Source organism: Heterocephalus glaber, unplaced genomic scaffold (assembly GCF_053883595.1).
Source record: "Heterocephalus glaber isolate CG9 unplaced genomic scaffold, H.glaber_assembly_v1.0 deba00001460, whole genome shotgun sequence".
NCBI lineage: Eukaryota > Metazoa > Chordata > Mammalia > Rodentia > Bathyergidae > Heterocephalus > Heterocephalus glaber.
Window position 1 is genome coordinate 12,348,642 of NW_028258307.1, and position 72,089 is coordinate 12,420,730.

Consider the following 72,089-nt stretch of genomic DNA (forward strand, 5'->3'; position numbering starts at 1 on the left):
CAATGCCTGAGTACCCGCTGACCTGCACAGAAGGTTACTGATCCAAGGTTTCTTCCGTAGTGTGATGTGGAAGGATCATGCTGTAGAAAGAGCTGACACTGGAGTACCAGTCAGCATTGGGCTGCCTAGGCCTTGCTGACAGCTTTTATTTCTCATTTCTAGAGATGTAAGCTATAAATTTAAAAATTTAAAGTCTTCAAAGATATGTTCTTGGTTTTTTTTTCACTGCTGGGGAATTGAACCCAGGACCTCATATGTACTGAGTGCTGAGCCACACATCAACAGCCCGAGCTTTATATTCTTGTTTTAATTCTGCATTTTTTTTGACTCTCCAATTCACCCAGGGCATCCAAATTCAATCCCATAGCCAGTGTTTTTTAGTGTGGGATGTGATCAGCAGGAACACAGTTACATTGGCTTGAACGAAATGCAGCTGATATGCTGGACGACTGACAAGAGCATCTTTTCAGCTATGACAGCCCAGCTTAACCATGTCCCTGACCTTTACTCAGTCCTGGCTCAGCAGCCTTTGCCAGGCTGGGGACTATACTAGGACATGAGCAGCAACAAACTGAAATTCCACCACCCATTTTCCAAAATGCTGGAATAATGGGTGATGTGTGGTAAAATAGGGACATAAGGTTTGGAATCAGGCCTTGGTTTAATTTCCAAACCACCTTTTACTAGATTGCATTTAGAGATAAATATGTGGATTAGAATGGAAGAAGGACCAGGGTGGGTCAATTCTAAGAACAAAAACAGAAATGCCTTTCTTCTCTGCTCCATTTTAAAGTTCCTTCTGAATAGAGGTGCTCCTGTACCACAGGTGTGATTTCCACCCAAGCAAGTGTCCAAAGCCTGAGAGTGAATCCTGCCCTCAAAAAGTGAAGTTGAGGAAGTGTAGATGACTTCACAGCTGATATGTATAGGCAATGAATACAAGTGAGCAATAGAATGATAGACCCTTGGATTCAGATAAGGACTCTATGACCCAGTCTTTAATATCCTACAATATCCTGGATGCTCTTTGTCCGCTCTTTGCTTCAATATACCTCATGGTGGGTAATTCACCATCTCCTGGAACAAAGTGTTTAATTTTCTTCTTTCCATGTTGCATTGTTGTCAGTGGACTGTTCTTAATTTTCATGTGTTTTTCTTGTACAATAGTTGGAGGGGGAAATAAAGGAAAGAATAGAAGAAAGACAACAGCAACTTTTGGTGAACCTGCACCTAATGGTAAGACAGTATCAGAGTTTCACTGGTTTTATCTGCAGGAATACTTTGACCCCAGAATCCATGCATTTGCCATGGAGAAGCAATTCTTGGTGAGGAATGTTTAAGGAGCATTTCCCTTTGTACTTATTTTATCATTGTAGATAAAACTATTTTATATTTCCCAGAACTTCACAGTATTATGACCATGTTTGGGGGAAATGGTATTCAAAGTAGAAATGAGTGGTTTCTTTTTAACATCTATTTCAAATACATTGTTTTGATGTTTTCTCAAGCTCTTGCTTAAAGCGTGAAATTGTTCCCACAGCTCTGGTAACACTTGAATTTCTTATTTAAAACAAAGTACAAGAGTTACGTTGTATGGAAAAAACTAACTTTAATAAAAATAGCTAGTTCTGTCTAAGCCAGACAGCATCTAGATAATATTTATAGCCTTCCAACATGGCTAATGGAAATCATTTTTTCCCTTAAAGTGACGTGTTCTTTTCACATTATTCTCTTTTTCCTTAAATACATATGGCTTATGTTTGTGGATGATCAGAACTATTAAAAACTCAGTGACCACGTTTCAGAAGAATAGTTTGTGTTGGTTCTGACCCCACTGCCATTTTATTTTAATGTATGTACAGAGTAAGCAAGGACTTGGCTTTGCTATTCGACGACTGAGTCTTTATACCCTAGAAAGAACAATAATTGTTATTAATTTTCCACCACATGTAACTATGAAAGAAAGCTGCAAGAAGGTTGAAGAGTCTGCCTCTGAAGAAATCATCCTTCTAGGAAATTTAAAATACTTCAAGGAATATTTATATATACTGCTTTAAACAGTGCTGATTTTCATAAAGACACATAAAAGCGTGCTAATTAAATATGACCAACTTCATTTAATGCAAGTTACCAACTTTAAGGAACAAAAATGTGGCATTTGAGTTTGAGAGGGCAAGGTCTAGAGCCAAACAGTTCTGAGTTTATATCTTGAGTTCAGACAGTTCTGAATTTGGAGTTTGGCTTCACTGCTACTACCTACGTGACCAAGAGCAAGTTATTTATACTTGAGTTTAGGAGTTAACCTTAAAGATGAGGCAAATGTGAGTTCTTAACTTCATTAAATTCTTATGAGAAATGAGACCATTCACACACACAAAAATCTCCTATAGTAACTAACACATAATTGTTTGCTTTACCTAACACACATTTGGCACAAAATGTTAAACACTATTACTCTGCTTAATTATGCATTCTAAAGTATTTACTGCATCTGCCATATACAAGCCTTCTGCAAGGTGGAGAGGAGAAGCACAAACAAGTGTTGCTATTCGGTAGTCGCCCCTTATCTGAGAATGATAAGTACCAAGGTCCCTAATGGATACCTGAAACCTCAAATAGTATTGAACCCTGCAGACAAGATCTATGTTTTTTTCTTGTACTTACATACAAAAATTCCATGCCTTTCCTATTTTAACTAAGCATTCATCACACACTGGCTGTAACAGTATAGTTTGAGTTATAACAACAAAACTAACTTGAATTTCTTTTTCCTTCTTCATAATTCCTGGCCAGTTTTTTCTTATCATACATCTAAGCAACATCAATATACATTTTTTTATTTTCTTAAGTCAAGAACTTTTACCTCTTCGCTTAAAATAAGCATTTGACATATTTGAATTACCAATACCAGTACTATTGCACTTTGGAGATAATGAGTAAAATAAGAATTGCTTGAACAAAAGCATTGTGAGACAGTGATTGGCAATATGATAACTTATGTGGCTGGCTAGTAAGTGAGTAGAGGACAGCTATTGTACACCACAGGGTATGCTAGACAAAGGTGAGATAGACAGGGATGGCGTGAAGTTTCATGGTAGTAATCAGAACAGAACACTATTTAAAATCTATGGGTTTTCCGTTTCCAAGTTGTTGAGTACAGTTAACTGTGGCTACCTGAAATATGAGAAGCAAAACTGTGGATAAGCATTGACTACTATAGAGTGAAAAACGCAGAGATGGGGGGACATACACAGCCTGAGGAGCCAAGAGAGACATCACACATAAGCTATGTTATTCTTCTAGATGGCTATAGAATTGAAATCTTTCCACTGACACAGACTTTCAGAAACGTTTCTGATCCTTTATTAGTTATACAAGACCCCCTATTGATAACATTTCTGGGAATAAATTATGTACTTCTAATAATTTCTTCAGGCTTTTGTCTAGACATTATTTTAGTGATTATAATCAAAGCAGATAATTCAAAGAAGTGTCAGGAGGTCCTGTGGGATCTCTTGAGACCCTAAGCTGATGGGGGAATCCATCTTCTCATTTGATGTAGGGATGTAGTGATTCAGGCTCCTGGGATTGAATTTTGATTCTTTCACAAGCCCTGGATTACTGTGTACAAAATACTCAACTTTTCAATGCTTTGATTTCTTCCCCAGGAAGAAGGGAGATAAAAGTGTATATTTTTATAAAAATTTAAGAAGATTAAAGGAAATAATGTGTGGAAAGCAATTTTCAGATGTTAAGCGATAAATGAATGTTAGCTACCATTGCACACAGTGTAAGAGCCCCCAAACCTCCTCTCGGTCCTGGACAGCCATACTTCTTTTGGTTTGGTAGCACCATGAACCACAAATCAGAATAAAAGGAATACATCTCCAGGTGAAAAATAGAAGTGTAGAGGTGCTACAAAGAGCACCTCTATTTGTTATTTAGTGGTTTTTTTTTTATTTCCCTGAATGGTGATGGGTGAAGGATTCTGTATGTGTCAAATGAGATAAGAGGCTGGTTTCCATTGACATTGTTATGACAGCTCTATTTTCTGTGTGCTCATTCATAATGTTCTCATTTAATGTGTAAATATGTTTTAGTTCTGGCGTAATGTGCTCCTGATTTTATGGCCAAATCTGTTGCCATGCTGCCCCTAATTTTATTTTTTTGTTTTAATAAGGATCTATTGGTTTATCCTCTTATCAGATTCTTCTTTGTGAAAAAGATTCATGTGAGACTCAGTCAGAGATAAATAGTGACCCTTCCCTGAAGGAGCAAGGTCTTGAAAAGGAAGACATGTCATCTATAGATATATTAATAATAGAATCTAAACCCAGGAAGGGACAGGAGTGTAACTGATACTAAAATAAACATGCTGATTAATTAAAATTTCACTCACCACGCCTTGCTTGCAGGTTTTGCATTGTTTTTTCCACCAAGAGTACAGCTGTGTTGTCACTCTCTGATGTCTAGAGATTACAAGCAGCTTTAGAACTGCCATTGCCAAACACTCCCAACTACATGACAGTTTAAAAATATATGTATGGATACTAACATATATTTTTTTTCAGCAAGAAATGATTTATTCTTTTTCATTCCTAACCCTAATTCCCATTGTACTCAAAATGGACAGTAATAAACATTTCATTTCTGCTTAACTAGGCTTGTTAAAACCTTTTCAATATGGTGAAATATACGTATATATAAAAAGTATATAAAGCACAACTGAATACCATCATGATAATTATAAAGAACACACCTAGTAGGCTGTGTCACTACCAGTCCCACTGTTTGTTGCCTCTAGATCTCGCTGTCCCTCTCCTGACTAAGGAAACCATTACCTTGACTTTATAGTAAACATATTCTTTATAGTTTACCAAATAATGTACACATCCCTAATTATAGTTTAGTTTTGTGTTCTTTTTGAAGTTCATATGAGTGGGATCATCCAGGATGTATTATTGTATGTTCTGGCTTTATTTAATTTATAGCATATGTGGAAGATTTTGGATTAAAGTCAGGGCCTATTTCATTTTATTGCTGTAAAATGTTCCAATCTATGAATATACCATAATTATATATCCATTCTACTGCCTTTGAACATTTGTATTGTTTCTAATGGGGAACAATTAGGAGCAATGATGCTATAGACAATCTTTTATATATTATGTATTCTGGTCCACATGAGCAGATTTAATTAGTTCTATTCCTAGGGCTGAAATTATAGAATGCTAAGATATGTATATCTTCAACTTTACTAGCTAATTACAAAATGTTTTCCAAAGCAGTTAAATAAATTTCATTCCTCCTAGCAGTTTATCAAATTCACACAATTCACACTTTGTTCACTCTTAGGGGTTTGTAATAGTATTTTAATATAGTTGTAATTTGCCTTTCAATTACTACTATACATTTAACAACAATTTAAATTTCATTTTCCCTAAAGTTTCTGCTCAAATATTTTGCCCATTTTAAGTTTTCTTCCTTTTCTGTATCAATATTTGTTCTAAAATCTGTATATTAGGTCTTTGTTATCTATTTCACAAGCTTTTTATCAATTCTGTGACTCATATGTTTATTAGTAATGCTTTTAGATGAATGAGTTCTTATTTCAATGATTTCAATGTAGTCAAATTTGCTAATTGTTTCTTAAATATGCTTTTTGTTTCTCATTTAAGAAATTTTTCCTAATTCCAAGTTCATGAAAATAGTCTTTTACAGTCTTTTCTGAAGGTGTTGTAATGGTATTTTTTTACATCTCAGTCTATAATTCACCTGGAATTGCTTTTATAGTATAAGGCAGGGATACAGTATCTTTCTTTTCCTTTATTTAAATTCAGTAACATTTTTGTCATGTAAACAACTATATTGAAGACAGCATCCCTATTCAGTTTTTGTAGAGTAACCTTTGGAAATAATAATAATGACAATGATAATATGAGTGATAATGACAAAATAATAGCAAATATAGTACTTATTTTACATCTTTATTTTGTATACTCAAATATACTCCTTAGAAATGTAGATCTCAGGGCTGGAGATTTAGCTCAATGATACCGCACCTGCCTTGCAAATGCAAGGTCCTGAGTTTGACCCCTGGTACCAAAATAATAAATAAATAAATAAATAAATAAATAAATAAATAAAATGCAGATCTCTCATTCTCTTGATGTATTAGTCTTATGTGTTTGTTTTTCTATTTGTATACCAAATTTACATATTATCACTTTATATATGCTTATGTGTGTTATAATATAAAATATATCAAAGGTATTACAAGATAATAAATATATATATATCATAGTTATTGATGATCAGAATTTGTGTATTTTTAAGTACAGTTAAACCAAGAAGTCATTTTAAAAAGATGATATGATTCTTCTTGATCCTCTAATTTGAGAAGATAATCCATCATAGACCAGTGGGGAAGCAGTGGGTCTTAAACAGGGGTACACACCAAAATAAATTGTAGAAGCTTTCAAAATTCACATACACTTGGTTAGTCCCAAGGAAATCTAGGACATATGTTAGGTGTGTGTTTTGAAGCAACTCTATATGTGATTTCAAATATCATTCATGTTGTTAATTATTTTAAAGAATCAACAAATTATTTGTAAGTGCCAGATCTGGTATGATTACCTTATGATTTTTATTTATTTATTGTCTTGCAGTACATAATGCTTACATTCCTTATGTGGAGTCGATGCACGTAGACCACACATCCTAGTTTCTTTTTTTCATCCCATTTCCCTCCCCTCCCTTCCCTCCCCCTATCTCTTGATGCCCTTTCCATTTGAAGAAGCATTATCTCCTTATTTCCTATGACCTATCTTCTTTATTGCTCTTTATTCATAATTTGAGTTTAATATGCTAATTGAACATCCAGTTTCTTCAGCTGTAAAAATGAGGATGGATGACACTTTACATGCTTTTAAAGGCCAGCAGACATCAATAAATTGTGTTCTTTTTATCCTTTCATCTTGATTACTTGTTTTATGAAGTGGAGCTCATAATTGTTTAATAAGTTTTTCAAAAGTATCTGAATAAAGCAAATTAAATAGAAGTGGTTTAGGAACTGTGAAACATAATTTAAGTAGAAGATATTTTTTATCTAAAGGGCTGTCAGGTCAAGGAAAGACTAGGGAACCAGGGAAAGTGAATTTACTTAGTATGCAAACTTCAAGGAACTTAGGGTCAGTTTCTAAAAAACACTGAAAATAGCCTTTCATCCTCCTTCCAAAACAGCATCTTCTTGTGGCCATTCATCAGGTGATATAAATTGCAATGGGATGGGTTGGAAAGATATTTCTTTAGCCCTATGATCAACTCAACCATGCTATGGTTCACCCTCATACAACTCATTTACATTCTCTACATATTTGATCTTCTCCTGGTTTTACTTGTTTATTATTTGGAAGGCAGCATAGATTGGACAGCAAATTGGAAAGAACAAAATTAGGTCCAGGTAACAATGGTTGGAAATTTTTTAAAAACTGGGTGCACACACACAGATCCCTAAGAAAACATCCTCACTCTGACTAATCAATTGGCTTCTGTACCCAAAGCCTATTGTTTGAATGAAAATGAATTTCTGTATGAATCCAATGAAAGTGTACTTGGATATCATATGTACCTATCACTTTCAAATTTGTAATGCGTATAGTAGATATCCATGATAAAATATCTTCTTCATTCAACCTAAATATATTTAACAAACTGCTGAGTCTCCAGCACTGCCCTAGGTGCGGTTCATATGCCAGACAGCTGTGATTAGGAAAGAAACACTCCATAAATGGTTGTATACAGAACCAACAAGCTGTAAAGAAGGATGATTTGTGGATGTGTTAATTATTTTTCTAGCACTATGAACATTAGCCAACATTTTGTTTACACTTATGTTCTATTACTGTTAGCTCTTTTTCTCAGCTAAAATGTTTCTTGCTCTTATTAAATATTTAAAAATAATTTTTGTCTTAAATGTGTAAATTATGTTTAATGTAAAGTAAAAGAACAAAAATATTATTTTTTGTATTTTATATACCTGTTCAGGTAATGATTCTTTGTAATTCTTGTTACCCAGGAGTAGGAACTCTAACTTACTTTCAAAGCTTGCTTAAGTGCTTCATATGCCAGTCCAAGAACCTTCCTTTAGCCATGTCTGAGCTAAACATCTCTAGGAACACTGTGAATACGCACTTAGGGCTACATCCACTATTTGCTATAAGTGAAGAGATAGATAATTCTCTAGATGTCTCCCAATTGAACTTAATGTCAACAGTGCAAACAGCCTCTTTACACTCCCAGTGTCTTCCACAGAACTTGACACTGGCTGGGTTTCTCATTAAATGTCAGCTGAATGGAACTGAACCAATACTACCTTTGCTAAAACTCATGTCTCCTTTATTGAGATAAACTGATGGTGAGAGGAGCATATTCTGATAAATAAAGATTGCATATGAATTCTTAATTTTATAGTCTCTTTCTCCCTTAACTAAACTCTAGCCAAGCATCCTAGGTTAAGCTGTTAAGAAATCCAACAAAACTAGCTGAAATGGGAATATCATGTCCAAACTACAGGAAGGAAGCATGAAAAACTTTATTTCTTAAAGATATAAAGTTGGAAGTTAAGATGACTTGGAAACCAGGAACCATTGAAATAATTTCAAAGTATCGAGTCTGCAGTTTTCTTTTTTCCTCTAAAAGAAAATATTTGAATGTTACATTTAATCATATGCTAGCTTCTAATATGTTATCTTTTTTCATACTGTTTTTTCGCTTGTTTAGATAACATATTTGAAGACCCTCTGTAAGGCTGAAGTATTTCAAGTATTAATGTGCCTACATAATTATGAATTATATTTTCTTTCAGGATATGATTTTTAAGCATTAATACATTGTTTAATTATATTCAGAGATATTCTTCCTTAGAGAAATGCTTAGATAGGAAAAAAGACTTTTTTTGAAAACTCGAACTTTTAAAAAATTATCTTGTGTTTCTTCTTAAACATGCAATGTAGGACAAACACAGTAACTTGAGATTGATTTTAAAAATGGACTAATTGTATGGGATGTGCTGACACTAAAGTAATCTATGTAATTTTTAAAACTTCCTTTGGCTGCTAGTGGGATGCAAAATATTTCAGTGTTTAGACATTCTTTGGAGTTACTCAAATGTGGGGTTGATTCAGCTACAAAACTCCTAAACGAGACTGTGGGAAATGCTATGTACTCTCTTTGAGGCACAGCTTTCTCATCTGTAACTTAATAATACTGTATACTTTATGCCTTGTTGGAGGTGCTACTGAAAGCTATCAACTGATATCTATTAGTAAACCCTCTGCAAAATAATTCTTATTATCATTCACTTTATGACAAAGGATCTCTTTTTCCATAGCCTACATCCTCTGCTCTGAGTGAAGTTGATTTATTGCTATTATTGTTGCTTATTATCACTTTGAATCCTTTCTTTTTTTTGCTCAAGAATACTATTGTTCAAATGCCACACAGGCTGTTTTATGGCAGATACTCATTTGCCAAGCTTCAGATGGCAAAATGCTAAGTGGTGAATTTGGTATTGTCCAGCGAGTTGTTTCTCCCTGCTCTGGAGACTCTGGTGGCATGTGCTGCTGAGAAGTTCCCCTGCTGCCACTCTCTTCTCACAGTTGGATCCACTAGGAAGGATCATTCATGTCCTTAAGATGCAAGGCCGAGCAGAAACCCTCCCACAAATCCACTGGATATCACGATGTTCTGTTTGACAAATTCTGTTGCTTCTTCGATTACATTGTTGATTGCAAGTGCTGCTTTATTTGCTCATTTCTTAAAGCCTTTTTGCTTTGTTTACATCTTTTTCAACTCTCTTCCAGTCGATCTGCACATAGCCACTATGACTGGCAATCTGTAGGAGAAGAAAGCTACCACCTACTGCTGTTGCTGCAAGTTTTCCAACTTTCTGGAACAAAAATCCTGCACACCAGCCAGTCACGCCACCCATTGCAATCTGAGTAGCTACTGAGTGTTTTTCTACCATAGGTCCTGATTGGTGGCCAAACACTCGATTCCACCAGTGGTGTCTTCTTGTATACTCTGTTAAATCCAATACTTCGTAAGAGTCGTCATCACTTTCATATTCTTGGGGAGGGGGTTCCGGGCCGGTCTTTCTTTCTTTCTTTCTTTCTTTCTTTCTTTCTTTCTTTCTTTCTTTCTTTCTTTCTTTCTTTCTTTCTCTTTCTTTCTTTCTTTCTTTCTTTCTTTCTTTTTTTGGAGGGGAAGGGGCTTATTTGGTTTACAGGTCATAGACATTTCAGTCCATAGTCAGCTGGCTCCAAGGGAAGGTGACATGTCAGACAAGCATCACAGAGGAGAAACAACATGGCACACACAAGGTAACAAAGGCAACAAGGAGGCCTTCACCGCATCTTTCTACCTCTTTTGTCCCATCCAGACTACTGGGCTGTATCAGTCATTTCTAATTGGATATTTTCCAATTTCAAACTTTTATATCATCATCTTCCTATAGCAGTTACTAAATGCGTTTTTCCTCTACGTCCTTCAGCCTCACTACAAGCTCTTGACCTCTATGTTCTTACCCTTTTGAATTTGAATTTCCCATTCCACAGGCTATAGGGATGTGCTGTTATGTTGGCCAATTCACTTTTCTTCTCCTCAATAACTGTCTACACACAGTAAACAAATATCAGTGTTTATTGAGTCTAACTTGGAGGAATTCATATGTAGGACAGACACAAGAGAATACAAATTGCATTCCAAAGGGAAATAAGCAATAAAGCAAAACTGGTAGAACTAGAGAAATTCCTAGATAGATGCTTGGTGTTTCTTAAAAGATACAAAATACTAGGACTCAAGATGAAAATATAAAAAATAAAGAAGTTGGGTAGGGAGACTAAAGATGATATTATACCCAAACTGCTACTAAAATTTAGTTTTTTAAAAAAAATTAGTCATAACCAGGTGCAGTGGCTCCCACCTGTAAACTCAGCACTCGGGAAGTTCACAAGTTTGGAGCCAGGCTCCTCCACTTAGTGAATTTGTGAGATCCTGTTTCAAAATAAACAAATAACGTTTTTGACATAGCTCAATGCAAAGTTCCTTTCTTTCTTTCTTTCTTTCTTCGTTTGTCTTTCTTTCTTTCATGAATTTTCAGTATTTTCCTAATTTTTCCTCCCACTTGTCATTCTGATTACATGAAACCCAGACAAAAAATAAGTAATCTCCATGATGTCATTCTACTGCTCATTGGTATAGAACTTTAACAAGAAACCCCTGTTACTTTGTCATCACATAGACCTGGATTTGAATTATATCACCTCCTATTTGAATATCACAAGATAATGTAGAAATAAAAGTATTTAGTAAAAATCCTTGAGTCAGATGCAGTTTTAATCACAATGTTCCCAAGAGACAATTTTAATCAATGAATGTGCCTTTGCTACCTCCTTTGGGGGGTATAAGATGCAAATGCAAGACTGTCATCATACAAGTCTATAAATCTGTGACACCATCTCCAGAGGGGATTTAGTGCAATACAAGTGAATGCATACGAGGCATTAGTACATCTTTCACTGGAAGAAGGTGAGAAAGTGCATGGAATTCTCTCATTAAAGGCAAACAGGAATCATCTGAGAAATTTTCTTCTGACAGAGTTTGGGAATGTTTAGAAAATGAGGGAGGGAGGAAATTAGAGAGGGTAAAAATGGCACAAACCTTAAGAGTCAAATAAATACAATTAAATCCTTATTTTGCCCTGGGTGGACTCAGTGAATTTGAAATTCTGATCAATTTATCTGTGCTCCATTTTCTATTCTTCAAAATCAAGATAAAAAGGATCACTTTGTAGATAGTTTGTGAGTATCGAATGAGATCACAAATATAATGAAATTTGAAAGACAATATATAAAATAAGAGAAATATTTGCAAAAGATATATCTAATAAAAAACTAGTATCTAGAGCATCTGAGAGATTTTTTTGCAATTCAAAAAGGGAAATGATGCAATTTAAAAATGACCAAAGGATCTGAAGAGATATTTCTCAAAAGAAGACAGATAAATGTCCATTTAGTATATGAAACTGTGCTTATAACATAGTCATTGGGGAGGTATGAATTAAAATTTCAATGAAGTACCACTTGACACCCATTTGGATGATCATAATCAAGATGAAAAATGATATGGAAAAGTTAGAATCCTCTCATATTGCTGGTAGAAATATAAAATGTGTAGCTGTTTTAGGAAGCTGTTTAGCAGTACTTCAGAAAAACTAAAACTAGAGTTAGCAGGTAACCTGGTTAATCCACTCTTAGGTAAAGAAAAAGGAAAACATGTATGTCCACACAAAAATATGTACATGAATGTTCACAGCAACATTTTTCATAGTAGCCAAAAAAGTAGAAACAGCCCAAATGTCTACCAACATACAGTTGGACAAACAAAATATGGTGTTCTGTACACAGAAATATTATTTGCAATAGAAAAATTGTATCACATTAATTTAGGAAAATTTCCCCATTGCTTATTATTTGTTGTGTTCTTTTCTCTCTTTTTTTCTTTTGCTTTTCCTAGTTTGTCTATGTTATATCTTTTATAGTTGACTCAAAGTTCTTAAATAATTTGTTCTGATGTTTTCCAGTCTTTTTTCCTTTTTGACTTTCTGTTTTGGTATTTCTATTGATGGATCACCAAGCTCAAAGATTCTTACCTTGGTTTTGTCCATCTTATTAATGAGCCCATCAAAGGCCCTCTTCATTTCTGTTGTGATTTTACTCTCAAAAATTTTTGGATTCTTTCTTTGAATTTCCATCTCTCTATTTGCATTTCCCATCTGCTGCAGCACACAGCTTACTGTATCAATTAGAGCTGTAGGTGTTTCAAATTTCCTGCATGATAATTCCAACAACCCTGCCATATCTGAGGCTAATTCTGATGGCTGCTGTCTTTTCAGACTGCGTTTACTGCCTTTTGATATGACTTGTGGCATTTCCTTGATGGCTACCTATAAGATCTGCCTAACGGACTTGCTGCGAACAGGCCTTTAGTAATGCAGTGATAAGGTGTTGGGAGTGGGAAACTCTCTTCCTTCTAAAAGTTGAACTTTGTTTTGAGTGAGCCTCTGAACTGTAATCTTCCTAAGTGCTTCTCAGTTTTTTCTATCCCTTTGGTGGGCTAGGATGGTTGGAGGAGGCTGGAGTTGGGTATTTCTCTTCTCTTGGGTTACTTAATATCTAACAAATGTATACTCCGGTACAGGGATGGTGACCATTTTAGGGTTTTCAATGATACTAACAGCCCATTTCCACACATAGGTTCACCACAGCTGCTCTAGTAGAATAGTTTCTGCTAAGATCAAACCTTTTGTAAAGAACAGAATGCTCGGCCCATTTAAAAATTACTTTCTTCCCATCTTCCTGCCAGAAGCACCACAGGACAATTTTTATTTTTAATTTCTGTTAGTCTCTGCCATAACTTTGTTGAGCTCCAGGAGGTAAAATTCACTAAAGTGTGGAGCCTGACTATGATGGTCCTCTTGGAAGATTTCATTCTCAGACTTGTCCAAAGATTGCTGCTTGGGGACTTTTACTCTTCTTTTAAAACTTATTTTTTATCAGTGCATATTTATCACATATATTGATCATATCTATCATAGGAAATTTGTACCCATATATATCTCATCTCAATTCTTTTTTTTCATTCTGCTCCCCTCCCTTCAACCTTTCTTCCACTCCCCATTCACACAAGCTTTGTTTTCATTCGTTCTTTTTTTCCCCTTCCTTCCCTTCCCCCATCCACTCCCTTTGTTCCCCTCCTGAGTCATTAGTAGGAAAATGGATGCACCTCCAGACCATAATCTTCAGTAAAATAAATTAAACCCATGAGTTTAAATATTGCATTGCTTCTCTTGTGTGAGAAACTCAAAGGCTGAATGAGGAGCATAATGGAGGATAGATATCAGAAAGTAGGAAGAACATGTTCAAATGGGATTTACACTTGTGTGTTGTGATTCTCTGCATTGGCCCACTCTTCAATTGAGCGGCAACAGTTTTCCCCTGTGACCTCTCTGAAAGATCTATGAAGAGCTAGGTTTTAGAAAATATTTTTCAGGAACAGAGTAACAACTTCCAGGCTCTTTTCATGCTAGGAGAAACTGGAATTTGGGGTTTCTTTTTGAAGTGATTAAAACGCTGTGAGATTATGTAGGAATGATGGTGGGACAACTCTGTGAATAGACTAAAACCCACTGAATTGTCTACTTAAAAAAAGTGACTTTTATGTCAATTTTTCTTTTTTTGGTACCGGGGATCAAACTCAGGTCCTTGCAATGTCAATTATTATGTCAATAATAAAATAATAGAAAAGATTGGCTAGAAACCCAGATGACTGGCAATTTTCATTGCTGATGATAAACTGAAGATTAGGCAGGGCTATTTTCTTCAGTACATTTTTTTATTTTGAATGTAATATTGTTCACCCTTGGTCAACAATTTTAACTGATAACTCTTTTTGTTATCTCTTAAGATTGAAGATTTGAAAGTCAGCTGGGCACAATCCTTGTTTTAAAACCATATTCATAGATATTGTGTTCCTAGTCTGTGAGCTAAAATATGGCTCGTGTTGAGTAATGATCTAGCTTCCAAAGAAATCGGTTGATAAAAACTAATCAGATTTTATAGCCTAAGCATTTATGGAGAAAGTGTTCCCAGAAGATGACTTCAGACATTGGCTAGGAAACTGGAAAGATTAGAGATTTTGTAAATAAAGAAGACAGAGGAAATAAGAGACCAGCAGAAAATAAAAAACAGCTTTAGTGATAATCCTTGGGTGAAACAGATTTACGTCTCAATTCTGTGCTTAAATCACCATGATTAAGAGTTAATCTTAGATCTCAGAGGGTAGCTTTGAAAAATATCTATATTTTTATTTTTCTGAGGTCATCAGAATTGGAGAAGACATGTACTCTAGATGTACACAGGAGTGACCCAGTATTGCAAGGCAGGAGATGCAGAGGCTGTGGGATTCAGGCAGAGGCTGGCACATGGAGAATGTTTTCAGTACATGCTGATTACAGATTCAGTCACACTAAGACTCAGAAACAAAGCTGCCTGAATTTGAATCCTGGTTCTGTGATTTGCTAGCTCAGAGACATTGGACAAGTTGTACAACCTCTCCTGCCTTAGTTTCTTTATCTATGAAATAATAACAGTACTATGTTATAGGGTAGTTCGTGATAGGTGCTGTCTACCTGAGAGCTTTCCTAAGAAACAATGAGTAAAAGTGAAAATAAAAGTGAAAAAGTGAAGATTTACACAAAACACACCTACTCATACAATAAGTGGCATGTGCTGACATTCTAACACACACACAAATATATTAAGGAATCATCAAATGAATGACTTCTGAACTTTGTTAATTTTTTCCTGGTAAGCTCTGCTATCATTCTCAACAGCTCAAATATTTAAGTCTAAAATGTTGTTGACTCCAGGGATAAGTAGTTAAACTATGGAGACTATGAAAAAATTCAAGTGTAATTAAGAAACTACCTTAATTTTAGACTTCTTGATTACTGAGCAAAGTAACCTTGCTATGATTAAAAAAAAAAGTAGTACTGCAATAACCTCACTGGATCGCAATGATGGCACAAAGGTAGATTTATCCCTGGAACCTCAGCTTAAACCTGCCTCTTTACCAGGTTCAATGTGTGTGGATGAGTACTTGCATTGTCAAAATATCTAACTTATTTGCCTATCAAATTTTAAATTACAGTATAATATCTACTTGTGGGAATTTGTTGAATAGAAAGGAATTGGAGAATATCTAATGAAAAGTAAAGAAATAAAACTAATGTGAGTAATCAAAGTCCATTTTTAAACAAAATTCTCTAATTCAGAAGGGGGTTATTAATGGTGATTGTAATTGTCTTGGCCATTTTCTCTCAACTGATCTACTTGATTCCATTCCTTTTTGCATTTTTCCACTTCATTACAGTGCTATTACACCCTATGTGACTTGTAAAGCCATGGAGACATTATTTTGTAAAACCATATCAGAAGTATAGCTTGATTATTAGCTCAGTAGTATGGGGAAGAGTTGGATTTTATTCCTTCTCTACCATATGGTCTGTAACTCAGATGTACATTTCAGCTTCAACTTTGGATCCCTCTTAGTTACTACATCCACACATGACAGTACTTGACACATACAAAGTTTAAAAATTCTAGGTATGAGCAATTTCTTTGAAATTCATATAGGCTATAATTATGTTCTTGTACTAAGCTAATAATTGACTTTTATTCATAGATTTAAGAAAACACAATGGATCTATTGTTTATGTTTCTTATGGTCATTTATTCCTTCTTGAACGCCAACACATTGGTGTTGAAATTAGACTCAACTTTTAGCTCATCAACAGTTTTGGATAAAACAGAAGAGTTTGATGTTCAATTCACTATTTATGTAGATTTAAGAAATCAGTAGTGCACACAGATGAATGAGAATCCTTGAAATAGCTATCTCAGCAAATCCACTGACAAAGAAGCACCTACATATTAAGATTCTTCCTAAGTAGCAATTTGTTTCTATGGCACCTAAGTAGAGAAGACAGAATTTCCTATTAGTTTCTGAGAGCAGAAAAATATGAAGTAGTTAAGGTTCTCAAGTTTGGATTAAAAATGATGTTAATTTCCAGTAAGGATTAAAAGTTAATTTTAGGACATTTTTAGGCTATAATTTAATTTCTTATTAAAAGTCAATGTAAAAAGTTTGGTATTTGTTTGATTTACAAGGCCAGTGACTCAAGTCTCTAAAAATCTAAAAGCTTTATTTCAGTTAGGAGTGAAAATAATACATTACAAAAGAAAATTGCTTATTAAAGAGAAATTTAACAAGAAGAATCCAAGAAAACGTCAGAATGTGAGTACAATGTGAGCATAAGTGAGAGGAAAGGAAGGAAATTTATTCATTATTCATTTGTTGGTTTTAGAGTATTTTCTGGAAAACCTCTAAGTAGTTGGCACTGTGCTGTATGCACTGGGGACAGTCATGTTTGATGGTCTCTGTCTTAAAGAAGCTCTCAAGCTAGCAAGATAGGGTGGCTTGTCCATCTTTAGATAGACTAAAGAGGAGAAAATGTGTCATTAGAGAGCTGATGCGGGTGCAGCGCAAAATCATGGCAGGGAAGGCAATAAACAAGAAAAATGAAGCTAAAGAGAGACACATTAGAGACTCTTCAGAAAAAGCAAAAACAATTTTAATAAAGTGCTTGCCCTTCTGAAATCAAATACATTTAATACTTTGTATAATACATTGCAGATATGTCTTGTTCTTCAAAATGTCTTTTCTCAAAACATTATGAGGCTCAATCATGGTTATAAGATTAAGTATATTAGCACACCACAACTATTCAGTACTCTATATAGTGTGTGGTTTATAAAATTTCACAAATCACACAGTTTATACGAACTAACATGAGCTATACGAAGTTTCTAGGTATTTATCCTTGCTAGCTGAAGTGAACATTTTTTAAACATTGTCTCTTGGTATTCTTAGCTTTGAAAGATGGTCAGTGAAAGTTAAAAATAATTTACTATATAGGCACTGCTGTATAGAAAATACATTTTCTATTTCTATATATTGTAAGCTAGAAATACCTTTCGAATTGCGTGACGGTGTCTGAAAGCTTGACAAACACTGAATAGTCTGTAAAGGATGAAAAACCTCTTGACTATCAATTCAAACGAATATAGTTTATTTGCAGTAATACTAATTTACTTATTAAACTAAATACTCTGAAATGCTTTGGTCGTCAGGCACCAAAATAGTTAAGAAATAAGGGAACTGATTTCCCACTTAATTCTCGTGGGTGGTCTAATTCCCTGTGTTATTCACACCTGAAAAACATTTTTATACATTTTCAGCTTAAATGATATTCAGTTAGAAGAAGCAAATTAAGTCCTCTCTTAACATTAGAAAGAAAACTACAAATCACTCCTGAATAACTTCAAACTCTCTTTTGGTTCCACATTCTTTTTTTTTTTTTTGGTACTGGGAATCGAACTCGGGACCTTGCACGGCAGGCAGTGGAACCGCTAAGCTAAATCCTTGGCTCCTGGTTCCACATTATTATTGTAACTTTTGCATGTTGTTACTTCTGTAACAGAATAAAGTGATGCCTCTCATTAATTGGGTGACCTGATGTAATGACATTCTAATATAATCAAGATGGCCCAATATAATGCAAGTCTAAGGGGGCTTCTGGAGTCACTTTACTTCCAAGAAATTTCCTTCCAATAGAGTCTCAAAGTCCTTATGTGCATAATTTTATAAAAAGCACTTTCAGGAAGTCTAGTTAAAACTATTGCCAGGAGATTCCAAAGCCTGCACATTTTGTTCCAAGTGTAATCATGACAACCATGACAAAAGCACTAAAAAGCAAGACAAGAAATTCTTGGTCTTTCTCAAATGATTTCACCCCCAATCTTTGGGAGGACAGGTAATGAAAGTATGCGGCAAGTTGTGCTTGCTTTTAAATAGGTGTCAGTGAGACCATACACTCCAAGAACTTTCAGACTTTTTCGTTATCATCACTGCTGATTTTTTTAAATGCAATTGGGCTTGCCTGCTTCAAAGAAGTCTTTGACACATCTGTGTGCATGGTGGACATGGCAATTGTCTCATAGTCATCATCCCGAGAGCGGAAATCACAAAAGTTAAAGAAGAACTGCAAGTCCCTCTGAAAGTTTTTGTTCAGGAATCCATAAAATATGGGGTTTACACAAGTGGATATCATTGCTGTGAGGTGGCACAGCAGGAATAACAGGTTGTGGTTGCACGTGGCAATGATCTGGTGATTCCAATCAAACACAGTGTTAAAGATGGTAAGAGGCAGCCAGCAGATGGCAAATGCTACCACAATGGACAGCAGCATGATGTTGATTCTTTTGTTTTCACTGGACCTGTACTTATTGTCTCTCATCTTGTCCATCATGTTATTTCTCCTTTTTAAGCGTATATATATCTATAAAGAAAAGAAATGAGTTTAAATAGAACTACTTGTTTGCTGAGTTCTTCAGAAAGAAGGTAAAAAGGAAAATAATAAGGGGAAAAGGTTTTCTTACCTTAAAGTAGCATATAAATATAAAGCAGAGTGGACCAAAGTACTGCAGCACCAAGAGAAGAGTAGTGTAAGACAATCTGTGAGAATCCGATGGAAATTTATCAAAGCATACCAGCTTGTCTTTGAATGCATCCAGCGTCACATTCTGGAATGGCTCATCAGTCAGCACTTGATAGATCAGGAAGGGCAGAGAAGAAGCCACTGCAAGAACCCAGATGACAGCAATACCTATGTAAGCATGTCTGTTGTTTGGTCTCCACCCTCGCGGGTTGATTATCAGCTGATGTCGCTCCACAGCAATAAGTACCAGAGAGAAAATGGACACAGTGATTGAAACACACTGCACAAAAGGATTCAGTTTGCACATCGTCTCACCAAAGACCCAGTGGTCCATTAGCGTGTAGACAAACGTGAAGGGGAGACACATGATAGCAACAAGCAAGTCTGAGAAGGAAAGGTTCACGATGAGGATGTTGGTGACATTTCTCATCTCCTTTTGTTTCAAGATGATTAAGATCAAAGCCAGGTTTCCGGAGATCCCCAGAATGATCACAGCTCCATAAGCAAGAGCTAAGGTAAATATCACAGCCAAGGGCAGGTGACAATCATCATTTTCAAATGCCAAAAATGGGGAATTCTTCTCTGACAAATTATAGTGAACTGAATGATTTTCAACCTGGGAAAATAATGTTGAATTCATTTTTATTGTTTCTGTTGTTACAGATTGGACAAATGCACAGTATGTTTCTTCAAATCATTTTAACTGTTCAACTTATTCTTCTTTCCCTTATTGGAATCCATTTACTGTAATTATTCTCAATTCTTCATTCCCATGAGCTGAACAACCTATAAAGAGAAAATGACCAATTCAGTTACTAATGGCAGTCAAAATGAGTTTTGATTTGTGGAACTCTTTAAAGTGAAGACATTGAAGTAAGTAAACAAAATATAATCTTGTAAATGTCTTTTTTAAGTGGAAGAATCATGCAAACATTTTGAATTTTAAACTTCTTGAAGTATTTTTAATTAGATTGTATTACACATTGAATTTCAGTGATCTAGGTAAGGTGTATATAAATCTCATGCTTCCCCAAGTCTTATAGAAACAGTACATCTGAACATCCCTACACACTATAAAAATGTGAATGTATAACAACTTAATGCACAGATTAAAATGTAAAAAATACAAACCAAAGAAAGCAAAATAACAACACATACTTAATTATTCATTATATTATGTAAAAGGTGAAATTAGCGCAGATGTCAAGTTGTAAGAATAGTTGTAAGAATAGTACATATAATGGTGCTTTTTAAGACAGACATTATGTAGCACAAGTATATTCAAAGGGACATGATCAATTCAGGAAAATATCAGAAAACTTTTCCATAAGAGGGAGTGTGGGAAGACTAAATGATGTTTTACCCAGGAAATATTTAGAATGGTAGAGAAACCATTACCATATTTTAATATGTGGTCTGTAGAATACAAGATCCAGGCTTAGAATATTATGTCTAATTATACAAGTTAGAAGTAGGACCAAGGGATGCACTTTAGTTTTAAAAATCACATCATTATGAGGAACAGAGGTTTAACCAAATGGAATTAATTGGCTACAAAAGTAGCAAGAGATCCATCACAGGGAAGACCACTTTGAAGAAGTCTTGCACTGTGTAGGAGCTCTAAGACTCCAGGATTTTTTATTAACTGTCCAATGTCTTCAAAAGATTTCTAAAGGCTTTACCTATGTGAATATCCGCCCTTCCCATTAGACTATATGCGCATCTAATGCAAGAGTATACATGTTAGTTGTAATTTTGATTTCCTACAACATTTTGTGACATAAATATTCTTGTCTTACTAGCAAGACAAAGCACAGACAATAGCCTTGTAGAGATTAAAAGCTCCTTTTAAAAAATCTCTACTTTTTTCTAAATTACTAAATAGACATGAGATGGGATTTCTTATGTTAACTAAGAGACTATTGTGGCTGTGCTGAGAAACTGAATTGCATTTCTTTCTTTCTTATGTGAGAACAATAAAGAAAATTGTGTACCTTTTTTTCCACTGAAATGAAAATAAGAAATTTAGTGAAGACAAAAATGCATTTGCCTTTTAAGTGATTCCTTTAATAAACCTTTCTTTTAGTGGTCCTGCTTTCTAGAATATGGGATGTTTCTGCTATCAATCTGCATTTTGGCCTCATAAAACTGAAAAACAGTAAAATAAAAGTTATTTTCAACAAGTCAAAATAAAGTATTAAGGAATGATAATGGAATGATTTCGAGTGGAAACATCATTAGAAATGTAGTTCTTTCTTCCTCTAGGGAACGCCTTGGAATGACTGCCTAACACTAATGGTGTAATCACACGTCTTCTCAAGAATTCAAAAGGCAGAGGGAGAATCATCAGTTAATGCCAGTTTGGGTGTGAGAACAAACTTTGAAGCGGTATGTTATATAATTTTTACTTTATTTTTGTTGTGATCCTGGGGATTGAACTCAGGGCCTTCATGCTGAACTACATTCTTCAGTCTTCTTTATTTTGAGACATGGTCTCAATAAAATGCCCAAGCAGGACTCAAACTTGGGAGCCTCCTGTCTCAGCTTCCCAAAGTGCTGGGATTACAAGCATGTGCCACTATGCCTGGGACTGCAACAGGTAATAATTTTAAAGCTTTTTTTGAAATGCCTCACTTTATTAGCAATTCAAAAAAATTAGCATCATACTTCATATTCAAGTTACTATAAAGATGTTTGACATTATTTTGTAGTTAGTTATGAGTTTTTCTTCATTTATGCTAATAGTAGCAGAGTAGCCATGTATATTTCCATTATTTTAGGGCTCCTCATGGCTGCCTGTCAACAAGTCCCACCAGGCTAATGAGAAACCTGGTATGAGACACATGTAGGATGGATTACTGTCCATCCTGAGCCTGACACTTAAACATCTTTACATTATGCTTTTTTCCCATGCTGCACTCTCATATCCTCAACAGGAATGTTCTATCCTAGGCACGCCGATCTCTTCAGTCTACCAGGTATAACTGCCTTTCCACCACTGGTCATTCTCCCTGCTTGGTGTTCTCTCTAATCTACATCCTACCCATTCCTCAAACCACCATTTAGTTCCTTGATTTCTTAATTGGATCTCAGCCATTTTAATTAATAAATAAATAAATATATATATATAGTCTTTAAGGTAGGCATTGTTCCTACTTTATAGTGCCTTGAAAATACTATTAATAATAATATTAATACTAATAGTAATATTATTATTAAAATAATATTATTACTCTGTTGATGACAGAGTAGATGCATGGTTGGAATAGTAAGTTCTTGTCTAAATCAATCTGAACATCAATAGCTGAATTCTATTATAATCTTTTTAAATGTAAAATGAATGTTTATTATAATAGTCATTCTATGAGGTCAGGTAGATAAGGAAAAAATAGTACTTTATATTTAAAAAGGGAACAGTTTCTGAAAGAACATTCATTTCTCCAATACATATTTATTTAACACTTATTTTGTGACAGTCTTTGCTTTAGTAGAGAGAACAGTGACCTTTATGTTGTTTTTCTGGTATTGTGGACAGAGGAACACAAGAAAAAATGAAGTGAATGATACAGTATGCTAGATGATAATAAGTGCTATGAGAACAATAAAGCAAGGAAGGAAGACTGGCCTTGTTGGGAATCAGTTTACTACTGGAGTAAGAAGAGGCCTCTGATGGTCTGAGAAGATGACACATTAGTTAAGATCTAAGAGTAGTGAGTAAAGAAGTCACATGGATATTTCATGGATTGCATTATGCGTGGAAAGAGTAACTATAAAATCCCAAAGGCTGGAGTATATCTGGTATGCTAAGCAGCAAGTGAAAGAGGAATGAATACAGGAGAAATTAGCAGAGAATTAATTGGGAAGGCTACAGGGACAACACAGACGGCGTAGAACTTTATTTTAAAGGGATTCACTGCTTTTTACCTCAAAGAGATGCTACTGGAGAGTCTTTGGCAAAGGCGTAAAATTTTACGACTTTTGCTTTAAAATTGTTACTCTATCTGCTGCCTCCAACACATTTAAGAAGGGAAAGAGAGTAAGCAGAGAGATTCATCAGTAGGCCAGTGCAAAAACCTAGGTAGAAGGTGATGTGGGCACACACCAAGATATTACAGTGGAAAGGAAGAAAATAAGTTTTATATCCACTGATTTACTTTTATGATTATGGAAATTCATGAAAACAGCTATTAAATTATTTCAGTATATGGGTTAAGAAGACAGAATTCTTACAGATAAATTTAGGTAAACATACTGAGACTCTACTCCAATACCTTTCAAATTATATTTGATGGGCATGCCCTATGAGGCATAACAGTTTTCCTACTAAGTAGAAGCCAATTTAGCTATACAGAAAATGCAACCTTTAGCTTTTTGGTTTTGGGGGGGTGGTTTGTACCAGGGATCAATTGAACTCAGGACCTTGCACCTGCAAGGCAGGTGCGGTGCCACTGAGCTAAATCCCCAGCCCTGCAATCTTTAGTTTTTAAAAAGTGTTTGAAAGCTTCTTTTGCTAAGTGCAGGGTTGGTAGTCATTCCTGTTGAGTAAAACAGTTTAGCATTGGATAAAATATATATTTTCAGTTCACCTTAGTATAATTTCAATAAAGAATAATCGTCAGAAAATAACAGCAGTAATAGAGTTTACATACCTTATCTTTGCAAAAGAAAACAATTTGGTGTTTACTTTTCCAATACATACCTGTAAAATAAATTCTACAAGTACAGACATTACAAAAATTTAAGACTGTTAAATCCAGTATAGCTGTCATGTACAGAGACAAAATAGAGATACTACACACAGCACTACTTGGCCAATTAGCCCCCTTGTAGGAGGAAATCTTATCCTTCTTTGCAATTAGAATACTGGGCCTTCTCCGCTTACTCTTCACATGCTCTTCCTACCTGAAAAGACAGCTCTCTGGGCAAAATTGCTGCAAAAATAATTTTTTTCAAATACCAAGACTGTTTACCTCTTCCATTTGGGAAGACGCATGTGAGCATGGTTACACACAGTGTCTCAAAGTTACTGCAAGCTTATCTAAACCAGTTATGTAATGCTGCGTTCCTTCACTGCACAAGGAAAGGGCATGTTCAACAGACAGCTACCTTAAGTCAATAAGGAAAGACTAATAAGGTAGTAGTCAGGCTGCAGCCCTGGGATGGAATTGGCCCCAACATCTTTCTGGTCTCTCTCTCTCTCTCTCTCTCTCTCTCTCTCTCTCTCTCTCTCTCTCTCTCTCTCTCTCTCTCTCCCTCTCCTTCCCTCTCTCTCCCCTAGGGAACCTGTGGAGGACCTGGGTACTGTCCTGATGGACAGGTGAGCTCTGCACTTGCCCCCACCTGTATGAGCTATCCCACGAGTTACCCCTTGTGCCTAGGCGGGGGAGTGGGGAGGGGCAGGGCGAATCACTGAGAGTTGCTCAAAAATAAAGAAAGAAGGCAAGAAAGAGGAAACATACCACCTCCTCTATGTTTTCTCTGTGCAATAGGAGTTACCAAGGAATGAAACACGATGCATTTGGTCAAAATTCCATCTGGTGTGCTTTCTAACCAGTTTTATCACACTGTGGATTACCCGGATTTCTTCTATTCCTCTCCCCCTACCCATACATATGCGCCCATCCATCTCTCAGAAAACGTCCCTGCCCGAGATGACAAGAGTCTGGCAAACAGCAAGCATCCACACCAACCCGAAACAAGCAGGCACCAGAAATCCTGTCTCTCTCTCGTTAGCTCAACACCTGTCTTTAAAACATGCACATCTCTCCATTCTACCTGGGGATCCACGGGACACCGTCTTCCTGGAGTCCACCCCTAGACTCCCAATCCAGCACGATCCAAAAGAAGCGCAAGCGTTCGATGATTAAAACTCCGAAATAGGAGCAGAGGGCTTGGGTGTCTGCCAGGGCGCAGGGACAGACTGGAAGAGCCCTTGGCAGGGAGCTCCGGTTCGATTCCAGCCTAGACTAGTGGGGAGGGGCGCCCGCCCTGGGGTCCGCGCTCCGGGGCCAGTCTGCACCTCTACCTCCAGGGAGGGCGGCCGAGGGCCGCGAGCCAGAGGCGAGGGCAGACGCCTCGCCCGTGCCACCCACCGCTCCCAGCGCGTCCCAGTGAGTGACTCCAGGAAAACTCCCGCCCCGCCAGGACAGCGGCTCCAGAAAAATGTGAAAGATGAGGGAGGTGCGGGGAAGACCAAGGAGACCACCTTTCCGTTCTCCCGGGGCTTTAAAGAGAGCTTTGGGAGAAGGAAACTTGGATCCCACTCCACGGACGCGCGCAGCTGCCCCAACCTCTGGAGCGTCCAACACCTGCCTGCGCCCATCGAGGCGCAGGGCTGACTCCACGCCCCAACTCAGTTTCGGACACTGGCGTCCTTTCCCTTCCTCTCTTATCCCTCTCCCCATCAACGAGCGGTTTCTCAAAAGTCCCTTTAAAAAGCCTAAACTTGAAACTTACCCTCTTCTGAATTCGTCTTTTTCGCCCGTTTGTTACAGCAGGAAAGGTATCCTGCGAGGGGCCAGAAGGAGCTGCAAGGATCCGCTGCTATTTCTCTGGCTCAAACCCTAAAGATTGGTGAAGATAGGAAGAGACGCCCCTTAAAGCTGAACTCCACCTCATCCCGAGATCACATGACGAAGCCCTGAGGAGCACCCGGGCTCCCCACACCCCCAACGCCTCCCCTGGGAGATTCACCTCGAGGGCGCGTTGCCTAGGAATTCTGGAAAGAAAAGCAATTGAACGTGAACCACGAATCGTTAGACACGGAGGTACAGCGCGGAGCAAAGTGAGCCTTCATCCCTACCGAGGCCTTGACTCAGGGAAGGCAAGGAGATTCTACAAGGCTTTTAAAAAGTCAGTGCCACTGTGATTTCTCCTTTGTTTGCAGGTCAGTGCCATCTTGTGGCCGAAGTCCTACCTGGCTGAAACCTTCGGCCTAAACCTACCTCAAGAATGAAAAGTGTTTATTTATGAAATCCATAATTCACTGCCAGGACGCCACTAGTTTCTTGCTTTTTTTTGTGACCCGTAACTCACGCCACTACCAAGAAGTTATTTTTTTTAGTCTATAAGTGAACAAAAAGACCTTTAAAAAAAAAAAAAGCCACAATGGCGAATCTCGGTTGAGAGGGCCTGGCCTTCAAGTCCTCCTTTGTTTCCACTGAGAAAATGCATTGAGTCATTTGTTCCCAGCATCTAGCTGCTGTTTGTAGTTTTGGGGGGCAAACACAATGAAGTGAACATTTCCCTGATGGTCCAAGAGTCCATGCAATTTCCTTTGTGCTTAACCTTCTACATTACGGAACATTACAAAAAAAGAATTCACAAAGAGGAGATCAGTGGTACAAACCCGTCATGGTGTTCAGTGATTCCAGCTAATTATGGACACATTGATCTCAGTGCTACATGGTTCTAGTCTAGTTTGAGAACTCAGAGTTGGGCAATAAACACACCACATCACCCCGGTGATTTAGTAATGTTGATGATTAGAACTTCTTCCAAATCAAACTGTCACCAGAAACAGCCTTCCTAATAAAGATACGGGCACTAAAATATGCATAAAGATTTCACTACAAAACAACCCTGATCACCTTGTGTCTTCAAAGTAAAAATAAAATAAAATTCTGAAGCATATGGAGCCGCTTGAACTTAACACTGTTGAAAAAAATATTTTCTACTGCTGCTTGTGGGAGTGAATAATCATTATTTAAGTATGCTTATTTATATATTTGTATATTATATTTTGGTTTAAGATTATTTATGTAAGTGGTGATGTACACAACCTCTTTTTCTCCTCAGAAAAGTTTTTGAAAATATTTGTTATAAGACATTTTATGTAGGCAGGAAAGGATTATGATCAAGAATAGCAGGATCATACTATAAATATACTAAGAGTAGATAATAATAGATATGAACGTGCATTTTAAAACTCCACAAACAGTGTATTATGTTTCTACTAATTTGGTCTACCCCATGTTCCTGGAAGAAAATTTCTCCTAGGAGTTGATCACCAAATCAGTCTTAGCCTCCTGCAAGAATTACAAATGGAATAATTTAATTCTCTACTAACAACATATTTTTAAGTAAAAACTTGTGGTATATCAGCAAATATTATGGATTTGAGAATATGATTTGTACTAGATACTTTACATTCTGTATTTTCCAGGAATGTTAATAAATACAAATTTGCAATAAGGCCTGCATGAATGTGACCATTGCATTTTACTGTTTTATTAAGTCAGTTTTTATGGAGCATTCCCCTGAAGACAAATCTATAAAGCTACATCCTTGAGATATTATATCAAATACAAATCTTTGAAAGATCATTGGTCTCAAAGACTTTTTTCCATGTCAAATTTTTAGTACAAAGAGAAGTTTTGACATGCTCATCCATAGCAAAAGTATATAATTTTCCAGAAAAATATTATTTAATAAGTCTCTTTTCAGGGTATAAACTAGAAAAATTAGGGATGATGTAGTGACCAAATACAACAAAAAGTCCTCTTATCATGCAATCTTATGGAAGGCTTCAAGTAAACAAAGTAATCAGAAAGCCTCAGAAGATATATGTTAAATTTTTAAATAATTTCTTTTTCTACTCTTAAGTTAGATATGTTTGTATCTGAGATTCAGACTAGATAAAATCTCACCTTTGCTAGGGATAGAGAATATTTTGGAATGCTGTGTATTTCTTACTGAGATTTCATAACAGCCTGACATACAGACTATGACTGAGATAATTAGGTTGAAGACCTACCTCGTGTTCTCTTACACAACAGTCTTGCTCTCTCATTTAAACTGAAGAGTAGGACTGGCTCATTAAATCTAAGCCAATCTTAGTTCTATTTTCTAAAAAAATGGAACATTTTTATAATCAGACTAGGCCTTTAAATTTTATGATTCAATAATTGTTTAGGTAAAAGTGAGTCACTATGTTTGCCACTGGAACTTAAACACTGTAATTACTTTGTTGTCTCCTAATGAATTTCTGCTGTAAGGGCTAAAGTTCATGAAATGCTACTCATCCCTGATATGGGTAAATTATCATACAGAAGAATCTTGAGAGACATTAAAATTCTCAATGAAAAGTGAAATGCAGATAATATTGTCAAGGAAGAAATCCGCTGGGGTAGAATTGACCATGAAGCATACTGGTGAAGCAGTTCCCATTGATGAATTGTACGCCAAGTTTTGTGTGTGTGTGTGTGTGTATGTGTGTGTGTGACTTATCTTCTGAATTTACAGCATTGAAAAATGCAGGTAAAATGCCCTTTTATGGAATAAGATTGCTTTATGAGAGCATAAAAAAATGCTTTCAGTAAATCTGTGGTATAGCATCAGCTGTAAATGAATCTCAAAGTTAGAGTATTAAGATTTCTTTTTTTAAAAAAAAAAAAGAGCCAATGAAATATAGTTGGTAAATAGCTTTGACTAAATTTGGTCAGAAATAGCCAATAGGTAAATCTTGGAAGCAGTTTATGTGTCCATAACAGAAAAACTGATAAAGAAAACGTGGTATATATACATAATAGAGTACTACTCTGCCACAAGTGAAAATAAATTTGAATCATTGTAAGAAAATGGATGCACCTTGAGAACATAATGTGAAGTGAAATAAACTAGACACACAAGGTTAAATATCGCATGGTTTCTCTTGTATGAGAAACCCAAATTATTAATAAGAAGCAAAATAAAAGATAATGGGAAGTAGCGAGATTTTTCTCAAATGGAAAGGGGATGAGTAGATGGAGGGAGAGCAGTAAAAGGGGAGGAAAAGGGGATGAACAAAGGAATTAAGATGGGTAAAAGAAGAAATAGTCAATACAATCATTTTATTCCATTGTTTTTTGAATTAATCATTGGAAAGAAATGACAATTTAGTGAAAATGTAATTATACAAGTACATAGACAAGCTATTCAATTCCCTCTCATGTGTAGAAATCATTCCTCTTTGTAGATTTGCTCATGATTTGAAATGAGAATGCACTTCAATAAAGTTTTCATTTGGTTACTTAGATTATACATGTTTTCCACTCTGTCAGAATAATACTCTAGAAAGTTAAGGCCCTAAAATTACTTAATAAATATTCAAACTTTGTCTGCAAGATGTATATTGTCAGGCAACCTTTAGACAGTCAACAAAAGTGTAATGCTGTCTTACAAAAATGTAACATTATATATTGTATGGTGTAATGAAAAGTTTTGCCATTGTTACTATCATTGTTTTGATAATTATTATTATCGCCTCCATATTTCTAGTCAAAGAGATAGGGTAAGAATAGCTAGTCAGAAGGGGAATTATGAATGCCACCACCAGGAACTTCTGTCATCTATGAGAAACATCCCTAATTGTTCATCTTCCCCTGACCCTTTCCTGAGGTCTCTGATTTGTTGTTAGATTCCTTTACAATACAGTACTTCAAATAGCAAATCTTGGTAGATCAGACTTGGCCTAAGGTGCAAAACTAAAGCAGAATTTTTCCTGAAGAAAAGAAAAAGATTCCTTATATACACCTAAGTAATATAAAAAATGGAACAGATACAGGTGGAGAAGTGTCCCTGGATATCATTTTGTTAAGGTAAGTATCCTCTCTTCATTCCTTTGTTTGGAATCTAGCCATTGCTTTTCTTTCTCCAGATGCATATAAATCTAGAAAATATCCAAAGATGCCTATAGTATAATCTGATTCCTCTGAATTCAGGACATCACTTAGCTACCTCTCCCCTTGCACCATATGTTGGTGTGAACAATACAATTGCATAGACAACACATTTAAAACTCTACTTGAGCTTTCAATACTACTCACAAATTCTCAGTGTTCAGTGACTCAATCTTCTCCTCTCCTAAATTATTTTGAAATATCCCAGCTCTCTCCCAGCCCCCTACTTCATACCTTCAGTTTCCACTGAGTCCTCTTTTTTCAGATGAGCAAAGGCCAGCGTGGATTTCTTCCCTAACTCTCATGTCTCTGGTTTTGGTAGTGGATCTTCTAAACAGCTGTTTTAGCCTCAGACTCTGAGTCAACGTAGTCTGCTGAGATTTCCCAGCAGCACCCCAAATACCATGAGACGTGGTTAAGCCATCTCCCCTGTGCTCTCCAGAGTTGTTGACCCACACAATTCATCAAATCGTGAGCATAAGAGCTATGAGTTGTATTCCACTAAGTCTTGTTGAGGTTTGTTAGATGATGATAAAGTAACTCTAAACATCTGTTTATTTACTGACTTATTTATTTGCTTACTCTATTTTTTGGCTCAGTATTAAAATAAAAACAAAAACTAAATTGCTCATCTCTGTCTCATAGTGACTCCCTCGCCATGTGAAATCTTCTCTAGCCACTTTGTCTTTCCTGGCTAACCACTCCGAAGATAAGCTACATTTACTATCCTCTCACTTTCTCGTCAGATATGGCCCAGCTGAAACTGATTCTGCCCAGGACACCTGTGAATAAAGCCAGTGGACACAAGTCACAGTTTATTATGTTTATTCTTTATGTTACAGTGGACCCTTTTCACTATCTTCTCTTCCTGGAATTTTATGTTCCTTCGATTTCACTACCGCCACACTTAAGCCTTCAAAGTTTTCCTCACTGGATATTTCCCAGTCTTCTTTTGAAGGGTCTCTAGTTCTGAGGTGTTTTTCTCTCAGGGTCCTATTATCTAAGTGGGTTAAAGAGAGCCTGTGTGTACTACCCTGAACAAGTTCCCAAATTGTTTTCTTCTTTCACATCAGGCTAGGGCCTGTAGCTCAATACCTGCCCACACCAACTCAAATTTGCACATCAAATTGCTTTAAAATAATCAAACATAATTTGAGTTGTTTAGAACCTATCCACTTTACATGTCCTGCAAATCTCCACCAAACATCTGCTAATCAGATAAAACAATTCCTGCAGCTGTAAAGGGCACCAAACCACTGCTGTCTCTTAGAGTTCTCTGTCCCTAAGGCTCCCCACCTTTCTGCTAAGTGATGTCACCTAGATGTGTAAAGTCCTCTCTCCATTTCCCTTTCTCTCTCAAGAATTCCCTTGTCTTATCCTCTTCCGGGTGGTAAGCCGGCCCTGCTCTCCCTGGAAGTGTCTTGCTAGGGGACATTGCCTCTGTCATGGAACCTTTCCAGGCACCACCCAGATATTGTGCCTTTCATGATCCTGTTTCTTCCTTAATCAACCCTGAATCAAACTTGCTAAAGAACACAATCTTAATTGTATTCTTTTCTTAAAATTCTTAATGGATACCCTTTGCCCTTACATGTTCATAACCCCAAATTTCTATCAAAAGTGTAGACCTCTGCTAGGTTTTCTTGGCAAGTGTATTTCTGAGCTCATGGATGTGATCTTAATCATCATTATCATCCTTTTTCTTCAAGCCAGAACTCAAGAATCATCTCTGGCATTCCTTTCTCTCATACTCTCAAATCCAATGTGTCATAGATTTTCATTATTTCTCCTCAATATCTCTCATACGTGTTCTTTCACCTCCACCAGCTTCCAGAGCTATGGAGTCATATCTCTCTAGCCTAAATTGTCCACTTTCTCTCTGTCCAGATCCTTCAGGCAAGGTGCAAACCATGTTCTGTTAAGACCTACTCAGTTTCATCCCCTACTTCAACATTTTGAGTTAATTTGAACCATTCACACTTTTCTGAAAGTGTCATTTTCCCTTCATTGCCCAGGTTTTACTAGTCCATTCCCTCCATCTGGCTCTTAACTGGCTCCATCCCTCAAACTGCAGTTCAAGGACCTCCTCAACTGTCAAGGCCTCTTGTATCTTTTCATCTCTCCACTCTCCTTCGGATTGTTTCCTTCTTATTTACACCCCTGTGCCACTCTAGGCTTACTTCTAATGTAGAAATTGTAACACTTTATTGTCATAATTGTTTAATTGCACAGATGTACCATGATGCTGTGATCTCTTGAAAGCACTGACCATTATTTCCACTTCTTTCCACTTACAGCCTAGAATAATATCTGACATATCAGAAAATGCTGAGGGAGTTTTGTTGAAAGATTTAAGAACTAGAAATAGTTGGGACTAAGAGAGATTTTGAGTGTCACAGGTCAAACCTACTTAATTTCAGAATTTGCAGATCGGATAGATCATTGTCATTTTGTGCTCATACATTTTATGTGTATTTCTTTCTACTATGATCCCCGTGAGCCTTTCTGTATTTTTGGATTTTCTTATGTGGTAGGTTTACTTTCCTCACTAAGTTTAAGTTTGAATAATGAACCCTACCACCTCTGAAAATGCTTACAACGTCTCCTGGAGAAAATATATTTTTTTTACTACCTACTGGACAACATATTTTTAAAAGCTGAATTACCCAGTAGAATGATAAGAGTAAAAATATGGTAACATGGATTTTGGAAGAGGATGCTATTCAAACATGTTAACTTTTGATTATGGGCTTGTACTGTGAACATTTCTCTAAACATTCCTTTTAAGGACTACTCAAAAACATACCAAAAATAAATAAATAAATAGTTTCCCTTCCATTTCCACTTAAATATAGTAAAGCTATATTTAGACTTAAAATTGTATTTAAAGCACTAACCATGAAAATTAGATGGCAAATGGAAAAACTTTAAAAAATAATATTAGAGGAAACTTATTGATGTTGTTGTTTCAGGGGAGTTTTGATCTGCAAAAGGGATAAATTATGTGGCCTATAAGTGGATTTACATGATACGACAGTGTACCTCTAAAGATATCTATGTTGGCCCCCTTTTTATGTATTTTGGATCACAAAATTTTAAATAAAATTAGATAAAGAATGATTTTTCTTACGTAAGACAGCAGAATTTTTGAAAAGAATCAAATATAATTGTATAATTATTGCAGAAAAGATAATGTACCAGATAAAAAAGGAAAACTTTAGCAACACCATTTTGTTCCTTCTTTTTTCCTTTCCTGTTTGTCAGATATGGGAGACAAACAGTATCCATGACTTCAAACTTTTCTCAAGATACAAAATGATTGCTTTTCTACACACATCTTTAGTGTGTCTGTGTTAATGATAAATATCATCAGTATTCAGAGTTTAAAGGGGGCTCCAAGCCTGCTAGTTAAAACATTTCCATTTACAGACCAAGAAAGTAAAGACTTAAAGATCAAGTGCTTTGTTTAGAACCGTAATACTAAGATGGGGTAGAACCTGTCAGCAACCAGATGCTCTAAATGTCTATTACACCAATATGCATGTGATGTATGATCATATAACTGAACATGTATGTCACATGGAAGTCTGTATGCATTTTCAATGTAGAAAGTTCACTTTTAAAAAGAGCTGTACATTCTCTCTGGAGATCAGTCACTACTTTATACTTAATGGTTTAATTGTCAAAAGGGAAGTAGAGGGTTACTTAAGGAGCTCTGGGCTCATCAGAAGAAGCCAATAAAGTATTTACAGTGCCCGGTTAGGGCTTCTAAATTATCACTGACTTCTAAATTATCATCGACTTACTTGAGAAAGTGATTCAATGCACACAACATTCTTGGTTAACATATAAAGAAAAGTTTCTGTTCCATGAAAAATAATCGTGTGCATTTTACAATAATAGATTAGTTCCTCATTTTTAAGTCCTAAACATTGGTTTATATGTCAAACTATTAGTATTCCAAAGAAATTAATAAAACAAGCAACATCATAAATACATTTGGATAACACACAGAAATGACCCTTACCACGTCTTTTAAGAATTTAAATTTACCATGATGGAAAAAGTAGACACAGAAATATTTATGCTTAATGGGTACAACAAAAATCCTTAGAGAAAAAAAATGCATCTATTAAAATAATGCTGTTTTCTCCAGTTTATTTACTCCCACCTCTCCTAGAACTAATATATCAGAATCACATGTCATTTGAGATTAAATCAAAGTACTTTAGTAACTGTCCTCCACAAATGGTAGCTATTATTGAAATGGAACAATAATCTTGCCAAAACAACAGACATGTTCCTCAGCAAAGTGTTACCCCAGGCATAATTGTCCAATAATTTGTTTTAAGAGTCTCAAGTGATCTATAACTTTCACCTTTACAGATAGACAAGTTCTGTTTCATAACTGACAACAAATCATGAAAATTGAGATATAGCCAGTTTAATTTTGTAACACACACAAAATTCAACTTAATTTCCCAAATGAGCATTTTATAAATACTGAGTAGGAAAAATAATAAAGCAGAGGTGGACATTACCATTTATGTTCCCAGAGGTAGTATGGCCCCTGCTTGAATGCCACTCCATTAAGTGGAAAAAAAAATTCTATTATGTGCTATATAGAAATGATGATCAGTCTTAAATCCCTTTGGAGAAGCTTGAAAGTAAAAACACATTTATATTCACAGCTTTTCTTTGTTCAACTTATTGCTAATTTCAAATTAAAAATTTCTTCAAAACAAAGGATCCTTAATAATTTGCTAACTCATACATCCTTAATACTGTATGTCATAATGTGTAGAGAAAAAATTCTGCGTCCTTTTCTTGGGCCTGGAATGTTTGTGGCTGTGGCAGGAAGGGAACGTGAGTAAGTTAAACAGAATCATCATCTTAGTGACTGATGCATGGGCCTTTCATTTTCATTAATAATAACAATGACTCACTCTCAAGGTTCACATCATCAAAAGAAAAAGCAAATGTGTAGAAAATAAAAACTAAAAACTTCTTGTGTTTTCAAGATGCAATAGTATGTACCATAGACTTTTTGAGTGATGGTAAGGGTGGGTTTCACTAGGAAGTGTTTTGGAAAGTCAGTGTTTGAAGGATATTGCTAAGCCCGTGTGAAGGATGGAAAGATGGAGATCCATGGGGCCATGTGTAGTACATTAATTACACAGAAGGTGGAGCACAGAAAGCCCACGACCAAGCTCTTAATTTCTCCATTTCACTCCTTCTTGACACCTCCCCATCCCTTCTTTGCCCCACTTCAGAGCCCCATGGGCTTGCTCCTCACATGCCTATTATGTGAAGCTCTTGTGGACAATACAATGTTTCAGAAACAAAAGGTAAAAGAATAAAATGGAAAATGTCTTTTCTTGAGGCATGTGGAAGTTCTTGAGGCATGTGGAAGTAATTTTCTGGCTGACAGACTACTAAACTATACATATCCCTGGGGTCTCAAATGCTAGATCAATAGGAAGGGGGCACAGGAATTGCTGTCTGAGCTCTTGGGTAACAGCTAGCAATTGCTGCCCCAGAAATTTGATTTACAAGTCATATGGGGTAAATCAGAGTACCAGTACCATGGATTATACTCATCAGGCTATGCCATGTCGGTCACATAGTAATGTCCAGTTTTAAACATTAAGCACATACCTTGTTCCACAGCCTGGGTGTGTCCAGAGATCCGCGGACCTGCCTCTGGAAGCCCACAGGTCTGCTGCCTAGTGACTGAATAAAATTAACGCAAATCTGCATAATTAAAAAAATAGAGATTTGGAAAACATTAGGAATGGGAAGCACGTGGGGGAAGGAACGGAACCAGATTTTTGTTTGTTAACTTGCTTTTTGTTTGTTGTGTGTGGGGAGTGTCACTACCAACGACAACTCTTTACATCCCGCGTCTTTTTCTTAGTGAGTTCACTCTTGAAAGGAGCTGATTCCACTTCAACCTCCCTTTGGGGGGCTCCACGCAGCCTGGCCACCTCCGCTACTGCACCTGAGGTGGAGTGTGTTCCTTGCTGACTCTCTGGGGTCCCCTGAACATTGCAGTTTGCCTTCCCACCTAGGCTTCTTCCTCATTTCAAGAGGGTGCAGGAAGAGGGGGGGTTGTTCAGTGTTGCCCACTGCCCTCCAACCCTAACAATGAGACAACCTGGGCCTTGACGCTTTTCTCGGGAAGGCTAAGCCTTAGAATTACTCCCACGCCCACGGAGTTCATTACCCGCCCGGGGCAGGACCCGCTGCCTGAGCCTTTCCTCCCCAAGTAAACTTGGCCCTGGGACCCTAGGCCAAAGTGGAGGGGCGACACCCAGCAGCTTCTTCCGCGGGCCCGCAAACAGCGAGGTGAGGACCAGGATGACCTGGGATCCCGGCTTTGGGAGAGGCGCGAGCGAAGCCGGCGCCCTGGAGCAGGCGCCCTGGAGCAGGGTCTCCGGGGGTCCCTGGAGTAGTCACGTGTTGCCCAGGCGCCTCTAAAACCCTGGCGGCTCCAGAGCTTCCTCCACGTCGCCACCGCCAGGTCCTGCTCCTGCCGCCGCCGCCGCCGCCCGGGTGCAGAGCGACCGCGCTCGGCTGAGTTTCCGGGAGCCCCGCGCCTGCAGCGGCCCGCGCGCCCCGAGGTACAGCCCCAGGCCCTCTGCCACCCGCGCCGCCTCCAAGTGTGGCACCGAGGGGCCGGGCCAGTCCTGGCGCGGGCGCAGAGTCCGCGTGGGCCCCGGGAGCCCGCACCCGGTCCTCGGTGCCGGAGCCCTGGGGGCTTCCAGTGCGTGGGGTGGGGAAGCCCCGAGCGCGCGGCTGGAGGGATGCAGGTGAGGGTGGAGGCGCAGGCTGTCAGGCGGGAAGGGAGAGCGGGAAGGAAGGGGTCGGGCTGCATTCTTCCGTGCGGGGGCAGGTCCCTCCAGACCCCAACTCACCCGGGGTGGAGCAGACACGAGTGAACGCGGGAGAAGAACGTCCCGGAGCCTGGCTGGGAGGGTAGGAGGCGGGTGGACAAAGCGCTCCCCCAACTGGGCGAGCCCGAGGTGCAGCCCGGCGGGCGTCGGGGGCTGGGGACAGCAGCCCTCGGGGTACCGGGCCAGGGCTCAGCCCCAGCCAAGCTCTGGCGGGGTCCAGGGTGACGCCGCGGTGCAGCGACCTCCAGCTGCCGTGCTGTCCCACAGCTGCCGAGCCCCGGAGGCAGCTGCGCCCCGAGGTTTGCGCTCCTACATACAGGCGGCCTCGTATGACAAACGCGAGTGACAAACATACACGCGTCCATACACCTCACATTCCAGGGAAGCAAATCCTTATCCCCTAATTTACAGGCAGGAATGTCGTGTTAGCTGGAAGCCAACGAGCTTTTGCCACGGTCCACAGAAGTATTCTCAGGCGCTGCCAGTCTAAGGCTATTTTGCAGGCTCAGTACAATCTTAAATTTCAGATTTCTCCAGGGAAGAAAACTCTGCTGTTAGAATTGCGAAGGGAGGGTGGTGCGTGCTTGCATGTTTGTTAGAGCAGCAAATCTATAATTATCTGCTCAATTTTGCCGAATTTTAGCTTTACGTATGGGAATATTTGGGAACATGGCATCTTGCAGTCCCGCAAGATCACAGGTAAACAGGCAATAGTTGATATTTTATCATTGCTAGAGGAAAAAATGCATACTTTAATCTTTCATGTGACTAGCATTCTTCATGAGAATGATAGGCATTTTTATAAGGTAGATAATTATTCTAGCAAAGAAATCTTATTTAAATGCATAAACCAGTCTTTCAATATCTTTGAGTTCTCTGTAGTTCCTCTTTTTATTCTTTTTACCTTAAAAAAAAAAAAGTTGGTTTCTTCAGTTTTCATTTGTCTCCACTTCATTTATAGATCGATTTATAAGAAAATTAAAGTAATCTTTATTACCAAGGCATTTTCATTTATCAAAGTTGCCACCATGTAAAGAACTCCCCTCCACTTTTGTATTTAGAAAATTACAGTTCAATATTTCAGTCGAGGGTCTTGAGGGAGCAAGATACAACCACACAAAGGAAAACAGCATATAGGAAAGGTTTCACACACTCCAATCTGTACCTGATTTCTTCTTGAAGTAGTATTCTTTATTGCATGGTTAAGACATTCTCTCTGGTAATAGTTCACAATATCTGTAGTAATCTGATATGAAATAAGGTTCACATATTGAATGCTTTTATTATGTATAAAATATCTATGCTGTCATTCATCATAACACTTGTTGAAAAGCGGAGAGTTATTGCACAGATTCACATTTCCACCGTAGGTTTGCTTATCGTGTTTTTCAGGAAAAAAGGAAGAAAAGGGGTAAGTACAAGGAGAAATATTTTGTGCTTAGTTTATTTATGTGATTTAAAAGTAGCTCTTCTACCTTACATGTTCAACTTTAAAACAGACAACTTAAAACTTATTGAACAAAATTTCCCTGATGTTTAAATGATTCCTTGACTACAAGGAGGTGATTTTAAAGAAACTAATCAACATGTCCAGTCCTACCCCCAATTGCAATATCCATTATTTAGCTGTGAGAAGAAATACTCATTGGAAGAAACATTCACAGAATGTTCATTTTGTGCAGAAAATTAGGTGAGCTATTACGAGTGGATACATTTCTATGGTAGACAAAGGTGATGGGGCTAGAACAGGAGAGATTTGATTACATAATCCTAACAAAATAAAGTGAATAAGTAAATGTTGCATGAATAAATGAATGCTAGAAGAAAAAACATAAGGAAAAGTAAGGTAATTTACTAATTAATTGATAGTTACATAAGTATCTATTATATTTAACAACAGTGTAAACATATATGCTGTAATGGAAAGAATATATAAGAATCCCATGCATTCACCACTCATTTAGAAACTTGTATATCTCAGGCAGTCTACTTAGTTGCTCGCTGTGTGACCTTGAATTAATCCCTCCTAGAATATTCCTTGCATAATACCTGGTAGGAGTAGTTATCTTTCTGCCAGAAGAGCAGAACACCTAGCATCTTAGGTAGCTGATAAATGCTTGTTGAATAAAAAAAAAGAACAATTAATCTTACTTAGCTATCATTAATGAAAGCAGCCACCCCTTTAAAATTATGCATAAATTTTTAAAAATACTTAAATATTACCCTCATTTTCCCCAGTGTACAATGAATAGTCAGAATTGCATTTCTTTCATCTGCTTACTAAGGGATAAGTGGGTTTTATAACCTAATGAATTCAATATTTGATGTCCATATATTCAAAATAGAAGAGTTTTAGTAACAAACTGTGCAAGCTGATGTGCTTTCCATTAACTGTATTTTTGAAATTTTAATTTAATGTTAGTTATGTGATAGTCATTATTAATAAAGACAGACAATTTAAAAAGTTAAAGGGCTTAATTATAATTATTGTCTATGTGGGCATCTTCTCATTCCATTTAAAACTTTTCTAATTTCAATGGAGATAAATATATATACACACATATATATTTATACATACATTATATATAATATATACATATATAATACTGTATATTTAATATATGTAATACTGTACCTTTAATATTCCTTTGATGATTCATTACTGTTATTTTATAGCTGAGAATATTAAACTCTTTGTCTAAAGTGATTACTCAGAAATATTTACTTAGCATCCATTATACGTAACATAGTTTGTTAAGCACCTCAGTATCATGAAAGTAAAACTTTTCTTTAATCTCTACGATTTGACCCCATATCCTGGAAATAATCTGAATTTTAGGCTCCGCTTCTATTGCCACAAATTTTGCTGTGTTTCTTCCTTCTTCAAAACAAGGAAGACAGCAATTTTACTATAAATGAGTGTTAGATTACAAGAGACCATAAGGCCATAGTAGGAGGAATTGTCCGACTTCTCTCTTTTCCTTGCTTTGTAGTTAGTAGAAGACAATGCAAACAGCAATTATAGACCTAACATTAAGTTAAGGAAAATGATTCACTCAAGAAAGTGAGGCAAAAGAACGCTGAAGCAGAACGTAGTTACCAATAGCCTGTGCACATTGTAAGGATGAATAGGATTATGAACAAGCTGGATTGAGCCAAGGGGCCATCAGAACTTGGGAAATTAGGCAGAAATACCAGTCAGAGCTGCTTTTCCTAGAAAGCATTAACCAGGGGAGGTGCTGGGAGACTATTGCCTTGTCATCTAGGGAATAACCTGATTCAGGAGGGCCTGTGAGTCACTGTTGTACCAGGAACCCTTTTTCCCTGGAGACAATGTCCATGGAAATTGTTGGGTAGGGTTTAGGAATAAATGAATATGAACTTGGGTTTTTAAAATAATTTATCTTTACTGGGATGTACTGAGCTTCTGAAAGTAATTCCATCAACATGAAATCAGTGGTAGAAATTGTGAAAAGCTTCCAGTTTTCTCACAGCATGATGATACCTGATATCACCCTATATAAAAACTAAAGTTACACTTATCTGTAATGAATGAATGTGTATAGTAAGGTTTCCTACTTGGAAAATGATTGGATCAGAACCTACAAATCCCTCTGAAATTGAAGATAACAGTGTTTACTATTAATTTACATATACATTTCTTTTTAGAATTTTAAGTATAATTTTTCAGTTATAGATATAGACATATTTAGATAAATATTTATATATAACAAAAATGCTTTTTCAAGGGCTGGGGATTTAGCTTAGGGGTTCTGCTGCCTGAGTTGCAGGCCCAAGGTCCCAAGTTCAATCCCTGGTACCCCCCAAAAAGTGTTTTTATATACATATATATATATCTCAAGATTTCTATAACAATGTATACTTATAATTAACTTTCCATCTTGAACGTTCTGAAGGAAATTCTTATTAAAAAATAGAAGTGCTTATTTTTATTAAAAGGGAAGAAGACTTTGTCTCCTATTGATATGTTAGAGGTCATTTAGTGCTTCATTAGGCAGTACTATAAAATCTCTAATATGGAGATGTAAATAAGTAATACCATTATGAGTGACATTAATTTCACTTTAAATGGAAAAAAAGCATGCGATGATGTGTTGCGTTACAATCATTTCTACATTTAACTTCAAAATACAATATTTTTCTTAAATAATGCAAATTTATGGAATCTTTCTTAAGCTGATATTTATATTCAATTTTAAATTAAAAGGTAAACAGTTAACATTTATTTTTAAAAGGACCAACAGCACTTCTGTCTGTGGTTGCCCTAATTAATGATAACCTAGCATAACTCCAAGGACCAAGATTGATCATTGAATGATTTTAACATCCAGCATTGTATTCACATAATGACTGTACAGCTTGATAAACATTTATTTAATGCCCACTACGTACACCTAGTTTGTGAGATAGTGTCCTACACATGAGAAGCTTAAATCTGAACACTGCCTAAACTAGGTCCTATTTCGGTTGCTACAATTTTGTTTGAACATTCATTCTCTTCTAAATATTTATCTGACACTGACAGTGGTGAAGTTACCATACATTATTATGATGGATACCATGGTGAGTAAGGGATAGGTAAAGATTCTAGGCAGTTTAAAATTGCAATGTAGAACATACAACATCAGACAGCTATAATCACAGTATTATGGGAGTTCAGAAGAGGATATCACATCCTTTGGTAGATCAGGAAATACTTTAGGACAGGTGACTTTTAAGTTTGTCCTTGGTACCTGGTATCATGTAAAAAAGAAAGGAATTTTAAGGAAAGATTATGTAATGATACTGTGTACTGGGTATATTGACCAGAGAATAATAGTAATGAGCTACTATAAATAATGTATCTTAAAGTTATTACCTACATTTGCTTTTTACTTTCCTTACATTATTTATTTTGCACAAATTAACACAGCATAGAAAACTGATGATGGGTTTCACTTTCCTATAATTGCTGCCCACTGAATTTGCACTGCACTTGGAATCAAGTAAAGGCCTCACTAACCTGTCTTAGGAAATTAAAAAGGTAATGGGAACAAATCATACAACTTAGTTTCCTTCTGAGTGGATTGAGTTATACTGGCCATGTACTTTATTTCAAGTTGCTAATGAATGTCTTTTTATTCCAGGCAAGACTCTTAATATGGATTTGGAGCTCAAAGAATATTATAACAAGACACTTGCCACAGAAAATAATACTGCTGCCACTCGAAATTCTGATTTCCCAGTCTGGGATGACTACAGAAGCAGCGTAGATGACTTACAGTATTTTCTGATTGGGCTCTATACATTTGTAAGTCTTCTTGGTTTTATGGGGAATCTACTTATTTTAATGGCTCTCACAAAAAAGCGTAATCAGAAGACTACAGTCAACTTTCTCATAGGAAATTTGGCCTTCTCCGATATCTTGGTTGTGCTCTTTTGCTCACCGTTCACACTGACCTCTGTCTTGTTGGATCAGTGGATGTTTGGCAAGGCCATGTGCCATATTATGCCTTTCCTTCAATGTGTGTCCGTTCTGGTTTCAACTTTAATTTTAATATCAATTGCCATTGTCAGGTATCATATGATAAAGCATCCTATCTCTAACAATTTAACCGCCAACCATGGGTACTTCCTTATAGCTACTGTCTGGACATTAGGTTTTGCAATTTGTTCTCCCCTTCCAGTGTTTCACAGTCTTGTGGAACTTCAGGAAACATTTGGTTCAGCGTTGCTGAGCAGCAGGTATTTATGTGTTGAGTCATGGCCATCTGATTCATACAGAATTGCTTTTACTATTTCTTTATTGCTGGTTCAGTATATTCTACCCTTAGTTTGTCTAACTGTAAGTCATACCAGTGTCTGCAGGAGCATAAGTTGTGGATTGTCCAACAAAGAAAACAGACTGGAAGAAAATGAGATGATCAACTTAACTCTTCACCCATCCAAAAAGAGTGGGAATCGGGTGAAAATCTCCAACAGCCATAAATGGAGTTATTCTTTCATCAGAAAACACAGAAGAAGGTATAGCAAGAAGACAGCCTGTGTGTTGCCTGCTCCAGCAAGACCTTCCCAGGAGAACCATTCGAGAGCACTTCCAGAAAATTTTGGCTCTGTGAGAAGTCAGCCCTCTTCTTCTAGTAAATTCATGCCAGGGGTCCCAACTTGCTTTGAGATAAAACCTGAGGAGAATTCAGATGCTCATGAAATGAGAGTGAAACGTTCCATCACAAGAATAAAAAAGAGATCTCGAAGCGTTTTCTACCGATTGACCATACTCATATTAGTGTTTGCTGTTAGTTGGATGCCACTACACCTTTTCCATGTGGTAACTGATTTCAATGATAACCTTATTTCGAACAGGCATTTCAAGTTGGTATATTGCATTTGTCATTTGTTAGGTATGATGTCCTGTTGTCTCAATCCAATTCTATATGGATTTCTTAACAATGGGATCAAAGCTGACTTAATGTCCCTCATACACTGTCTTCATTTGTCATAATTTTCACTGTTTACCAAAGAAAGAACAAATGTTGAGATCTTGTAAAACATATTTATGATAATGATGTATATATAATAGAATAAATTTTGTCAAGAAACGGAACCTAATTTATGTGATAGAGCTCTGTATTTGAATGTCAGTTCATAATATCTGGAAGATAATTTTAATGTGTTATAACATGATTAATTCATTTAGTTGTACAGAGTCAGTGTCTATCCAATTTGTAATTTCATTTTAAAAAGTAGTTACATTATCTTCTATTTCATGTCATCGGTAAATAAATGAATGGTATCTTTGTTTAAAATAAAAGTTACATCTAAACAATTCAGTATTTTTGTCTGGAAAATATAAGAAGCAAAAAAATTTCCTAAAGCATATTTTATTTCAAATTTGAACAGTTTCTCTTATTTATCTTCATTTCTACTCCCAGATCTCTTAATATTTAGTTTGTGAAAATACAGAAAATAATGTTCTAAGAAAAATCATAAAATAATGTGTTAATAAAGTCATAACTAAATGGCAGATGTATGCTCAAATCATGATTCTAATTTTAAATGTTGGGTACATTTTTGCAAATCATACGGGAAAATGATTGTCTAATATTTTGAAAATTGGAAAAATTGTCAATTTAACTGATGTTCTAGTAATACACAGTTAATTTACCAAATAAAAATAAATTTTACATATTTTTAGATGAATAGCACAACATTAAACATTATCAAATGAAGTGTTATCATATCCACCTTTTATATTCTAAAATATGAAATAAACAGTATCTATTTCCAATTATTAAATAATTTTAAAGACTACTTTAAGTGTTCACAGATAGTTATATTTTGTCCAAAATCTAGAACAGTTAGTATACTTTGTTATTTTAATAAGATATGCATGTGAAGTCTTACATGTTGTCTAATCAAATATGTCCTTTTTTTACTTTGAGACAGGGTCTTGCTATGTAGTTCAGTCTGGCTTTGAACTCACTATCACCCTAGGCTGGCCTCAAACTCTAGGCAATCTTCCTGCCTCAGCTTTCCTAGTCCTGGCCTTAGAGGCATGCACCACCACGCCCGGCAGAAGTCATTTTTAAACTATTTGAACTCTTTACTCATTTGTTTGTGCTAGTTTTTAAAATAAGTCCCTAGAAAAACTGTGTGTTTGCATTTATGGCTCAGATGTCAAAAGAATATTGATGTTTTGGGAGCCTATAAATGATTTAATCATTTTTTAAATTGATTCCTGTTTGTAATAAGGGAAAACAATAAAAATCTTTATGTTTTCAAATAACAGAAAATTTTTCTATTTAATCAATTAAAAGTTCAATTCTCTGTGGTGGTGTCTCTCTCTGCCCCGTCCTCCTTGCCTGAAGTGGTCCCATATCTTGGAGAAAATGGCACTGGGCTAAGTGGTGCCCTCTGCTGGCTCCTGTTGAACTCCAGCTGAGGAACAACCATGTCGCCTGGTTTCTGTGGTAGATCAGCCTCTGCCTTCTCTGTACAATGTATACAGGAAAGGGAGGGCTTGAGAGTCAGCCCCATAATCCTTCACCTCAGCTGACACGATAGGATTTAAATTCTCCTCGAGTCTCAGCAACACCCTCCATTTTGTCCCATGCTTATCCTGTGGAAACGTGCTATGCTGTGACGCCTTTTGCCTAGTTAGTGAACTACTAGGGAATCACTAGGAATTCTGCAGCAACTCTTGAAATTCTACCCCTCAAATAGGTCATAAGGAATTGACACAGGCAGCTTGGGCTTATTCAGGCCTTCTTTCTGCCCAAACATAGTAAGTTTCCATTTCTACTCTGTGGTGTCTACCTCGTTTTAATATATTCACACTCTCCTTTCCAATCCTTTTCTAAATTCTCAATACAAATCTAGCCACAAGCCTCTGCATTTAGCTTCCCTCTAATCTATTTGGTACACAAATCTAATTAATCTGAACACAAATGTCCTCCCTTGAGTGATTATATTATAGCCAAAAAAGTGAAGAAATATAGCTGATGGTTGGACTTCTCGTTTTTTCCTCTCCTTTCTTTCTCAACAGCTTCTACTTATTTTCACCTAGTAAGCATGCCCCTTACTGATACCTTTTTCTCCACACTGTGTATGACCACACATAATACCAAGGGTTGCTTTTGGTAAATGAGGCTTTTGCTATGAAAACCTTTTCCCCTTTCAGTGCTTGGATTTAGGACTATGATTTCACCTTGGGCACAAGTAAAGTCTATGCTGAAGAATGACTTCTTATTTAAAAGTAATAAGTACTCTCACTTTCACTAGGGCAATCAAGTTCAGGGTTTGTTTTTAGTGGCTGATAAGAGAAAAAACTCACCAATATGGACAAATACAAATACACAGGAAAATATTTTATCCTGTTAGAGTAACTAATGTTATCAAATGTACAATAACTGGATAACTTCCTGGATTTTATACTTGTTGATAGATGAGATTGGTTAAACTAGATAAACTAATTTGGGGCTCTTAAACTATTGAACCCAAAGGAAGCAATTTATCTTCCCTAACCAGAAATGACTGAATGTTCTTAATAATTGAAAGTTGAGAAGCTTGAATAGATTGTTGACTATAAGTCATTAAGTTATGATTAATGGTTTTAGAAGATTATTATGAATAATAATTTCTTTCATGGAGACTTGCTTAGTGAGTTAAACAATTTATGCTCAGTCAGCCTTCCATCACTCATGCACCGATTACATAACTTTGTTTGTATTCTCTCCTGATGTCTGACATGATTATTCATTCAATAGCACCTTCACAAAAACATGGCTAGGGAAAATAAATGGAGATGAAATTATAAACAGTCAACCTCATTACTTTTTAGCAATTACTTAAAATATTTAACTCAGGAAGAGAGGTTAAATTGAGTTTTAGTGGTGAAATTATTCCTTCTAGCTATGCTGTCCACTACTGTGGATACAAAGCACTAAATGGAAAAGAAATTTTTTAAAATGGAAAAAGTACAATGAAAAGCTGAAATGAATAAATGGTGAAGAAATGTGCATTAGAATTGCTTTAGTCCTAGATACCTACAGAATACCTATAGATTGAATGTCGCCTCTAAACTCATGTTTGGAGGAACCTTTAAGAGGTGATGGATGATGGGGGTACTTCCTTCATGAACAGATGAGGTAATTATCACGGGAGTGGGTTAGTTATTCCTAGAGTTAGTCCTAATGAAAGCGAATCCAGCTTCCTTGGCTTTGTTTTACCTCTACCCTCACTCTCTCACGTGCTGTCTTGTGATATGATGCCTTCCACCATGTTACAGTGCAACTAGAAAATCCTCGCCGGATGCTGGAGCTTTGATATTGAACCTCCAAGACTCCGGCTCTGTGAGAAATGAATTTGTTTTCTTTATTAATGCCCAACCTATGAGAGTCTGTGATAGCAGTAGAAACCAGGCTAAAACACTGTGCCCCAGATGCTGTGCACATGGGATGTATCAGTGAAGAAAACAGAAACAGAAGATTCCCACTCATGTGATGTTTGCCCTTGGGAAGAAGAGAGCCAATGACAAAAGGTGGGCACGTAATATGAACAATATGAAGGTAATTATGTAATAATGTGATGATCTATAGACACAAGTATTGTTTCCTAAGGCTGCTACAACAAAGTACTCTAAACTGGATAGTTTGAAACTACAGCAATGTGTTCTCTCACAGTTTTAGTAGGTAGAAGTCTAAAACAATTGCCAGCAGGTCATGCACCATCTGAAGCCTGGCAGAGGTTTGTGGGGAGACTGTCCTTCTCACTTTCTACTGGGAATAGCTGACAATCTTTGGTCCTTCTTGCATCTGCATAGCTCCACTATCTCCCCTCATTGTCACATGCCAATTCTCCTTTAGCTCTATGTCCAGATGTCTCTGTTTTATAAGGACATCAGTCATATTATGTTGCCCACCTTCCAACTACGGTAGAATCTGATTTCATCAGCAGTGACTGATTTCCAAGGAAGGCCACATTCCAAGTTACTGGGGAGTTAGGATTTCAACCTATGCATTTTGGGGGGACAGGAACAATGCAACTCATAACAATAGTGGTTATTTTTTTCCTTGTATTAGTACATGTTTGTTGTACATAATGATTACATTCACTAAAGGGAATTGGTACACGCATATGACACATTTCAATTCCTTTTATTCCTTTTCCTCCACCCCTTTTATTTTTTGAGCATCACATTCATTGATTTATCTTATAAGATCATAAAAGACCATATAAGACCAATTATCATATATACAGATTGAAAACCAGAGTAATAGACCAAAGAACCCATCTTTTATCTTGATATATATATAATGTACTACTATAATATATATATATATATATAGAGAGAGAGAGAGAGAGAGAGAGAGAGAGAGAGAGAGAAAGAGAGAGAGAGAGTTTTTCATATAAGAGAAACCATGTGATATTTAAGCTTGTGTTTCTGTGTTCCTTCACTTAACATTATGGTCTCAAGGTGTGTTCATTTTCCCACAAATGACTCATTTATCCTTCTTTATGGAAGATTAGTATTCTGTTGTGTACATTCTTTATCCATTCATCTCTTGATAGACATATAAGTTATTTCCAAGATTTAGCTATTATGAATTATGCTGCTCTAGCCATGGGTATGCATACATCATTTTATACAATGTCTTTAACCATTTTGGGTAGATACATAGAAGGGGAATAGCTGGATCAAATGAAATTTTTAGTTTTAGTTTTTTGAGGAATTTCCATACAGATTTCCATAGTGATTGTATCAGTTTACAGTCCTACCAACAATAGAGAAATGTTCCTTTCTCCCCACAGTCTCCTTCACATTTGTTATTAGTTGGCCTCTTGATAGCATCCATTCTTTCTGGAGTGAGATGGAATTTTAGGATTGTTTTAATTTGCATTTTTCTAATAGTGATATTGAACATTTTTTTCATGTATTTATTGGCTTTTTGAATTTTTTTCATCTGAGAAATGTCTCTTCATTTAAGATGCCCATTTTTTAAATTGGGTCTTTAAATTTGGAGAGTCTATTTCTTTTGGGTTCTTCATATATTCTAGATGTCAGTTTTTTGTCATATATATATATATATATATATATATATATATATATATATATATTAGGTCACTTTTTGGGCTCACTGTTATTCTGAGGTGGGCATTCAAAGTTATAAACTTCCCTCTTGAGACTGCTTTCATTGTGTCCCATAGGTTCTGGTATGTTGAAATGGCATTATCATTTTTTCTAGGAACTGATTTCTTTCTTGGTTGATTCCAGGACTCATTGATTATTTATGAATATCTTGTTTAATCTCCATGTGTTTGCATAATTTTTGCGGTTTCTTTTGCCACTGATTTCTAGTTTCATTGCATTATGGTCTGGTAATATGCATGGAATAATTTTGATTCTTTTGGATTTAAGCATGCTTTATGGACTAGCATATGTTCTATTTTGAGAAACTTCCATGTACTGCTGATAACAATGTCTATTCTGTGTTCTGGGGGGTGAACATTCTGTAGATATCTATGAAGTCCATTTTTTGAAGGTGAGGTTCAACTCTGATTTTTTTGTTTTTGTTTTTTATTTTTCCTAATTAGTCTGTGTGTTTGTGATACTGAGATATTGTATCCAATTATAATTATATTACTATTTCTCTGCTCTTTTATGTCCAGTAGTGTTTGTTTTATGAAACTTGATCATGAAATTAAGTAAGCCAGTGTTTTGGTGTATATGTATCTATAATTGTTATCTCTTCCTGTTATATTGCTTCTTAACCAATGTGTAGTGATCCTCTTTGCCTCTTCTGATCAGTTTTAGCTTGAAGTCTACTTTGTCTAAAAATAGAACAGCTACTTCTCATTGTTTTGGGATTCCTGTTGCATGGAATATTCCTTCCTTTGATTTATAGTGTATAAATTTGTTTTTGGATTAAATTTTCTTGTATACAGCATACTGAAGGGTTTTTTTTTAATCTAATCTGCCAATATGTGTCTTTTGATGAGGGAGTTAATACCATTTAAGTTACCAATTACTACTGAAAAGTATTGATTTATTCTTGTCATTGCATTATTTTCCTTTGCTGATGCCCACAATCACTACCTTCAGCTCTGTTGCTCACACTACCTAGTGTATTCACTCCACTAAATTTTTTGGCATCATTGACTTTATTGTCTTTTTCTAGGATATACTTGAGGTTTTTTTCTAGTACCAGTTTGGTGATCATGAATTTAAGCACTTCCTTAGCATGGAAATATCTTAACTCTTTATCAGTTTTGAGAGATACTGTAGTTTTAGGGGATATATTATTCTAGGATGGAAGTTGTTTTCTTTCAGATCTTGAAACTTTTCAGTCCATGCTTGCCTGGCTTTTGAGGTTTTTCTTGAGAAATCTGATGTAATTCTAATGGGCACATCTTAAAGTAATTTATTGCTTTTCTCTATCAGTTTTTAAGGTTCTATTTTGTGTTGGACTTCTGAAATTTTGACTAAGACGTGTCACGGAGAAGTTCTTTTTTGATAGTGGCTTTTGGGGGTTCTATATGCCTCACAGATTTGTATGTTAAATTCTTTCTCCATATTTGCATATCTCTGACATTATTTCTGTAAACAGGATTTTTATGCCATTCATGCTGGCTTTTGATTTTTTACTAATTCTAATTAATATTGGATTAATTTTCTTCACATCATTTAGCAGCTGTTGGATCCATTTTCCATGTTCTCTTGTCTTTTGGTATCTCTGAGTATACAATCACCTGCATTAGCCCTATCTTCTAGTTTTGACACTCTGTCCTCACATAGATCATCTCTGGTACCTACACTTTTAGTAGAATTTTTATCTCCCAATTTCTATTTGTTGACTTTCTATGCATTTTGATTCTTTGCTAAACTTATTATTCATGTTTTCATATCATTTTGTAAAGCTCAGACAGGTTTTTAGTAGTGTCTTCTGTAAGCTTACTAAACATTTTAATTCCATTATCTGTTTAGTTATATCATCTTTGAGTTTGCTAAGCACCTTATCAATCTCTTTTTACCTCCTGTTTTATCATTTCAAATTATTTAGCTATTTGGCTTTTGATTTCCTTTCCACTTATTCTCCATGGACCAGCTTTTAGAGAGTTGGGAGTTTTGGATGTTGCCTTATTTTCTTATGTGTCCATTGCTTTTTGTTTGGTTGTTTTGTGTGTGTGTGTGTGTGTGTGTGTGTGTGTGTGAGTTAGTGCTTGATTGTAATTGAAAAAATTTGTTGTTAGTATAGAGATCACTTTAGTTAGGGTCTGTTTTCCAGTGATACATTTTGGGCATGGTTTACTGTAGACCTTTGCCTCTGTCCCATGATCCGACTACCTCAACTAATTTAAGGAGGGAAACATGCAATGTAATTGGTCCAAAACCCAGTTTTCTGGAAATGAACCGCAGTAATTTTGAGGCATAAAAATAAACCAGATATCAACATAGAATAAAAGCCAATTAATAGTCACCACTAGCTGCTGCATACTGTGCAGGCACGAAGGGCCAGTTTCTACAGCTGGCATCATGGCAGGCATCAACCCAGTGTCTAAACTCTACAGATCTATAATTGAAGATGTAATTGAAGGAGTGTGGGACCTATTTGCTGAAGAAGGTATAGAGGAACATGTTTTAAAAGACTTGAAACAGCTCTGGGAAACCAAAGTTTTGCAGTCTAAAGCAACAGAAGACTTCTTCAGAAATCCATTCACTTTTTTTCACCCTTCAGTTGCCACACACCTTGCACCAAACATTGCAATCAACAGCATCATTAGTTATTCCTGCTGGTAGAACTCTCCCAGGTACAGCAGAACTGGGCACCTTAAACTCTAGTGCAAGGTTTCCTTCTCCTGGTTATCCTATTCATGTACCAACAGGTGTGATATTACAGACTGCATCTGGCCACCTTTATAAAGTTAATGTACCAATTATGGTGACACAGACTTCTGGAAGACCAAGTATTCTTCAGCATCCAATTCAAGTATTCCAGCAGCTTGGGCAGCCTTCAGTAATACAGGCCAGTGTTCCACAGTCAAACCCATGTTCTCTTCAAGCAACTACTGAAAAATCACAAACAATGGAAGCTATGCTGCAGCAACCTACAATTCTTCATTCTTGGCCAGTGGATAGGAAACACTTAGAAAATGCCACCAGTGATATATTTGCACCTTCTGGAAATGAGCATAGAGTCCTGTTGGAAGCTTTGTTGAGCCAGCAGGAAAGCTCTCAGTGTGTCCTTGTGTTGGGTGTTACATTTCCTTCTCAGGCATCTCCCATAGGTTCCAGTGTGGGGCCAGTACTCAGTGTTCCTGCTCGAGTGACTCAAAATCTGCTTGGTGGACTTCTCTCTGTGGGCTCTCAGGGGACTCTTCACCAACAAGTGTGACACACAGCCTCATTTTCTTAAAAATTGTATGTATGGAGGTGATTCCATAAGTCAGCCAAGAGAAATAGAGAGACCTGGAAACCTACCTGTATCCAAGAAGGTATAGTTCTATGTTCAGCTTCTTGGTTTTCGGGAACAGATAGTGACCAATGATTAGACTTCCTGAGTTTCTTTTTTAAACTATAAAATGAATCAGAATTATATCTTTTTTTCTTAGAAAATTATTTCTTTATTGTAGTTTTAAATTGTAACCATCTGTTTTTAAAATAGTCATACTAGCATTCTAAACTTAATTTCAAATGAGTCAGAATAATTTTTTAAAGAAAATGCATTTGTTTTACAGTAATCTATTTTGTCCCTCATTTACATTGGGAGAATGATTTTACTTAATTTTTGTGGTGCTGGGGATTGAACCTAGGGCATTGCACTTGCGTGTGCTACCACTAAGCCACATGCCCAGCCCAAGACTTGTTTTTTGTTTTTTGTTTTTTTGTTTTTTGGCCTACAGATAAAATTTAAAGATTCAGAAATTCATCCTGGTAATTTAATGAATATTTTGACATTATTCATTTATGCTTAAAATAAAATAGACCTCCAAAGCATTGTTTTCTTCTTTTTCTAATTTTCTTGAATTCATATATGAAAGTTTTCTCTCCATTAGAAATTATCTGTCTAGTAATTTTGTTTTTAAAATACTGGTTTTACTTAACGTCTTCTGGAATGCAAACCACTGGGGAAAAAAGCTGCTTCTTAACTTTCCATAGTAAAAGTAGATCTGCACTATTAATTTCTAAGGAATTGATAGTGATGGGAGAAAGATTCATAGAGAATTTTGGATTGTAAAACTTAGAAAAAATATTGCATTATCAGCTGTGTGGTGGCTATGCCTATAATCCCAGCACTCTGGGAAGCTGAGGCAGGAAGATGATAAGTTTTATCCCAGCTGGGCAACATAGTGACTTAGCAAGACCCTGTCTCAAAATAAAAAATAGAAAAGGGCTTGGGATATAGCTCAGTGAGAAGGCCCTGGGTTCACTCTCCAATACTATAAAAAATTGTATTATCTTTTTACAAATACAAATTATGTCTTATGGCTAATTCCATTTATGCAATGTAGTATTATGTAACCAAGTTTATGTTCTCGGTAATGGATTAGTCATCCTCTAGAACTACTGTGCAAGTCTATAGCAACAGACTGTTAAATGCCATGTTAATATTTTACTTTCAGGATATTTAAAATTTCCCAGGTAGGGGAAATATATACAGCACCAAGAAAGCCCATAAACAAAGTCTATCAGAAGCTGTTTTGAGCATTTCAAATACTAATGACTATTAGAGACTATTTGACCTATTTTAGGCTATTTCAGATGTTTGACAAAACTTGTCAAGGTCTTCTAGCAAGTAGTTTGGGTATAAAGTATTAAGATCAAAAAGTGTTCTTTTGAGTATTTTCCTATTTTCTACATAACATGTAAAATTCAGGAATAAATATAGGCTAATAATAATTATGAAATGTTTTGAGGTGGAAATCGCTATAAATTTAAAATGTATGTTTTCATCACTTAGGATTGGAGCCATTTTTTTCTTGGATGAACTTTGCAGACTTTTAGCGTAAGGAGTCAAGGACTTTATCATTAGATATTAGATGTCATCATGCACTTTTTCTGGTATAAAAAATAGTTGAGAGATATTAAGGCTTTTTTAGAGAGTAGTGCTTGCTTTGAAGCATAATGTGTTCAAATTCCAGATTTACCATTTACAGACAATGTAATGTTACTTTTTGAAATTCAGTTATAGTTTGAAAACTGGGCATAATACCAACCTCATAATTTTTAGAATTGTCAGAGATGTTGTATGTAGAGAACTTAGCTTCTGGCATCATAGTAAGCTTTAGATCAGTAGTTTTATGCTTTATGGTTGTTATATACTGGGTAACTTTTTATATAACTTTCCTGATCATTTTAAAATAGGTGTATATCTAAAACACAAAATCCAAATATGTAAGAATAATACTGTATTTATCCTGAAAAATGTATCCTTATTCATTATAGGATTTTTAAAAATAGCAATATGGAAGTTTATGCTGATCTAATTTTGAAAATATGTATTAAGTAGTTTTTCTTTTTTATAAGTAACTCAAAGCAAGTTATAAGTAGCTATACATGCTTGCTTTTCCTGTGTTGTAGACTCCTTGCTATTTTAAGGATCAGTGCAGGTTTAACTTTCATACTGTTTCATAAACTATATTCCTGACAACTTTTGATTCACCTCTCTGTAACTTTTGTTCTATTTTCTGTCTGTATGCATTTGGCTATTTTAAGTACCTTATACACAGAATTACAAAATTAAAAAGTCACCAGTATGACACATTGTCAAGAGCAGCAAAGTCAGCAATGTTAATAGAGTCAGAGAAAAAAGGAAATATTGACATACCACAAGAATCAATAAAATCTACTGCTGTACCACATCAATGATAGAAAAGATATTGGTTATTATAATTTAGACACAAAGACAAACCAAATACTGACATTTAGTATCAACTAAATGCAACAACTATACCACCATTAGCAATAGAAAAGAATTCAAAAATAATAGCATGGAATCAACTAAATATATAAAGAGTAATAAAGCTTAATAGTAATATTGTTAAAGATGAGGATGGAGAAGCGGAAAATGAAAAAGCAAAATTTTAAAAATAAAGTAAAGGCACTTGAGAAAAGAGAAAAATGTCCTATTATGGAATAAAAGAAAATTTAGAATTAGATAAAAAACTGAAAAAAGACAAGAAAAAGAAGAAAAAGGAAAAAATAGAGTAAAATAAAGAATAAAAGTAACAATAATGGCAAAAGAAAATGAGTCCACAAAAATTGCTCTATGAATGAGTGATTTCTTCCTAAAGTTTGCAGTGTTGGAATCTACCAGATACGGGGAATGGATGGTGAGTCACCACTAACACTTATTTTTTCAAATTCACATTTTTATGTGTGAATGCTGCCTCTTGCTCCACCCTTTCCTTATGGGCACAATTGGTCAATGTTGTCCACGCTAGGGCTGTATTCATTCTAGCTGATCCCAGTTTCCATGCCTCTCTGTCAAGTGCCCAAGTCACTGCTTTCTCTGCCTCACTGTTTGGATTGTGGGTTTGTGAGGTGCCCCTGTTGCTCCAGAGACCACCCTGTCTGTACAACCTAGGCTGTGGCAACCACCCAAGCTGAGACTTGTGCCTGATCATGTTTGCAGATGGGGAAAGCAAACAAACCACTGGGCTCTGAGTTATATATAAGAAGTGGGCCAGATGGATCAAGTGGTCTGCTAGACTTTATGCCAGCACTTTTAGACTGAGCCTCTTCCCAAAGCTCACATTTCTGGCCTGGCTTCTCATCCTGGAAGGTGAGACCCTGATGTCATTCCTAGCCTGAGTTTAATCTTCTCAGGGAATCTACGTCTAGCTTGTGCCATCTCTATAAGTGTTTCTCATGGCTATCTCCCACCTAGTCATTTTGGTAGGTGACCCCAGAAACCCTGAGGTATTGTTCTGTAGTTGTTCTATAGCTCAGTCTTAAACAATTAACCGATTCCCCAGATGGCTCCTGATTAAAAACTCTGAAATATGGCAGGTGCTGCCCTGCATTTCTTCTCCAACTCTAGTCTGTCAAGCAGAAGGAATTTTTTTTTCTAAGTAAAATCTCATGCTGTTTTTGCAGCTCACAATAATTACAAGCTTTTCTTAGGACTAGTACTGCCTGCCTGGTCCATTGTTTTTCCCAGGAGCTCCAGCCCTCTCAGGTTTAACTTGTGTTAGTGTAGACAAGTCCTCCTCCCTGGGATTTGGGATAGCTTTCTAGACTGCTTTGTTCTTTTCTCTGTGTTGTGTTCCATTTCACCAACTTCTCTGTAGTTCTTAGTTTTCCTGTGAGCCCCCTCCTAATTCCCAGATATGCTCCTTATTTTTTTCACCAAGTTGTTTGTTTTGCAGCTGCCTCCATTGTAAGTCTCACAAAGGCTGTATTATGCTGCTAGTCTCTCCCATGTTTAACCCCGTCGTGTCTTTTTATTATCTTGATTGTGTTCTTTGAAGTACAAAGGTTTCTAATCTTGATGACGTCCAACTTACCTAATTAAGTTTTTTGTCACATGAGCTTTTAGTGTAATATCTAAGAAGACATTTTCCTAACCGAAGTTTACAGAAATGTATTCATAAGTACTCTAAGAGTTTAATACTTTTAATCCTAATATTTGATCTATAATCCATTTTGAATTATTTTTGTACATGTTTTAATGTATAGGTCCAGCACCTTCATTTTACATGCAGATATCCAGTTGCCCTAACACCATTTGTGAACAAGACTATTATTTTCCCATTGCATTTTCTTTGTTCCCTTATCAAAATTTAAAAAGCATAAATCTAAAGCTTCATTTTTGAATTTGAAATTCTACTCCATTGGTCTCTAGTTATAGCTTTAGGTCAGTACAACATCATCTTAATTAATGAAGATTTGAGGTGAGGTTTGAAATCAGGTTGTGAGGTTTTCAAGACTGCTTGGGGATTTGCATTTATATATTAATATTTTGCTCTCTCTTCTCTTTCTGAAACTTCCATTATGCCTATATTTATCTCATGGTAAACTGAATTTATTTCAGAAAATTTCATATATTTTAATACATTTATTACTTTCCCCAGGCTGAATTTATTTCCTTTTACTTTAAATGATATTATTTAGTGCTTATGCTTTGAAGTGTTACTTTTGAAATCTTTGTAGATTTTCTTGCATTTATGTTTGTTGTGATATGTGTTTTGCTGTGTTATGATTCTTATGAATCTGAGTAAATTGGCGTTTTAATTATGATTAATGTTGACTGTGCTTTGGCAGTTCTAACTCCATTTTGAGCTTTCTCTCATTACACAAGCTGCAACTGAGCCAAGTGGCTTGTTCATAGTTACCTTGACAACTGGTTGGCTGATAGCCACACTGAAAACTGTGTGTTGATTTGCAAACAAACTAGTTGGTGTCCAGGGCCATTTCCTTCAAAAATTGACTTCTGAAAATTGAAATAATATACCTTCTGGACTATAAATGCCAATGTCCTCAACTGCCATTTGAAACACATCTCATTGGGACTCTACTCTTTGTGAGCATTCTTTCTGAAAAGTCATTAGCCTTCAGAGGCCCGGTCTGAATAAAAAGTCGTTTGACTTATCATTGGCAGTGTAAGTGGCATCCTGAGTGGAATGGACTGGTCTCCATGGATTTGTGATGTTTTGTTCATCATTAGTACTCTTGGCCTGAGTAATTTTCTTTTATCTATTTTGCCTATATTTTCATATATTCCTTGTGCTTATTTTGTTTATTCTGATTTCATGTGCATTGCAATACACTGATTCACTTGGAAACTACCGTTGTTTCCTTTGGATTGTCATTCAATTAAAGGAAAAAAAAGACTTTCCCTTCTTGGAAAAAAAATAATCCCAGTAGGTCCAGTGTGACAATGCTTTAGATAAATTACATGTAACAAAATCATACCTTTTTCTTCTTCTGGTAATTGCAAACATTTTTCATGATCTCTTCCTACTCAGGCAAGATAGCAGGCTACTGGCCCTGGGCAGCTTGGATCTAGTGTTTGGACAATGAGTCTTTGTCTTTTCTTACAGTTTTCTCCAAACATTAGTCACAGCCTGCAACTGAAACTAGTGGTTGAAACTGTCCTGACTAACCAGAAAGACTGAAAGAAGGAATTTTTCCAAACTTGGAATGTATTTTTGGATTTATATTTCTTTGGTTTTATTCTTGATTTAACCCTAGCCTTATTTGGTGTGTTTTCTGCCACACTGTAGGTAGGCTCAACAGAGCTACCTGTTTCAGTGCTTACATTCAGATTTAGAGATCCATTTTAATGTGATGCCATTAAATATAGAGATTAGTAGAAAATCCAAGTACGAGCCAAGAATATAGTCAAAGAATCAGATGTTAGTTCTCAGTATTATATAGCAACATCAGTGCAATTAATTTTTCACTGTTCTTTATTTGTGCATTTCATTTTTTCTTTTTCAGTGCTGGGGATTTTACCCAGGGCTTGCACATGGTGAACACATGCTCTGCCACTGAGCTGCACTTCCCTCTGTAATATTTTGATGCTAATATTTCTTTCCAAGATCAAGTTATTATTTTTAAGATGTAGCTAAACATATTTACATATTGTAGTGTCAAATTGTCTTATGGTTTAGATCAAAAGTTTCCCCCAAAGGCCTTCTGGAAGGTGATTGAATCCTGGGGGTGCTATAGCTGACTCGCTGTTCAGAGATGGTTGGAAGAGGTAAGTCATGGTGGGGGGTGACCCGAAAGGATATAGCTCTTCCTGGCTCCTCATTTCTCCATTTCCTAGACACCATGATATGAGCAAATTTCCTTCTCCAGGCCTTTCCACCATGACATTTCTGCCTTGGAGCCACCCAATCAAAGACTGTAAACCTGAGCCAAAATAAACTCTCCTCCTTTAAGTTGTGTGTGTGAGGTATCATGCCTCAGTGGCAAAAAGGTGATTAAGACAGTTTTTATTTACATCATTTTACTCCTCAACATCAGGATTTCTCATCTCATACTCTTTCCTTTCCATAGGGCTCATCTCTGTTAATTTAGTCAGAAGCATATAATTATATTAAAAACAAATTTTAATGTTAATAGAGTATGCAAAATAAATTTTTATAGTAATCTATAGATATAGAGAAAAATATACTAAGTTTAACTGAATGAAGTTGCCAGTATGCAGTCCTTTTAACCTACAAAAACTGGTGCTAGCATAAGCCTTAACCCATAAATAAAGCCTAGATACTGTCCAACATCAGCAAGGAATATAAGTTTAAGCTTGTTCCCAGAAGGAGACTCATTTTTTTCTGTATCTTCATCTTTGTCTAATGTTTTATTTAGGCTCATTAATTATAAAAAACATGCTAAGCTATATAAAATAACATGCTGAGGCAGAAGGTAGCTGAGGAAAACTCTGGAGAAAGAAGATGGGGCTGGCCCACTGCACAATTCTTTGTTTAGGACGTCGAGAACCTGGACAAGACCCCAAACCAGTAACAGTGGGCTCCACTGTAGAAGTGCCTGTGACAAGAGGGAGCTAGAGAATCCCTTCAGAACATTCTACTAGAAATAATCTTCATGAAGGCAGAGGTCTGAATTAGTCATCAGTATGTCTTTAGTGTCCATTTTGGTGCTCAACATAGAACTTACGTTAAAATACAAAATAAGTGTTTTAAGACCACTTTAACAAAAAGACAGAGCAGGTCCTCACAATGAATTAAATATATTGGGAGAATTCAGAGTGTTCATGAAGCCCTGGAGTCCTCTGTCACAAGGCACAGTGAATCTTCAGTCTCAGCTTTTGTCACTGAGTTTATTCAACTATTTTCCACATCTCTTCTCTGTGCAACTACAAGCTCTTTATGTATTCAGTTTCCTCTGTATATCATCCTCTTCTGTTTGCTGCCTATTTTTCCAAAATTCTACTTGTTATTCTTATTTCCTATTCCCAATTGCAATTTCACCTCAGGATCTCAAGATATATATATATACCACTTTTTAATTACCATTTTAGCTTTGCTTACTTTGATAACTGTTTCATTTTTTTCATAAGTGGGACCAAACATATTACCTCCTTGGATATATGATCTCTTTAGATACTATGATAAAAAAATTAATTACACAGAAAAATAGATGTATTGGACAATTTTTATCATCCTTGGTCCAGAGATAGAAGGCCCAAAGTGTTAAGTTCAGAACTGAAGAGAGAAAAAGTTGGCTAGTGGACAAGTCCCTATACAGGGGAGAAACTTTGGAATAGTTATTATCACATTCAGTTTTTAATTGTCAGCTTTGCCCTGTACAATATTGCTTTCTTCCCTACTATTACCCATCTCATTGCCTTGGGAACATCTATGATGCACAATAGACTTGCTTGAATGGTTCATTTGGGAAATGAATGAAACAGAATGGTATTCCATGTCAGGGGAGTCCCTAGTGCAGAAGGAGTTATGGGGGCCAAGAACAATGGTAAGTTGGAGACAGTTTTCAGTAAGTATTAACTTAAGAGCAGAAGGAAGGGGGGTGGAATCTGCACCCACCCTGCTGCCAAATGATCCTTGTGGTTATCTCTGATGGTGGATACAATTTTAGTCACTCCTTTTGCCTTATTTTGCTTCAGATTTCCCCATTCCACCTCAATTTTTGTGTACTTCTGAGGGAAAAGAAAAAAATCTCTGGCCAATCCAGTGAGTCCTCTTTACAAAGGCAGAAAAGAACTCAACAGTTTTATTGCGATCAAGGCTATTTGAAGTCCTATATGCCTCACTTATCTGTATGTCAAGTTCTTTTCCTCTGCTTGGGAAATTTTCTGCCATCACTTCTGTGAACAGCTTTTTATTTTTTATGTCGTCTGCACTCTCTCTTGTTTCTTCATTGACTCTGATCAGTCTTATGATATTCATCTTTGCGTTGTCTAGCAGCTGCTGAATTGATTTCTTGTGGTCCCTTACTATTTTAAAGAAATTTTTCTTTTCCTAGTCACTAATTGCATTCTTATCTTCTATATCTGAAATTCTGTCCTTACATTGGTTCATTCTGCTGCATACACTTTCAATGGAGTTTTTAATTTCCTGGAAATCTGTTTGCATCTGTTTTATGGATTCCATTTGTTTCCTATTTTAGGATTCCATCATGTTCCTCAGCTCCTCTATATTGTTTTAGTCTATGTCCTCTCTAGATTTATTAATCACGTCTTTCACTAAGGGCACAATCTCTGCTGTTATCTGAGAAATTATTTCTGATTTCATTTTTTCAAGATGCTTTTTGGTTGCCAGTTCAGGGAGTCCAGGTGGTTGGGTATCAGATTGTTCCATCTCGTTTCCCTTTGGGGTTGCTTTAGGTAATCTGAAAGTCTGGTTTTGAGACTCATCTGTGTCTTCTCATTTTAATTGGGGCTGGATTCTGCTGGCACTTTGTGCAGCTCACCTCCTTGGCATTGGGGGCAGTAGTACAGAGGCTTGGAAGGCTCCTCCTTAGTGCTGGGGGTGGCTCTGCTCAACAGTTTTATTATGAATAAGCATTAGATCAGACTGCAATGCACACCACAGAAAATTTGCTAAAAAGAATACAAACAGAAATCTCTCCTTTTCATAAAAGTAGGCAGGTGTATATGCACATATGAAAATGTCATAATGTAAGCTTTGATTTTGTACAATTAATATGCAATAATAATTATAATAAAATTATTTTAAAAGTAGATGTAACTCATTTCCTATCTGTTCTCAAGATAAACACTTGTCCATAGTTAAGAGGATTTGACAGAACTTTTGCATACTTCATCCTAAATACACTTGATATGTGTAGACATCCGCATTAGCTAACTGCATTTATGAAAAATACCTTGTATCTCTGTATAAGCAGGGGGCTACAATGTGAAAATAGGCATCTAGGTTAAACTTCCAGAGATAGAGCAGTCGGGATTCTAAATCCCACATGTGTACAATTCCAAGACAAGGCTCCCAGCCTCTTCGGAAAAATATTTCTGGGTTGTAAGACTGCCAAGAGGCCCTTACTTTTTTGAAAACTTGCAGACAAAAGGAACAGAGAAAAAAAATGTATAATTATATGCTTTCTAAAGGAATGATCTAAGGGAAGAGAGGGGTATTTTTCTTTCAGTACCAGAGAAAATTCTCTTTTTTTTTCATTTTTAGATTTATTTTGCCCTCATACTATATAATAGTGGCTCACAGAAGCAGGCAATTTTCCTCTTAGGGGTCTTTTACAATATTTTTGATTGTCAGAACTAGGAGAAAGGAAGCTACATGCATCTTGTGTGTAAATGCCAGGGATGCTGCTGAAATATCCTGTAAGACTTAGGGCCACATCAAAGAAAAGCCCAGCCCAATATACCAGTGATGATAAGGTTGCAAAATCCTCTCTGAAGGAGGGTTAATATATAATATCTAAACTGGAACACATTCTAGAGTGAAAGTCTGTTCCATTAATAATTATGCTAGGACAGCAGACAATTACGTGATGTATAGTCAGTCGCCTTGTCTGTAAAACAGTTGCCAATAACTTGACTGCCAAGACTTATCCTTAGAACACTTAGGCCAGTGACAGCCTCTTGGGACTGAACATTCAACAGTTGACTCTCTGGGGGAATGGAGTGGCCTATTGTGTGTAGTGTTTGTCATTTCGCAGAGTAAATACTTCCTGTAATCCTACTCAAAATACTTTTCCTTACTTCAAACATACTTATCTCATCATTCTTCTAGTTCTGGAAGTCTTTAATTGTCTTGTCATGAGCTACCTAGATATTCTGATTAGATTCAAACCATTCACCTCTCATGATCATTTTGACTTTGAGGCAGAACCAGAAGTCATATGGTATGCAGTGCCATCAGGTGAATGAGGAGGAGGAGGACAAACCGTAATGTCTTTAATGAGCCTACATTTGAATTGGATGGCACTCAACAACAACATTCACCATATTTTGTATCATTCCTCATGAAAAAGAACTTCCAGAACTGCTTCAGAAGTTTCCAGGAACAGTGGGATAAGTGTGCTTTGGCGGAATAGGGAGTGTTTTGAAGGGGATTAATGACAATTTGTCTTTTACTATAATAATTCTCTTTAAATTTCAAACACACACCATTTTTAATCAGTCCTTGCATATTCTCTTTCAAGTTCAGAAGATTGAAAAGCAAGGCTAATTGTGTTTGTGTCCAAAGATCTCAGGGACTGATTATGCACTCTGTTGTCCTGCCATGTCTAACTATGCCACAGCCCTTGTCTTATGCCCAAAGATGGTGAGTAGAATGCCAGCCAGTCATCATGGGGCCAAACACCCTTTAAAAGAAGGCTTACACATCGCACTTCTGCTTAAATCCTGTGATAGATTAGATTTTCTCTGCAAATTTTCACTACCTGCTGCCTTTTATAAAAGGAGTACTGTGATGACCAATTTTAGTCAGTTTACTGCATTAAGGAATACCTAGAAACCTGGAAAAGCATTATTTGGAGTGTGACCATGAGGGGTTTGTAGAGGAGGTAGGCATACATGTCCATGTGTTCTAGGTAGGGAAGACACACCCCAATGTGGGCAGTACTACTCAGATGGCTAGAGAGAGAACAGATATGGGTGGTGAATTGATATCTCCTGCATTGGACATCAAAACTCTAGGCTTGCTGGCTTTTGGACTGTAGAATTTATACCACAGTGGTCCTTGCCCCGGGTAGGTAGGCTTTCTGCTTCAAACTGAGTTATACCATTGGCTTCTAAGCTCCTGAGGTCTTTGGGCTTACCTGATCCACATTATCAGTATCCTTGCATCTCCAGCCTACAGATGCCCTGACATAACTGTATGAGCCAAGTCCTCAATAGGTTCCTTCTCACGTATCTACATGTACAACCTATTAGCCTGTCTCTCTAGAGAAGCCTGACTTAGTACATTTTCTTACTACTAAGCCTGGGCTTGACCAGGTGCAGTGCTATGACTTCATAGTGTGGTCAGAGAATATTTCTCTGCTCCTTGACTTTAGATTGGACTAAATGACTTGATGTGGCCAGTGAAATATTTGTAATGTGATGTGAATAGAGGCTTGAGCAGTCCCAGTTTGCTTGGATTCATTTTCTTGGACTCTACCTTTTCCCATGAGAAGAATGTGCCTTTTGGAGCTGCAGGTCTAAGCAAAAAGAAAGACACAGGAAGTTGGCCTACACCATAGCTCAGAGTCAAGGAAGTAAGCCTTAGTTCAGTTCTGTATCAATGAACTCCAGGTGATATGACACATATGTCACAGATAAATGCTTATTATAACCAATAAATTTTAGGGTGGCTTATTACACAACACATTTTTGCAATAGCAGATGTCCTATTAGCCAAAATTCAGCCTAATGGTTATCTCTATCTACTAGGGAGGCTGTTAAATGAAAACTTTTTTGTGCTATATACTCTTATTAAAAACCATTTTTTTAAATTACTAAGTGAGTGTACAATATGCATTGCTAACCACCAGCAGTGTAGATTACAATTACTGCCTTTTAAATAAACATTTGTCTTTCTTGTTAATTAAGTTTGCAACAATGTTTGCAGAATCTTTCACAGGACCAAATGTGTTCGTTATATTCTTGGTATTTTGAGTCTTGTGGAATCTTCTTAATTGTCAAATGCTGATTATCAAGATATGGCCCTTGGTACAGCTGTGTTAAAGCTGAATGTATTAAATATAATCATTATCATTCAAAAATTCAAGTCATAATATAATTAACAACATTGAAATGTAAAAATGTGTCTTAACATTCATAAAAATCTAGATATATTTCTAAGTAAAATCATGTTTGTGTTTGAAACATCTCAAAACTGCTAGTTTCTGAAGTATTTATTTAGACAAGTTGAATAAAATCATAGGATTTAACTTTTTTAAAAAAGACCCTATAAAATCTGCTAGCTTAGAATCAGGAAGAGACTCAAAATAGAAATGATATCAAAGCTGATATTTTACTTACACTGCCTGGTTTTATTATAAGTGTATATGCAACAAATGGAATGTACAATAAAGTCATTATTCATTTTGAACAAGGCTCCTGACCAAAGCAGGGAACTGAAGAAACTTGATCTAAAGTAGGTAAAATACATACAACTGCATAATAGCTCCCTTCCTTGTTCCAGTAGAGTCCTATATGCCCTGCGAGGAACTATATGCTTTCAGAACTTGTTGTGAGCATGGTCCCCTAATGGCAACCTTGATGAATGGACTGAGAAGAAAGAAGTGGAATGGAAAAGTTGGAATCCAAAAGTAGAATTGGAGAAAGGGAGTTGAGAAGCCCATGAATCTTTAGTCTGTTGATGACTTGACCTAACTGAGCACATGATTACGACTATCCCAAGAAACTGTTTTCTTATTCCAAGAAACATGGACTAAGACAGTACCAAAATCATTTAGCTTATTTGGCGATATATGATACTTTTAAATTTACTACAGTACGTTTCCCTAATTATCCTTAATAATCTAAGATTTCTTTCTTTCTTTCTTTCTTTCTTTCTTTCTTTCTTTCTCTCTCTCTTTCTTTCTTTTGAGACAGGGTCTCCCTTTGTAGTTCAGGCTGGCCCTGAAGTCACTATGTAGGCCAGGCTGGCCTCAAACTTGCAGCGATCCTCCTGCCTCAGCCTCCCGAGTGCTGGGTTTAGAGGTGCGTGCCACCATGCCCAGCTTCTTATGCATTTTTATCAATTAATCATCCAGATACATTTTTTATAATGATACCTCAGTATTCATCATTAATTGGTTCCAGAAGAGTAGACAAACATCAAAAATGACAAGTAGCAAACAAACTTCCCCATAAGAAATAATGTAAATAAATTAAATTCATTTTCAAAGCAACCACAATACACACTTGAAGGGCAATATATAAAATTATATGGTTGTATATGTTACTTTACATGGGAAATAAACCTAAAAATAAATACATACTTAGACTAAATAACATAAAAACTTCACTGTCCTGTACTGAGAAGAGTTTGTGTCCTGGGGAATGGTGAGAGGAGAGCAGTGAGGTGATAGATTCCATGAAGTCTTCCTGGGGAGTAGCAGCGCCCCTTAGAACAGAACTTCGGGCATGTGCCCTTCAGGTATTCTTTTTCTTTTCTGATTTTGTCCAACTTGCACCACGGGCTCTGACACAGTCTTTAACACATTCTTAAAACCTATCCAAGGAGAACTGCTTCTGTCTTCTTTTCAGAATTCCTCAAAACTGTGAAATTGTTTGGTTATTCAATAAATGCACATTTCTGCTTTTCACATTCAAAACATTCAGAATCAGAGCTTTGTCTGCATGGGACTTCTCCCCACCAGGTTTTGAATTTCTGTCCATTTTGCATACATTTCTTGTAGCAAGGAACTGAGGATATCTCCCATTTTGTCCCTCTCACTGGAAGAAATCTTTTCAGCAACCTCTGGTTACTGCTCCTTCTGTAGTTCCTGCAGCTGCTCAGTGCTGAGCTCTTCATGATGTTCTTCCACTAAGTCCTCCACATTAGCAGCACTGACCTCCAGACCCACAGATTGGCCCAAAGGTACAATATCCTGATCAACTGGACCCTCTATACCTGCATGCTTGGGCTCAGTCTTAAACCCTTTGAAGTCTCTCTGATTCACAGCTTCTGGCCACAAATTCTCCCATGCCAAATTCATCGTCCTATGAGACACTTTGTTCCAGGCCTTATCAATAGGTTAAAGCAGTGCAGGATATGGAAGAGCTCCTTGAAGAATTCTGTGAGTGTCAACCAGATGTCTGAGATGATAAGTAAGCACTTCTGGAAAAGTGTGTTGGTGTACAATTTCTTAAAGTTTGAAACAGCCAGCAGATACATGGGCTGGTTGGGAGTAGTAGTTCTGGGCAACAGGAACTTCACAGTAATAAAGCTAAACTCCTCCAGTAAATTTTCCTCCAAGCCTAGCAGAGGGAGAGGGGATTATCCAGAAGTAAAAGAGCTTCCAGAGCCAAATCTTTCTCCAGCAAAAATTTTGTTTTATAGAGGGATCAAATACTTCATTTTTCCACTCCATGAAAAATTGCTTCTTGGTCCAAGATTTATTTTTTCCCTCCACATCACATGGAGTTTGCTTTTTATGACATTATGCTTCTTGAAAATTTGCAGGTTTTCAATCTGCTGGACTAGAACAGACTTGATTTTAAGATGCCACTTGCATTCTCTCACAACAATAAAATGAGCCTATCCAGAAGTCTTGGTAATGCATTCTCCTCTTTTGTGAATTAGACTCTATTCAGTATTTTTTTTCCTAAAAAGTATGCTCTCATCACAGTTAAAAATTTGGTGGGGAATAAAACCTTCAGCCTCTACACAGTCTCTAAATGTACTGATGAATTCAGCAGCAGCCTTTTTATAGCACTTGCTGCCTTGTGTCACCTCATGAGACTTTGTTGCCAGTCTTCCTCTAAAAACTATTATACCAGTTGTGGACAGCAGCAAAAACTTCAGTCCTCATCTCTCTGTTTGTGTTTGTTTTTCAAAAGATTGGCAAGTGCTGTCACCTACTAACTGCTTCTCTTTTACTCAATTACTGCTACTCTTTCACTCAAAACACCTTTGCAACCTCTTCAAGCACTGGGGAGTGCTGCTTTGTTACTCCCCTTTTACTTACTTTTTATTATTGATGATGGTGAAGATTGTTGTTCTAGGCATACTGTATTCCCTTACAAGATCGGTAATGTGAATACCACTCTCATATTTGCCTATTTTTTCTTTTTCTTTTCTCAACAATGGTGCTGAGTAATTTTCTTTTCTGTTCAGTGTTATCAGTGCTCATTTCCTTAGGATCCATGATGAAAAAAATGCACAAAAATACACAAAGTAACCAGAGAAAACTAAGATCTCAGGAGGATGTGCCCAGGACAGGAGCGATCATTGGCTAATGCATGACCATTGTTTTGGCTGGGAAGGGTAGCGAGCCACCAGATAATTGAAACTGACAAGGTTCAGCTTATATTTCTGGAACCAAACAAATGATGAGTACAGGATGACATTTTCACTTCAAAATGCTTCAGCTACATACATTTGACAAGTTTTGAAGCAGTCGAGTACCAAAGTATGACTAAAATTCTTTTATAAATTTAAAATGCCAATTAAAGTTTGACAAAAATTGTATCAAATATAAAACTTATTTGGGTAAAAATTGAGTTTCTCCCACAAGGAATATGATATTTTCTATCTTGATGCAATCATCTTTAGCAACCTCTGTCACTCCAAATAAACACAACACCCAAATGAAGAGGTAATATGGCCTCACTTGCTTAATTTTGAAGATTATTTATTTGTTTCTGCTTGGTTAATTCTACCCAGTTATTGCCAAGTTGGTTAGGGCTCCTCTTTCCCTTCCTGCATGCTGCACCTCCATTCAGTTGTTGTGGGTAGAGTTTGATGAAAGAAATAAGAGTGTGTCTATGTGGTCCCCTTTGGCCTTGCCCCACACTACCATTCTTTGCTATAATAAAATTCATTTTTTTTATCTTTGTCAGTGTGGCTCAGTGATGTCAGAATTAACATGACTCTCCTATTAACCTTATAGCTTTAGCTAACACATTTTGACTGTGGAAATATATGCCTGTATACCTAAAAATTATAGTGTCCCCATTATTTTGCCTTTTTTTTTTACTTGGGTAGATTAAGCTAATCAAATTTAGTGGAAAGATCACAGATTTGGGGCCAACAGAATCCTGTATCATTTCACCAGTTAATCACAAAAATGAGTAGCATTGGACCAGTAGGCCCAGCTATCTAAATCTCAGTATCTATTAAATATATGAAGATAATGATATAGGTACACAAACAATCAAGATGACCCAATGAACTATCTAGTATAATATTTGATACAACAGTATCTTAAGACTCAGTAAACATAAGCTATGTTTAATTTCTACAACAATAATAGGATATGCTTGTATAATATAAGATAATAAAAACTTGGCTCAAGCTGAATAATCACATAAATGTGCATTTAAATCTTATCCACACCAATTAAAAAGTACATAGATCCACAGAATAAATTCACCCTCCTCTCACAAATTACTTACCACTTCTGAAAAGAAGCTCACACTTCTGTTAAACAGAAAATCATACCAACCTAGGGCCTGGGATTTCACTCAGTGGTGCTGCTGCCTGCCTCGAAAGTGCAAGGTCCTGAGTTTGATCCTTGGTACTGAAAAAAAAGAAAAAGAAAAGAAATCATACCAACCTAATAGAATTAAATGCAAATTAAATTATATTAAGTTTAGAAGGAATTTAGTATAGTTTCTGGCACATGAGAAACCTACAATCAATGGTAACAACTATTGTGTTATCATTGTGGTTTCACACTGTGAAGACAAAGTAAGTGAGTTGGTGGAAAGCTCTTACTTAGTAGGGCATCTTGGTAAGGAAGTGTTGAAATTACCACAACCACTACAATTTATCTCAAAATCCTTTTGTTTGGGAATTCAGATATAGAAAAAATCTCAGATGTGTCATCTAAAAAATACTACTTGGCTGGGCATGGTGGCTCACACCTGTAATCCCAGCACTCAGAAGACTGAGGCAGGAGAATTGCCATGAGTTTGAGGCCAGCCTGGGTTACAAAGTGAATTCAGATGTAATCTTCAGCATGTGGAAAGGCAGTTTTTCCAGTACCATTTATTAAAGAGGCTGTCTTTCTTCTAGTGTAAGTGTTTGGCCCCTTTGTCAAAGATAACTTTTTTTGTTTGTTTGTTTTTGTTTTTGTCAGTATCATGCTGTTTTTATCATGGTAGCTTTATAGCATAATTTCAAGTCAGGGATTGTGATGCCCTCTGTCTTACCTTTGGTGCCAAGAATTGCTTTTGCTATTTTAGGTCTCTTCTGGTTCCAAATGAATATTAGGATTGTTTTCTCTAATTCTATAAGGTATGCTATTGGTATTGCATACTGGAGGTAAGAAGACTGGGATTGCATTAAATCTATATAGCAGCTAAATTTTGGAAACAGCCCAAATGCCCATCCATGGAGGAATGGATAAAGAAGATGTGGTATTTTTATATAATGGAGTACTACCCTGCTATAAAGAAGGATAAACTTGAGGTATTTATAGATAGGATGCACCTTGGGACCATACTCTTAAGTGAAAAAGATCAGATGTACATATTTAAATATTGTGCTGTTTCTGTGTTGTGAGAATTCAAAAATGTAAATAAGGACCAAAATGTGTAATAAATACTGAGAAATGGAAAGAAAATGTTCAAATGGGAAGAGGAACAAGGGAGGGGAGAGGGGAAAAAAAAGAAAGGGAAAAGAAAAAAAGAGAATAGAAGGGGGAAAATGAAAACAAAGCTTTTATAAATAAAGAGGGGAGGAGGGGTTGAAAGGAGGAGAAGCCCATGGGAAAAAAGAAGAAACAGGATGCTTGATAAATGATAAATGCTGTCATTATATATATCTAAAATATATCGATAAAATGAATTTTAAAAGTTTAACAAAAGAAAAACAAAACAAAGTCAGTTCAAGGCCAGCCAGAACTACAAACCAAGACCCTGTCTTTAAAAAAATTACAACTTGGATTTTTCTATAAAAGAAAGATATTTAAACCTGGCTAAGCAGGTGTGTCCCTCTCAAGCCCAGCATGACTATAATTGTTACTATTCAGAAAGATAAAGCTTCTGCATTCCCCTCTCTTTTGCTGATGATCATGTAGTCCAGATTCCAGTCAGCCTCTCTGCCTCTTATTTTATGCGCTGGGAAATTCATTTCCTGAGCAGAGTAGAGACACATCAGTGAATTTTACCCATCCGAATATGAATTGTTCTCCTTAGGAAGAGCTAGATTCAGAATCTGAGAGAGCCACAAAAGACTTCTTCCTCTTTCATGCTGTGAAACTAAATGCAGTCTATTGCCAGGAAGTTAGAGAAGGACTTACTCTTCTTAGGAGTGACTAAAAGATTGTATATTGGCTCTTCAGAGAAAGTACATGTCCCAGAGGACTCAGATGAGCTGGTAGGTGGGAGAGGTAGTTTATTTTTTTAATGCTACCTCACCATCTTTAATAATCTGACTTAAAATCACTATGTAGTAATACATTCTATTATTTTCTTTTTTTTTCTTTCTTTCTTTTTTTTTTTGGCACCGGGGATTGAACTTGAGACCTTGTGCTTGCGAGACAGGCAATAGAACCACTGAGCTAAAACCCCGGCCTTATAGGCATTACATTATTTTCTTACCAGAGCATTGGGGTTAATCAGAAATATGAAAAAAGGGACAAAAAAAAGAGATGAACTAGGTATTTTAACAATTACTATAATTAATTGTTACAAAACTTAGTGTAGTGTTATTCTGAATTTATAATGGGGAAACTGAGGCTGATAATACTATATTCATCACATCTGGAAGGTAGCAGGGCAAGAATTGGAGATTCTGTGGTCAGAGTTCAAGGTTACTTTCTTCCTCTTTGTTCTAAACCTGGTATTTTCTTGTCCTAAAATGAAATAATTGTCTCTACCCACCATTTCCTCTGCATGTGTACTTCAATTCTCTAAGGATTACAGGCAGGTGGAGAGTAACATAAAACCACTGTACTTCACTCAACTTCATCACATTTATCAGGGTCAGATTTACTGAGAAGAGCACCTTGGAACAAATGTAACATCCAGGCCAATAGGCCACACCTAAATTCCATTTTGGAAGGGCTACAGATTTCTGGCCATGAAAATGTTGGATGCATGATTGGTTGGGGCCTCTGTCTATTCTTAATACCTGAAAGGTTTTCTTATTTTGTAGTTTTATACTAGCAACATTTTATTGGGGTGAGCTGTGCATCAAACTAGTGTATGTTAAGATCTCATTGCTTCAGTTTATTTGGTGCTCACTCAGAAAAAGTTGCCTTTCTTTAGAAGGCAACCTGTGATGGAAGTTTGTCACCTGTGGGCTGAATAAAAAGCACAAGAATGTACCTAATGTAGCTTACTTATATGATGTATGAGAGTGTCCTTCTAAAAAAATCTTTTTATTATGAATGAAATATTCCTATATGTGTCACTCAGAAAGAACTGTGTTTCTTCTATGATATTCAGCTATCTTGTCTTTGAAATGATGTTTCATGCTCTTACAGGTTGCATTTGGGTAACAAGATTTGTGGCAAATTTTTATTCTTTTTGTTTTCTATAATACTTCAATTCTTTATAATGAGTGTCTTAGTTACCTTTTCTTGTTGCCGAGATGAAATACCTGACATCCAAGGTAGAGGAGGAAAGGTTTACTTGGCTCAGAGTTTGTAGAGGTTTAAGTCCATAGTTGGCTGGCTCCAAGGCAGGTGGCATGGCAGAAAGGCATTGCAGAGGAGAAACAGTTCATGGCAGGCAGAAGGCATCAAAGTGGCAAAGTAGCAAGCAACAAGTGAAGCAGCAAGTGAAAACAGTGACCCTCTTTCTGTCCCTTATACTCTATCCAGGCTACTCAACCTTAGGTCAGGTAGCACACACACCCAGTGTGGGCCTTCCCATCATCCACACTCAGAACTATGCCAAACAAATCGGTGGACTAATTCAGTAATCACACAGGCTTGATCCCAGCATCACACACTCTAGATCCAGCCAGCTCTGAAAAGCCCCACCTATGACATGTGAGGCTTTGTTGGGGGGGAGGGGGGTGTCTAGACACAAACTATAATAATGAGCATGTATAATCTTTACATAACTTGAATAAGGCAAATTCTATCATAAAATATATAAAGAGAAAGTCCATATAATTCAATTTCTTAAAATGTGTTATGTTATTTAAGTGGTAATTAAAACAGCAATATTTACCAGTTAAATTGTATTCTCCTAAAAGTGCAATGGTAAAGTCAGTAAAATGTCTACCATATACTAATGACCTTACATTAAATTAAAAATATATCGTCAAAAATAATCACAA

The 72,089-nt window shown here is 36.6% G+C and overlaps 2 protein-coding genes and 2 pseudogenes across 7 annotated transcripts; 2 read left to right on the plus strand and 2 right to left on the minus strand.

Moving 5' to 3' along the window:
• Nucleotides 1-9,510: 9,510 nt before the first annotated feature.
• LOC101697101 (FUN14 domain-containing protein 1 pseudogene) lies at nucleotides 9,511-10,280 on the minus strand (annotated as a pseudogene).
• Nucleotides 10,281-17,230: 6,950 nt separating this feature from the next.
• Nucleotides 17,231-37,164, minus strand: Npy1r (neuropeptide Y receptor Y1). Of its 6 annotated transcripts, none has more exons than XM_087216889.1 (5): nucleotides 36,759-37,163; nucleotides 35,500-35,574; nucleotides 25,640-25,746; nucleotides 19,125-19,969; nucleotides 17,231-19,024 (listed from the first exon to the last, which is right to left on the minus strand). In XM_087216889.1, the coding sequence occupies exons 4-5, from the start codon at nucleotides 19,821-19,823 to the stop codon at nucleotides 18,572-18,574; spliced, it is 1,152 nt and encodes a 383-aa protein (XP_087073015.1). In that variant the 5' UTR covers nucleotides 19,824-19,969; nucleotides 25,640-25,746; nucleotides 35,500-35,574; nucleotides 36,759-37,163; the 3' UTR covers nucleotides 17,231-18,571. The 6 variants fall into 6 exon arrangements, with proteins under 6 accessions (XP_087073015.1, XP_087073014.1, XP_087073018.1 ...); XM_087216888.1 differs by having other exon boundaries at nucleotides 35,500-35,595; XM_087216892.1 differs by lacking the exon at nucleotides 25,640-25,746 and having other exon boundaries at nucleotides 36,759-37,164.
• On the plus strand, nucleotides 35,632-44,486 carry Npy5r (neuropeptide Y receptor Y5). The gene is made up of 2 exons (XM_021261215.2): nucleotides 35,632-36,464; nucleotides 41,885-44,486. Exon 2 carries the CDS (start codon nucleotides 41,899-41,901, stop codon nucleotides 43,237-43,239), a length of 1,341 nt encoding a protein of 446 aa, XP_021116874.1. The 5' UTR covers nucleotides 35,632-36,464; nucleotides 41,885-41,898; the 3' UTR covers nucleotides 43,240-44,486.
• Nucleotides 44,487-50,753: 6,267 nt separating this feature from the next.
• On the plus strand, nucleotides 50,754-51,734 carry LOC101696371 (TFIIA-alpha and beta-like factor pseudogene; annotated as a pseudogene).
• The last annotated feature ends 20,355 nt before the right edge of the window (nucleotides 51,735-72,089 follow it).

Excerpts from the sequence above, each read along its gene's own strand:
- Npy1r (XM_087216892.1), bottom strand. The coding sequence starts at position 19,823 with ATGAATTCAACATTATTTTCCCAGGTTGAAAATCATTCAGTTCACTAT. Across the intron at positions 19,025-19,124 it reads TATTTATATGCTACTTTAAG|ATATATATACGCTTAAAAAG; the intron begins GTAAGAAAACCT and ends TTTTCTTTATAG.
- Npy5r (XM_021261215.2), top strand. The coding sequence starts at position 41,899 with ATGGATTTGGAGCTCAAAGAATATTATAACAAGACACTTGCCACAGAA.